Here is a 54,649-nt window from a genome sequence, read left to right on the forward strand (position 1 = left end):
GTGAAACTGTACCGAGTTTAATTTATTCATTGCAATTTAAATTTGAAGTGCGTGTACAATTACGGCTCTTGTCGGTTTTATGAAATTTATGCTAGCTTGAATGCGATGAAAATTTTAGACCATTCAAAAAGGACGAGAGGGGTGGAAGCCGTACAAAAGATAAAATGAGATTCAATGTTTGCTAATGACTTGACTTAAAATAGTTTTATGTTTTGAAATTTGATATATCCACAGAACTTTTGAAGATACTTATAATTTCACGAAAATGTTTGTGTCAGATAAGATTGGTAGCAAGCAAAAAAACTAAAATTTGCGCTTAGACAACATTCACTGCACTACATTTGTGAAATTTATGTTATGCAAGTTCATCGCAATGTCTACCTTATTTTATCATATAAATAGAACGAACTCGGAGTTTCAAATGTATAAAAACATCAAGCTGCCGTCTTGAGAGCTTCTGCACTCGTATTCCGTATCCGTTGAGCAGATGCAATAAAAATCTCGTTTTGCACTCATCCTACCTATTTTCACGAGTGTCCTTCAGCTAAAGGCAATTGGAAAAGTCCCGACGGCGGGTGGTGTTGGGTGGGGAAAATGCTACGCAAACATCAGGTCTCCCCTCCCACGAAGCGTGCATCGCATAAGGAAGGATGCTGTTCCTATCAATATTTGCATTTTGAAGAAAGAAAACGGAAGACACGAGATAGTTTTATTGTCAAGTGTGGTTTGAGAGGTACACTCTCCAGAGTGGAATCAAGTTATATTGGCATTTTATTGACTGCAGAATGGTTGATTTGATTTGATTGGGAAAGAGATGGACTATTATCTGAAGGCGAAGATCGAAAATACTTTACCTTAGCGGGGCTTCAGAAGCTCTCTAACGTCATGATTCGAATTCCCGGACGCTTCGAAACCCGGACACTTTATCTTGTTTTTTTAATTATTTGAATATAAGTTCACATTATGAATGTTAAAACTGTGTTATTAGATGGTATCTAACATCAACTTTCATTTAAAGTTTGTTTAAATGCTGTAGTTAATGCCAAAACAATAAAATAAAATTATAATTTTACAAAAATGCGAAACATTTCACTGAAATATTTCATAGGAGTCACCGGGAAGCACCGGGAAAAGGCAAAGCAGAAATGTATGGTTTTGTTTTCATTAAATTCTAGCAAACTAGTAAATAAAATATCGATTGTTTTGATGTTAACAGCTTATTTGAGACCTAAAGAGTGCCATTCACTAACATTTCAGTCCAAATTTGTGCGATTCATAAGCAAAATCGAGTGTCCGGAATTCGAAGCAAAATTGTCCGGATTTCGAATCAGCTTTTATGAGTGTCCGGGATTCGAACACAACAAGTCATTTTAATTTTCAAATTCTGATGAAAAATTGTTAGAAAAGACATATTTCGCATGCATTTTCTTAAACCCTTTAATGTTGATACTACAACCTGATGATATTGCTACATTACCAACTTATTCCATGATTTTTTGCCACACCCAAAATTCAGAGTCGAGATAATCGTTCTCTCAAAATTTATTGAGGGCTCAGTGCCAAAATCGATAGAATAATGGTACCAACTCACACCATCATAACAAATGAGTTCATTCGTTAGTTGAATCAATAAATCTCCAACAAGTGTCATACATCGACTTCTGACTTCTCCTTGGTCACCAAGCTGTGGTGGCCGAGGCAGCTAAGTCATTGGATTGGTTTGTCAAAGGTCTCTGGTTCGATTCCCGTTGTCGACACTCTCGGTTTTTTGTTTGACGGATGAACTTTTTTTGCAAATGAACCTCGAGAGAATAGTTCTATCGCCCATCTCGAGCTGTGTTCTCTGCGTCCGTGAATGGTACCACTATTCTCTCGACTCGAGACCATCATTCTCTCGGACTAGCGCTGCCAGTTTTGGGTGCAGCTATAACAGAAATGATATGCTACTAAGTGTCCGGATTTAGAATCATGACGTTAGCTGTGAAGAGAAAAAAAGCTGGAGACAGATCCAGATGGACACATGTTTGATAGAATGGAACAAATATCAAATGAGCCATAATAGCTGAACCATGCCAGATCGCAGTCCAAGCTACTCAGCTCGACAAAACGAGCTCACAAAAGTTGTCAAAATAATTGCATAACAGTCGATCAACGCGCGGTTGCCCGGAAGGATAATCTCCTTTTTCAATTACTATCATTTTCCTCATTTCTTGTCCTTCCAAGAAACCGCATGGATCTTTCCCCGGGATTGCTTTCCCACTTTCCGGTGTTGAGACAGACCGATTGGACAGTTTTATCCCGTTTGGAGAATTAGATTTAACAGACCCCGTCGTCCGGACCCGGATGATGGCCGTTTTCGAGCATCGGGAATTGTGATAAATTTCATGGTATCATTTCAACGTTCAAAGCAAACGAACGGGGTGTCAATTCATCATTTGGCAGGACGGCGATGATGATTTGCGAGGAGAAAGGAGAGTGTAATATGAAAAATTCATTTGTCCATAACGAGGTTTTCAGCGCCCGGGAAATGAACCAATCATCCCGCCGGGGTAATTGAGGTGGCAGAAATGGGAAATCTTATTGACACGCCAATTTGCTGGTGGATTTTGGTGAGATGTGTTTTCCTGGAAGTTTAATTTAGCAAAATTGTACTATTCTTCTGGTTGATTGTGAAATCGGATTTGAAACATTTTCAGGGTAAAATCCACTTCGAAGGCAATGCACGTAAAATACTTCCCTGAAGTGCTGCTCATTCTTGAAGTTACTTAAGCGGAACTTCCAACGGTTTCTTTCGGGAAGTATTCGATGGTAATTGCAACCTTGAAAATACTTAGACGAATTCTCTGATTGTACGTGATGAGCTGAGCTTCTTCTATCACATTTCCGTAGAACCGATAGTAGCAGAGAAATGAATGATACGCACGCTGGTTGTTCAGATCTTTCGGAAGTGTCTCTACGGTTTCCCGGAAGCAGTTCTCGGTACGATTTTTGTAGCAAGTGTCGGAGCTTTACGATATTCTGCGCATTATCATGTTGATATGGGTAATACGCATGAATTGCACTGATGATCCTATGATAAGTGTTCTATTTATAACGTAGAACTTCCATTGAGTATAAAAATGAGTGGATTTACAAATAACAAATAACAGTTTAGCTACATGCCCCATTAGTCACGGGTTGGCGTTTAAAACATCTCCTGTGTGTGATCTTTTTGAGCACGCATGAGTTAGTTGTGAATGGGATATTTTTCTCAAGTTCAGTTTAGAAAGGTGAAGCATTTGCCCTACAATTTAAGTTGGCAACCGAATGTGTTTTTGTTTCTTTCACGTACTAGTATAATTGAGTCTGTATTTCTGAGATCAACTTTTTTTTTGCTCGCTTCTTTAATACAATTCAGTGCCTGTAGTCATCACAAAACATTGCAAAAATAATATGAAAAGCCCTACCTTCTTTGCACCATGTTACAATCGCCCTGCTAACGAGCCCTAATGGTCCCAACCGAAATGTCGTTAGCAGAACGGTTTCTCCAAACCAAACTCGCCGGTCCCTTTTTGTGCCATCATCATATAACAACTCGCAAACTCTCACTCAATTAAATGCAATCATTTCACTTCGTTTGCACTGCTGCTGGTGAGGATGGGTTGGTCCAGATGGGTAGGAGCATAATTTCCCTTTTCGGTCAGCTCAGACTCAAGTGTCCTGTGTGCCCAGTAAAGGTCAACATATTTTACCACTGCAAATTTATTGCACAGGGGACAAATGGTGAAATTCATTGCAGTTGTCCGTGCTAGAATTTAAGCCTTGGATTGGGAAGTATTAACGTCACATCGGAGAGCTGGGAGTAAACTAACTTGATGTGAGGGGTTTAACTCCAAAACTAAAATTGCAGCGGCTAAGTTGAGGACATTTAAGTGGACACTTGCAAATAAATGCTCAAGCATCAATGATGCTTTGGGTGGGAATAAATGCGGGGGCTTGAAAACGAATATCGGTTTGTATAGAAGACTTTAAATTTATTTAAATTTGATTATACGAATAATTCGAAAAATTGGTTATGAATTTGTTATTGTTACGATTTTTTAAAGTCATCCCGGATTGTGTGGTTGAAGAAATAATTCTCAGAGAAAATTAAAAAATGCTACATAAAAATATGAAAACATCTGACACATTCCCAACGTTTATCAAAATTTGAAAACTATTGAATTGAAGACACCAGCAGTCGACTGCTCCAGTTAAACACGACCAAAGAAGGTCATTAAGAGTGGGAGGGAATGTGCAATAAACAAATACTACAAGCAACTAGCATATCCTTCACTTCAAAAAACAAGGACAAGTGGCACTTTGTGCAGCGCAAATACTGACTGCTCGTAGAGTATATGCTTAGTAGTAAACATGCTCCAAAGGACACCGGAAAACCGAGTAACACGTAAACACGTGTCCGTTAGCGTGGTTCACGTTTCTATGAAAAAGACAAAAGTTGTTATTTTGTCTTGCATCAACCGGAATTTCGTTCTTTTATGTCCCCAGAAGCACTCCTGAAAATTTGATCCCATTTGGTAAGGTCTAGGAGCTCCAGTTTTAATTTGAAATTTATATGGGATTTTGATTTATTTTCCATGGAAACTATCTTTTTTTACATTGTATTAGGATTTTTTTATAAATCGATGAAATGACTTGATTCTTATAGTAGGAGATAGGTTTTGAACTGGGGAACAACTTTGTAGAACATACCAACAAGCTAGGAAGTGACCCTTTAAAGATACAGATACTTTTAGATGGTGGCTTTTGAAGGGGCCAGCCACCATCTAAAAGTATCTGTATCTTTAAAGGGTCACTTCCTAGCTTGTTGGTATGTTCTACAAAGTTGTTCCCAGTTCAAAACCTATCTCCTACTATAAATCAAGTCATTTCATCGATTTATAAAAAAATCCTAATACAATGTAGATAGTTTCCCATGGAAAATAAATCAAAATCCCATATAAATTTCAAATTAACACTGGAGCTCCTAGACCTTAGCAAATGGGCTCAAATTTTCAGGAGTGCTTCTGGGGACATAAAAGAACGAAATTCCGGTTGATGCAAGACAAAATAACAACTTTTGTCTTTTTCATAGAAACGTGAACCACGCTAGTGTCCGTACTGTGCACGTATCCTTTCGGCTGGAGGCCGAGGCCAACCTCAAGTAGGGGGGAGATGATTAACATCGGTGTAAAAGTCTTGTTTTGAACTCATTCATGAATATCTTGATTTATTTTTCCTCTCAACGAGCGATGAACTAGGAAAAAGACCCCTAATTTAGAATTTGCCAATTTGGGTGGGTTTTCGCTATTGGCTTGATTCGGCACGGCGGAATAAAAACCGAAACAAAGCCAGCAAACGAACTGGAGAGGACAGCTGGGAGGGTGCATTAATGAGCCGTCTCGAAATGGCTTTTCATTGTTATGTCTTAATTATTGGCGCACCCCCTTGTTTTTCGAGTGCAGGCATCCCCTTCAGGGTGGTTGAGTTGAGATTAAGAGACATTGACATAGAATGAGAGGTGTGTACATTCAGGAAGGTACTTAAAATTGCAGTCAGGCTTTGACGATTACCACCAAGGGAAATAAATTGGGTGAATCCTGGCGGAAACTAAAGTGGCATTTCTGTGTGCGAAAAGAAAAAGGGACATAACTACATTGTCGGAGCATTAGTAGCATCATTATTCGCAACATTGAAAGTTATGAGGCGCGCGGTGCATAGTTAATGGCTGGTGGGTGAAAAGTTCATTGTATTTTATTTGGAAAACAGCTGCATTCTAATAATAAATTTTTCTTTTCTCATTATCTAGACTTATATCTATGCTCCTATGCATCAATATTTTTTTTAAATAATACTAAATTTAAAAATTATATAAATCAAAACCACATTTCTCCAGAACAATCCTGTGCATTTTGGTGTTTTTGCATTTTGCCTTCCTCACTGAGGTAAGGCTATAATCCTGCTCTAAAAATGAACTTTTTATTAAAAGCTCGAAGACCCACCTTCATATATACATATCGACTCAGAATCGAAAACTGAACAAATGTCTGTGTGTGTGTGTGTGTGTGTGTGTGTGTATGTGTGTGTGTGTATGTGTGTGTGTGTGTATGTATGTATGTGTTCAAAAATCTTGCCAAGTTTTCTCAGCACTGGCTGAACCGATTTTGATCGAACCAGTTGCATTCGAATTGGTTTAGGGTCCCATACATCGCTATTGAATTGTTTGAAGTTTCGATAAGTAGTTCAAAAGTTATGTATAAAAATGTGTTTTCAAATATATCCGGATCTCAATTATATGCAAGTAAACGATGTTCGGATCCATCATCCGACTCATCGTTGGTTAGGTAATCGAGAGACCTTTCCAACGAGTCCACAACATTGAAGATGTGGCAACCCTGTCTCGAGTTATGACCACTTGGGACCATCCATAAACCACGTGGACACTTTAGGGGGGGGGGGTGTATGGCGATTGTCCACGATCCATACAAAAAAGTTTTTTTTTGTATGGACAATTGTCCACGAGGAGGGGGGGGGGGTGAGATTTCCAAAAAAGTGTCCACGTGGTTTGTGGATGGTCCCCTTAAATGATATGTATGTACTTTTCTGAAGCCGGATCTCACTTAAATGCATGTAAACGATGTCCGGATCCATCATCCGACCCATCGTTGGTTAGGTAATCGACAGACCTTTCCAACGAGTCCACAACATTGAAGATCTGGCAACCCTGTCTCGAGTTATGACCACTTAAGTGATATTTATGTACTTTTTTGAAGCCAGATCTCACTTAAATGTATGTAAACGATGTCCGAAACCATCATCCGACCCATCGTTGGTTAGGTAATCAAGAGACCTTTCCAACGAGTCCACATAATTGAAGATCTGGCAACCCTGTCTCGAGTTATGACCACTTAAGTGATATTTATGTACTTTTTTGAAGCCGGATCTCACTTAAATGTATGTAAACGATGTTCAGATCCATCATCCGACCCATCGTTGGTTAGGTAATCAAGAGACCTTTTCAGCGAGTCCACAACATCGAAGATCTGGCAACCCTGTCTTGAGTTATGACCACTTAAGTGATATTTATGTACTTTTCTGAAGCCGGATCTCACTTAAATGCTTGTAAACGATGTCCGGATCCATCATCCAACCTATCGTTGATTAGGTAATCAATAGACCATTCCAACGAGTCCACAACATCGAAGATCTGGTAACCCTGTCTCGAGTTATGATCACTTAAGTGATATTTATGTACTTTTTTGACGCCGGATCTCACATAAATGTATGTAAACGATGTCCGGATCCATCATCCAACCTATCGTTGATTAGGTAATCAATAGACCTTTCCGACGAGTCCACAACATCGAAGATCTGGCAACCCTGTCTCGAGTTATGATCACTTAAGTGATATTTATGTACTTTTTTGAAGCCGGATCTCACTTAAATGCATGTAAACGATGTCCAGATCCATCATCAAACCCATCCTTGGTTGGGTAATCGAAAGACCTTTCCAACGAGTCCACATAATTGAAGATCTGGCAACCCTGTCTCGAGTTATGACCACTTAAGTGATATTTATGTACTTTTTTGAAGCCGGATCTCACTTAAATGTATGTAAACGATGTTCAGATCCATCATCCGACCCATCGTTGGTTAGGTAATCAAGAGACCTTTTCAGCGAGTCCACAACATCGAAGATCTGGCAACCCTGTCTTGAGTTATGACCACTTAAGTGATATTTATGTACTTTTCTGAAGCCGGATCTCACTTAAATGCTTGTAAACGATGTCCGGATCCATCATCCAACCTATCGTTGATTAGGTAATCAATAGACCATTCCAACGAGTCCACAACATCGAAGATCTGGTAACCCTGTCTCGAGTTATGACCACTTAAGTGATATTTATGTACTTTTTTGAAGCCGGATCTCACTTAAATGTATGCAAACGATGTCCGGAACCATCATCCGACCCATCGTTGGTTAAGTAATCAAGAGGCCTTTCCAACGAGTCCACATAATTGAAAATCTGGAATTTCTGCCTCGAGTTATGACAACTTAAGTTATATCTGTGTACTTATTTTTCTGGACCTAAAAAATAGCTGACCCACCACTCATATTACCCATTGTTGGTAAAAAGTGAGGAAGGCATCAACCACATAGGTGGATTAAGTTAGTTTTTAAATAAAATTTTGAATAACGATTTTCAAATGACGATACTTTGCATCTGCCTGTTCTAACCGAAACAATCAAAAAGCATGGCTAATAACTGTTGTTTTTTCAAGTTTTCAAATATTATGCCTGGCTTAATCGAAACGAATAAATAACATGGCTAAAAGCTAAAAACTGTTCCAATTTACCCATGCGTTTACATTCATCCCAGGAGATGGTACTTTGTTCATGACCAAACCATCTTGCCACATTATTCCTCAAAATCTATAGACTTCTTAAAATTTATGTTATGTGAAAAATGCCTTTTTTATGTACTTAGACCGTAGCAAATATCTATCAAGAATTATTTTCTCGGATAAGTTTTCAAAAGGACATAAGAGCCATTTCTAAAAAAGCCGTTTTCCATCTTTATTTGATCTTTTTGCGATGAAACAATTTCAAGTAGGCTTCGGATTGACAAGCTCGAAATTTATATCTTTATATTTAACATGAGAAAGGTCGACATGTCTTATGTATTATACATATTATTCAACATGCCGTAAGTTTTTCTCTGTAATTTAAGAGTGACATAAACTTTAAAAAATATTTACAACGGTCTTATTTAAACTTGAAAAGCTCAGCTTAACATCACAAAATCGAAAACAAAAGAGAATCTTGTTCTAATTTGTAGTCAAAACCTTCACAAAGAATTAGAACGAAACGTGTTTCCATTACAATATTGCCGTCTGTTGAAAGTTGCCATGCACCTCATTTTTCGATCATCGAACAGCACCCAAATTCTCAGCAAATCGGGAAATCATTCGTTTGTCGTAAATGCTTCAGTGATTTCGTGAAAAGAAAAAAAAAACAACGACTGCCGAATTTTCAACGCTGCCGTTTTTTTTTTTCATTTCCCAATGGCAAATTCCATTTCTTCCCACTCATTGGGTTCTGATTTCTTTCTCTCTAGTCATGGTTGTGTTTTTGAATCTCGAGCGATATTTCCGGGAACCTTGGTTCTGGTTCTGGTGACTGCCCTGCCACGGTGGAGCTGAACTGTGGCGCTAAACAAGCCACTTTTATCTTTTGGCTGTAAAAAGTATCGCGATTCTGGGTTGGAGAAGGTTCTGTACCACCCGGTAGGCAGCATGCCCAAAACGCCTGATAAAGCTAGGCAAACAGAGGCAAATGTTGAGTTTCCGGGACCATGTTTGAAGTGCATCATCGTAAAAGAATTGAACCAGCATCGCGATATGGCAATCAGAAGCTCCTTCCAATTGACTGCCAAATGGTATACTTTTGTGAACACTGGGGGAGGAGGGGGGTCACATCAAATACCTCCCGCCACCCCCCATAGAACTTTTTCAGGCATCAGGCAATACTCGGGGAAGGGAGAGCCTGGCTGATAATAGCGCGATTGTGTCAACAGTCAGCACTGAAATGGAAAATGCCTTTTGCTTCAAAGGGGCAGGACAAATCGGGCAGGGGTAAACCGGTTTTGGAGGGTGGAGGGTTGTAATCAAAAATCGTGGAAAAAGCAAAATTGGATGAGGAAGATTTACACAAGAGGGTGTTTAATTCGAGTTCCGCCGTAATATCCTCCCCAGGTCTGGCGAAGCAGATTATGATGACTCAATTTGTAGCGACCGGCGGAACTGGTGCAGCACCACGAGGAATCGCTTCGAAAAAGCAAAGAATGAAGAAGCGTTTTGTTTCATCAAGGATGCCGAAATTAGATTCACTGAATTTCATTATCCGGGACACTGGCTGACAGGCAACGGGCTATCATTTTCTGATATCTTCGAGAGTATGCCTTATCTATGGAAGTGGGGTGCAGTGGTGCGGAGCCACTGTCGTGGGTGAGGTTTCCTTTGGGGTGCCGGTAAGCCTGACGGCTTTCAACTGTGTTGTCCATAACGAGAGGTAATTCAAAGGGAGCTTTATCACGTGATGAGTCAACACTGCACTATTGAAGGTGTCATGTGGTCAAATACTTGATGAGTTTTTTCACTGAAATTAGTTTTAGATGCTCAGGTGTTGACAGTAAACAATTATTTGGGAGTACTTTATGTATTAGGGGGAACGATCTGTTTGATGATTACCTTTGATGACAAGAACAATTTATGACTTTCCTAGAGCAGATAGCATGAACAAGTCAGTTGATACATTATAATTTGGATCCGATTTAAATAAGCTTTTTGAAAAATCAGCTGAATAACGTCATAATCATTTATAACTTGTCAAACACGTTTTTTATTGCACGAAAACCACCGAATTAAATCGCTTTTCGCAATGTGAAAATAGAAAATGTTTGCGATAATTTTGTTTATTTTATCAAAAGTGTAATCAAGACATTTTTATTTATTTTAATGTTTGCAAGAATATTTCTAAACCATTTTTAAATCTTCTAATGAACTAGCTCCCATCGAATTACAGTTTAAGTATATAGTATTAAAGCAGAATTTAATTTAATAAACTCTAAGTTTTGCATTGTTGTTTGATTTTTGTCATGTTAAATCATTTTGAAGGTACAAAATATGATGAACTTGGGGATGAATACAAATAAAAATAAATTGTACCCTAATCTGTATGCCAATGACAAATTGATTTATATCAAAATAATACTTCAAAGACCTACGGAAATCTCTCTAATTCAGTCATTGACCAAACTTTTCCGCTGAGTGGCCTAGGCCAAAGTCACTACTTTTAACGATTTTTGCTTCTGTTGTAATTTTGATACTTACAGAACTAATAATTTTAATCTGGAATAATTTTACCACTCCCAAGGGGTGTCTCCAACGGTCGGGGAAAAGCACTGGAAAAGAAGTTTTTCCCGATACCAGCGCTGCACCAAAACTGTACTTCTTCACGATTTACGCTGGCAGCACCAGTTTGCTGATAAGGGTAAGTTAAATGTATAATTCGGGTTGGATTGGTTGTTGGAATTCAACCCCTGGCTGCAAACAGAGGGGTTTCTTTTTTTCTTGAGCCGGGGGGACTAGTAATGAGCTAATGAAATTTAATCATGCGCTTTTGGGAAGAAAAATATGACGGGGAGCTGAATGAATGCAGAGTTGAGGCATTTTAATGAATTCAGGGAAAATGCGTTGTTGGTTTTGGAGAACGTAGGTAGGGACGTTAAACTCAGTTTTTTTTATGATGAAATGAATATTAATAGCAATTAAGAGCTGGAAATGAAATACTAAAGTTAAGAGAATAAATATGAAACGAAAATCATAAGGTATTCTTCCGGAAAAATGACGACGAATCATTTTATAAAATGAAAAAAAGTCTAAAAAAGTATTTTATTCAAAATCTCAGTGAAATGTTCTGCATTCAAGATTCTAACAAAGGCGTGACCTTTTCAATTTTCGTTTACAAAACGACCCATCTTAATCATCATTTTGGAATAAATTGAGGTTGTTCAAAGCAACAAAGCTGTGAATGGTCAAGTAACCTTTTAGCATTATCCCTCCAGATTCAGATTAAGCTCTTTTTAAGCTGATTGGATCTTAATGGCCGTATCATCCTACTCAGCGCTTAGCAAATCCTACCGCCAACACGTTCTTGGTCATAAAGTTATGACGAATATAGAAGGCAGTTCGTTTGTTCTGCCAAAAAGTCAGACAATGTCTCCCATCCGGGCCCAGTTTCGTAGATTGGATGTTAATTGTTTACTTTTCTGAGTTGGTACGACGCTTTAATTCTTTTCCCGAGATGATTAGCGTGAGACTTGCCCGCCAAGTGTTTCCAAGGTCAATGTCAGCTCAATTGTGGTTCATCTTTTGCGTGTCGCCTTATTTGGAGTGATACTTGTTCAAAAAATGGCGTGCAATTTGGGAGTTTATCGCGTAAACTTGTTGTGCTGGGAAATGCATCACCACCCCTTGAGCCCCCTCCTCCAACACGGAACAATAGAATCGCTGAAAATGAGTAAATCACCTGAAGCTACCTGATTAATCACCTCGTGCCAACCGAGCAGCAAACGGAGAGACATGCTACTCACAGACAATCTGTGAATTAAGATCGTAGTCAGGTTGGAAAACTGCTCCGCGATACTACGGTCATGATTGCAAGTGGTTGGAGACAAAACACACAGTCCAGCTGTCGACAATCGGCCATAAATTTTTCACCGACCTACGGGGAAAACCTTTGCGCACCGACGCCGACACTTGGTGTTATGGTCATTTGACACAATCAGCATTTAGCCGAAAATGAGTTTAATACATAATATTTTTTTCAATTCATGTTTGATTGTATTTCAGTTGAAAGATCACTTTGACTTTTTCTTAAAAAAAAAAACAAATGGGACATCAGAGCACCACGACAACGCCAACGACTTGACCTTAGCAATGACTGGAGGTTGGCCACAGTAACAGACTGTCGTGAAGATCAAACGCTGATTTATGCGTCATCTTCATTGAAGATGGTTCAAGAAATTCACGCAACTTCCTTCCGCCACCGAAGGGAGGGTCATCGAGGTGACATCTGGGGACACTAAGGACAATCTTGGTTTGTCACGCGAAGATCATTCACTTTAGGAGGTGACATATTTATATATAATATTTCGAGTTCAAGAAAACCATGTACATAATTGTTCTGAGGAGGAGCAAATCATCAAAACTCGGTACTTACAAATAAAAGTTTGTGGCTTATCTACAGTTTTCTCTGAAAAGGTCCTATAAACATATGAAACACAATAGCTTATAGGACCTTTCCAAAAAAGACTCTAGATGTGTTTTATAAGCTGTGTCGAAAGTTTTTTAACAAATTAGAAAAAAAACTTGAAAAATGACTAATTTGTTACGACCTACATCAACAAATTATTTTGGAAAAAAATGTACGTGTCTTCTTTTTGATTTAAAAAAAATCTTGGTCAAAACCAACTCGTCCGTCAAACATATTTTTTTAAATGGTTTGAAAATGTGTACTGTACTTCGGTATGGTTATTGAGCCAAAAATACATTTTCGGAATTCAGATTGCCGAGTATGGCACCTAAATCTGTAAAAAAAAACTTCGTGAACTCATACCGGATGGCTAGCTTTTTTATGTAAATTCTGATTGAAAAAATAACTTGTTCACAAATTGATCACTCATTGCATCGAATGATTACTGAATCCGCCAAGCAGCAAAACAAAACTCACGACATCCCTTTAATTCCCCTCGGTTTATTTCGATCCCATCAGTAAACCTGACCGTGAAATTTCGCGATTAGCTCCGGAGACTTACGGCAAAGTCTCAGAGCGATGAACATGTCGCACGCTGACCGCTGACAACCACCTCTGCCACCGTCCCGGTCAGCAGCCAGCCAGACATGCGAATCAATTTAGCTAATTTCGATTGTTGAGCCCACGCCAGTCGCAGTTCGTCGCTTGACGCGGCAGGAGATCTTCTCTCGGTGTTCGTCGCTTCTCGTTGATGAGCAATCATGTGGGCGGTTTCGGGAGTTACGTTGCGGTTGTGTTTGGTGGCGTTGATCCTTGCGCGTGTTGATGCGGTGAATCCTTCGCCGAATTTGGACTTTACCGAAGCGGAAGATTTGAACGATGATAATGGTTTTGTGAGTGTGTACAAGAACTATCCCAAGATCCAGGTGACGGTCGATACTTCGAAGTTGAAGCGTGTCGCGCAGCCGGAAAGTGACGATAGCAGTTCGGGGAGTTCCGGAAGTTCGGGCTCGGAATCGGTCGAACGGCAAACTGTTGGAGTGCGCACCGACATCACGATCGAAATATCCGAGGAGTCCATCAATGAAACGAACACCGTTGATGGAAAAATAGATACCGGAAAAAAGGATGGACCATCTACTGGGGGAAGAAAGGATGGCAAGGGAGGTGTGGACGATGATAATGCCAGTGTGCCAGTGTTCAAAGGGATGGGAGGTATTCCGACTAAGGGAAAACCTACCAAGCCAATATCGCCAAATGATGTGAATGATAACAGACCGATTGTGACAGTAAGGCCACCTGTCGTCACATACGGACATAGAACGGATGACCGCAAGCCGCCAGGACCTCATGAAGGATGGAACCGATTTCAACCGGTAGGAGTGTGGACTACCGAGAGACCATACTTGCGGAGGATCGATTATGATTTTAGAGGTCAGTATTTCAGAGAGTATAATACTTCATTGCCGGATGCATTTGAAACAAACAATCTGAATGTTCAATTTTTGATCTGGGTCATCTAAAATCTTATGTGATCAAATCGAATAATTACTGATTAGTGAAATGAAATGAATTCTTGAACAAGTTGAAATCAGTATGATGGAATTGTACTTTTCTGTAATAATTTACATGCATAAACCGTTTCGGTAAACGATATATTTTAAAAAATATTGTTATGCTTAAATTACAACGAATTTAATTAAAATAATGCAAAGGCTAAAAAAACTACGTAACTCCAATTTTAAAGATGAAAATGTTGTTAAGTTTGTTAACACACTGTAAACTGGGGTGACTTTGATAAATTTGAGTTTTTTCCGCGAAATGAAGAGTACAAATTAAATGCGTACGGAATGGTATGGAATCATACTGACATTTTCAAATGATTTTGAAGGTTTAAGAAAATAGTTACTGAGAATTTAGATAATGTTGATCAATAGCATTATTTTTATATTCTCAAACTGTCAGGATTTCTCAAATGAACACGAAAGGAGAAGGTAAAATAAGTTCGTCAATAATAAGTAGTATGTGTTTTTGAAACATAATTTCAAAAAAATCTCAAAATTTATAGGCATTTTCAGTAGAACAAATATTATATAAAATGAGATTTTTTTCGATATGTGCATGAATTCAGTTCAGTCAAAATGCAATATAAGTCATTTATTTTATATATAAAACTAGTTTTAATAAATTTCAGGCGAAAGTCTGACTTTTTGAAATTTTACCAAAAATTTAATATATTTTGTTTAAAAGCTTATAAATTTAATATAAATATTTTTTTTATTAAAAACTATAATATCGTGCAATCTAAGTGATTTTACATTTGACATAAAATTAAAATTTAAGCACCTTAAAAAAAAAAAAAAAAAAAAAATCTCGTTTCAACAAGAAAACTATATTGATATCAATGAAATTGTTTTTTTTTTAAATACTATTGAAAAATATTGTTTTCAGAAATAGTATGTTTTAAAAATAATAATCTTGAGAATAACCTTGCCAGTAGATAAATATTCCAAAAAAACTGAAATCCTGTCATTGTCACCCCGGTTTATGGTACATGAAGTTTTAAAAATTAGGCCCTGGCCACATACAGTGTCTTTCGACTCTGACTAAAAAGAAAACGTTATTTTAATGCCATGGTTAAAAGATTTTAAAAATGTTTCGAAAACGCACAAGTTGCTTAGTACTTAAAATAAATATGAGTATACATTAAATTTACTGACGAAACAATTTTTTTTTTGAACCATTTATTATACTTTTAGGTGGTTCAAAACTTGATAATTATGATAAAAAAACGCATTTTTCCCGAATTTCTTAGGCCGATTTTAAAGGTAAGAATTTCATTGAATTTCAAAATGTTTTAAAATATTTTTTTCGGAATTGATAGTTCAAGTTCAGCAGCGGTTTAACAAATATGTTTTTGAAAAGCAGTAAAATAATATCTAGCACGAATATGCTTATGATTTTCAAAAATCAGCAAAGAGCAAATTTAAGAACACTTTCGCTTATTTTGCATTTTCTTTCATTATGGCGATCAATAAAATTAAACCAAACCGGATTCGAAATTAAAACTAAATGGCCACCATATTACCTCATCAAAATTAAATGATAGATAGTTGATTTAAAATTGTTACTTGGGTTACGCCGTGTTAGAATGGTCCTAAAAAATGCCGTTTTGTCGATTTTGCAAAAACCACATTTTTCAAAATTCGTAGCTGCACTACATTATAATCAATTTACGCTCTCCGAGTTGGATTGAATTAGTTGGATGAATTCAGAGTCTCAAACATATAAGCTAACATTTGAAAAGGTCTTATAAAACTTTTGACTGTCATTTCGATGGTTAGTTTTTTAAATAGTTAGGCATTTTTTTCCTCGCTTCTTACACCGCGAATTTTTGCCTTATAGTCTTACTGGACAAATTCCGAATTTTTGGGAAATTTCGTGTATGTGCCTCAAAGTTTATATTCCAGGGATTTGCTTTCTTTTCCTTGTGAGCCAACAAAGAGTGCCTTCAACATTTTTAAATCCAAATCTGAAATATGAAAAGCATAAGTGTATTTGTTTTCATTCCCAACAGGCAATCCCGTGTACGTTAAAACGTACGTACCGTACCACGCCACTCATCATCAGGACGCAAACGGAAGCTGGAAACCGTGCTACTGCAACGTTTACCAACCCTGGGATCGTGCTCCGTCCAACCCGGTGCTCCCGACTCCTCGACGAAAGGTCGACGACAAGGTGGACATACCCTACAAACAGCACCGAGATTAGGGGATAGTATTTTTTAGTGTTATATGTTAAGAAGGTTTTTTTTTATGTAAATAAGGAAAAAATATAAACTCAGTAAGAAATTAAAAGTCTATAGATACGTGTCCATCGCTGTAGTACAGCCTAGAACGACGCGACATCTTCCATACTGCGATCACTCATTTCTGAATAAACTCAGTTGATAACGATCGTGATACTACGACGTCTAAGCAGACGTGGATTCAAATGAGTTGGTCGCGGATTCTCAGTTACGCTAGAATTTCAGCCGGTTGACGTGCTCGACACATTAGTTCTGCTAAGAAAATGAGAATTTCAACGTTTTGGATTATACTGGTTGCATTTTTCTTTGGTGTTATGTCAGGTGAGTAGTTCGTGTATAAAACTGGAAAAGCAGCTTGGGATTGATAAATTTCACAGCACCACAGATCAATTTTGAAAATCATCACTCGAATATGGATCAAATGGAAGTAGAGGACCCAATGATGGTTTCGTGTGATCGCACACCCGAAGTAATGGTTTCCATGGAAGATGAGCCGACAAATAATCTACGTAAAGTATCAACAAATGAATAAAGTTAATTGCTTGAATTATATTTGTATTTCTTGTTCACCCGGATATCCCGAACAAATGAAAGTTATTATTAACACTAACTGCAACATTTGGTCTATCCTTAGGATCGACCAGGTCATCGGGTGACAGGAAACTGCTCCGAGCGTACTGAAACAATAAACAAATGCCTTTAGTACTAAACCCTTTCGGTAAATCACTCTCAACTTACGATTGCAAGATTTGGTGTCTCGTAGTCATCCATTTCGTCATTAGATGGGAAGACTAGCTTATCATTTCGTTCCGCAACAATCCACTCGCTCTGTTTTTCTGTTGTTGGGATCTCCGTCGTAGCAGAAGGCAGCGGTGGAATCCACAGTATATTGGATATCTTCTCGTTGACTCCATTTATAAACTCCCGTTTCGATTCGTACACCTTTTCACCAATTTCCTTCACTTTGCTACAACAAATTATTATTTTTAAATATGAAAGAACTAAAAAAAACTACTCACTTCAACAATAGTCCAGATCCAAGTCCATTCCCACTACCAAGTTTAAGATTAACGAATGGAGCTGAAATTAATGAAAAAAAAATTACTGGAACACTATCTATAGTATTTTCTACTCACAAGCATTCACGGAAACCATCAATATTATCACTCCAAAAACTGTAAATGACCTCATTTTGCACCACAGAAAATACAGAAAAGTAAACCCTGTTCAACTGCACAACGATCACCGAATGAGACTTGATAGTGACCTATATATATTTTATACGAGATTATTGTTCCGTCTGACAGCGGCTGCTGTTATCAACCAATGCATTGGCCATCAAATCGCGGTAGCAAAACAAAAACCAGAGTTAGACGATCGGAAGTTTTGCTCAATGCCAATCTTTTGGTAACGTTCTGATCGCGAGAACTTTCTGTTTGTAAGGGAGAGTGGATCAGATGGCTGCATATTTATTATTTTAGATTCATAAAAAAATGTAAATAAATGAATCGGGTAGTCTTAATAATCATGTCGAATGGTATGTCAGTCAATGTTTTTGAATAACCCAACCTGAATTGAACGTCGCCACATTTGTTCGACTTTTTTTTCTACTTTATGATCGATTGATACAATGCTTATAAACTACCAAGTATTACGTCAATCACTTTTTGTGTGTGGTCTTAGTTCTGATTGACGTTGCACCACGACTTTGCGATTTTAATCTTTTAAATGAACGTTTGTTTCTTTAACTGTTTTTAAAGATGTCTTTATAATTCAAACCAAAAAAGTAATTGAAAATATGAAGTACTTTTTTAAATTTATCATTAGTTTTCAATTTTTCCAATTTAATTTCTCATAATGTTCATTCTTGGACATTTAAAATCGAAGAATACGTTACTAAGAAACAAGCAATCCACACAAATAAGCAGAAAAAGATGCAAATGAAGATTTTTCAGATCGAGTTATCCAATAGTGTAAGGAAGCCCAACAGAATACACACATTTTTTATGTTTTGAATACAAATTAAGTAATGTTTGTGGGAAAGTCATTTCATCTATACCCGTTTTTTTAAACTTTCAACTTACGACCACTAACGAGAAACAAGGTGCAAGTTTTCACAGATTGCACTGAAGAATGTTTCTTTGTCGTTTCCTCTGTACGGTATTAGAAAAAAAACTAAAATGAGCGACCGACGTGATCAAACATTAAACATAACGTTCATTCATCCACTTCGCTTACAAAAAAAAGTGCGCAAGCACTGCAATTTGGTGTTATCTTCAAGTGCAACATGCGTCCAAAACGTTAGGTACACTGCAATTTTTAGATTATTTTCAAACAGTGCATTTCCTGGGGAACCTATTACAAATTTCTACTACTATATATTGTACATGAAGATTTCGGGTCAGTATCAGTCTGCATTGGTACTTGTCCTTCAACTCGACACCAAATCAACTCGTTTAACTGAAATGAAGTTATATTGTTCCACATTGGTGGTTGCACTAGTCCTGCCAGCACTAATCATGGCATCCCATTGGAAATCACCACACCTCAAGTCCTGGAAGGAGGCTCAGGACGAGTGTGCCGACTATCTGCGACTTACCGACGAAACCGTTGAGCGATACGAAAACCAAGGATATCCCGATGAACACAGTACCCACAAGCTGATCCACTGTATCCTGGTCACCGTGAACGCGTGGAACGAGGACTCTGGAGTCAAGGACTACGTCCTCAAGAACTTCTTCTATCCATCGCCTTCGGATACCTGTTACGTGAACCGAACCCACGAGTGCCTCTGCGAGACCGTATCGCCGCTGCCTCGTCACTCCCAGCTGAAACGTGCCCACAAATCATTCCTTTGCTACTATCGCAATTATGGAAACATTGTCAGCGAGCGTCAGTTTGTGCCGTACAGCGACGAAGAACGTGAGGAAAACTTTGAGCGGACCTACGCTATTGTCGACGTTCCTCGTTGCTCCCTTGAAGAAATCGCCAAGGGAAATGCCTTGGAAGTCAAAGAATTCCCGGAGATTGCTTTTACATACACCATCCGAACTGGATTTTACGAACCGAAAAATGGAGTCCATCGCGGTCGTTTGTTTACCAACTTTGGCATTCCGGAGATTCTGAGCGAGAAGACCAGCTGCTGCGAGGCCTCTGTCCGTCAACAGTACTGCGAAGAACCGGCCCGAGTCTTCCAGACGTTCAAGCAGTGCTATGCAAGCTTCCTGCCAACACTTGGAACTGCTCAAGAGGTTGCCAAGGAGTTGCTTGAAAAGCCTGTCCCACCACCACCGTGCAAGAGCTGTGGAGGACCAGCCCCGTGCAAATCGTGCCCTCATAGCATTCCACGAAACCATCCTCGACCTTGTTACAACGGACAGTGCAACTGATCTGAACTGAGCTGATTCGTCAAATTTTCCCAAGTTTTTATGAGCTAAATAATATGTAGCGTAAGACCATCAAAGCAATATAACCTTTCATGATGCAAACATCCCTTTTTTTTCCCCTTGTAGAGTATTTGTACAATTTTGAACATTAATACATACTTTTCATTGAAAACAGCTTTTTTTAACCCATTGGAAACAGTTTGAGTCGTGAATTATGTTTTCGAACCACCTCCTATTTTTTTCAAAATGTGTATGACACACTTGCCCAACCACACCCAATCTTTTTAAAAGACCTTGGCGAAAATTATCAAATAATACAAGATTTAATTTTGAACTAATCACAAGTCAATGTTAGGGAAAAACCGAAAAAAATACTGAAAAGTCAACTGAATTTATTGAAAATTGAACTGACATCATTCAATCCAGCGTCTTTTGGCGTTTAGGTAATTTTAGCGGGTATATCGTCATAGAATGAATAAACTTTAATGCTAGCAAAAACTCCTCAATGAGGAGTCCTCATACTCGAAATGTCAAAATTAATTAATTAATTAAAGGACTTTATTTTTATGTCAAATGTACCATTACTTAAGTTGCTGATATAGTTTTTAAGAAAAAAAAAAGTTTATATTTAGTTAACTAAGTTTTTAAGTTTTTAACAAAATACTTATAAATTTTAGGTAAAATTGTTAAAAAAGTCGGAATTTGGCCTGAAATTTATCTAAACTAGTTTTGTTTATAAAATTATCGATTTATATTGCATTTTATACTGAGTTCGAAGCACGAACCACAAGTTTTCATGAAATTTGTTCAACTGAAATTTTCTATAAATGTGGAGTTTTTGTAATTGTGTTTCAAAAACACATATTATTTATTATCTTCAATCTAATTTAAACTTCACCTAGTGGAAAATTGTCCAAAAAATCAGAAAATGCATTCCGTTTTCCGATTCAAAATCATGTTCATAAAGAAAATCATGACACTTTGTGAAGTTCAAAACAATGACTTTCATGAACATTTTCTTAACTGTAGTTAACTAACTTTTTAATCTTTTCAAAACATAATAAAAACTTCTTCTTGAGGTACTTTGAACACTTCTCTACCACGGTCAGTATGATTCTAATCCATTCCGTACGTGTTTTAATAATTATTGTACTCTTTATTTTGCGGAAAAATCGCAAACCTATCAAAGTTACCCCAGCTATCAAAGTCACCCCGTTTTACGGTACGAGGGATTGTTCCTCTTGTCCCGTATGGTTGTCTTGTCCTACCTTCTCCTTGAATCATTCAGAATTTATTTTCACATTCCAACCAAATCTGTGATTTCTCAGCTTGTTAATGTTTTTCAAATCAATGTTTGGTTTGCTAGATGATCAACTTCATTGATTTCTCAATATTGTAAAATAATTTTGCTGTTTCAGTAGGACTACATTTAATGAAAGCTCTTGTATGATTTATTTCAGTCAACATTTCTTATAAAATAGAGCAGTGTGCGTTCAACTAATCTAAATTACGGCGTATGCAAGCTGTAGGTGCTTACTTTGCCATCATCTTCTAACGTACTGGTGGCAGCCTTGTATCCGGTCTTCTTTCCATTAATATTATGCTGCTCACTTTCTGCCGTCGACAATGAGCTGTACGACTTGATCTTTCCATCGTCCCCATACTGTAATGGTACAACATTAATCTTGGTCAAAAATTTATAAAGCATTTTTTGAATTAGTTACCTTTTGTCCCGAAGCCCACTTTGAGCTGCTCGACCAAGACTTTGTACGCTGGAATCCGCTTCCTCCAGTACCCCCACTAACGGCATCGTCACTTCCACCTCCGAACCGATTTTCCGTGTCGATGGCCGCGCTACCGGATACCGCACCGTTGTGTGCATTTTGGGCCTGCACCTTCGCCAACCGTTCGGCTTCCGTCATCAGCTCGTTGAGATCGGTGTGTGTTCCAAGCTGGCCGATGCCGGCAGCTCCAAATTGTCGACCGAGGGCATCGTTCGTGATCGGATATGGACTGTATCCGCCAGCAACCTGGCTTTGTTGACGATTGTGAGCACTCTGTGCCTCGGAACTTGCGTAGCGTGAACCTAGGGTTGCGGAACCAGCAGGATAGTATTGACCACCAGCGGTTTGCTGTTGTCTTCTTTCTTCGGCTGAGTACTTCGACGATGAAGATGATGCAGCAGTACCAATCACAGGTTGTACAACTGCACTGTTGTAGGCTGTGCTGTGACGTTGGTCTTGAGCGGAATACCGGGAATCAGTCGTTACGGGAACAATAGGAACGTAAGTACCTGCTACATTGGCATGTTGCGCTTGGTCGTAAGTGGAATACTTGGAGACAGACCCAGAGCCGGCTGCATGTGGAACATACGTGCTTCCTCTACGGTTGTAATCCTCGTGACGTTCGTTGTGGGCGGATGTTCGTAGCAGCGTATTATCAACAGGATATCCCACTCTTTCAGATGAATGTCTGCGAGATTCCTCGGATCTTTCGGCAGTTGCTACTTGTCCGCCATAAACAGGCTGGTATACCGGTTGGTAAGACGAAGATGATCGGTAGTTGGATCCTTGCGATGCACGATCTGCTGAACTGCTATAGATAGGCTGGACAGCACTTGCAGAATACGTCTGTTGTTCGTCATTGGCTGAATATTGGGTTGAGCTACGAACCGGATACACAACCTTAACCGGTGCTTGCGTATAAACGTTACTATCGGCATTGGCGAATCGCGCAGCTGTTTCAAGATTTGATGTCACTGGAGTATAAACTTGCACTGGAACTGGTTTGCTATAAACTACGTACGTATTTGCTGGCCTGTAACCTTGATAGCTGTCTTGTCTTCCGGACGCAATATACCGAGAAGCCTGATCACCAGACGAATAAACAGGTACTGGTTGTACCACTGAGGATGCTTGTCTCTCAGATGATGCAGCATAGTTTGATCTCGATTTGTATGCGTTACTGGCATCCACAACCGGCACTGGGTAGGTATACAGTTCACGGTTTGCGCTGGATAGCGAACTATGCGACGATTCTTGCCCAATGGGATAAGCAGCAGCAATTACTGGTTGGACTAGAGTAGCTCCACTGGACGATCCATAACTTGATCCACTCGTGCTTCCAAAGCTGGATCTTGTCTTGACCCCATCCGTAGCAGCAATATAGTTAGGCACACCGGAAGCGACACTAGATGAACTCTGGCGGTGAGAGGAACTCACATAACTGGACTTGGAGCCACCTGCAACTGGGTAAATTGGAGCTACGCCTTCTAGAGCGCTTGCCTGATACTTGGAGCTACTAGCACTCGTAGATCCTGATGCTCCACTAGCGAACCCGACGATTCCCTGCCCGATTGTTTCTGCATCATTATTATCAGAAAATCTATACAAAAGCTTTACTCAGTGACATCTTTAAACTATAAGCTGAATCGTACCATACCCTGAACTACTATAGCAAATCGTAGTGCCACAAGGATTTCCTACACCTCCAGCGCTGATCCGTGCAAGTCGTTCGGCTGCTCCTCTACGAGCAGCATTTACCGTTGCCTCGTGTTGAGAGAAGTGACTAAAATAAAATAAGTGTTACAAACTATCCGGCATTTGAGACAGTATCAGTTCTAATCAGATAGGAACAATCAAAACTGTACTCACTGTCCCTTAACATTGTCTAAACTGAAGGAGCAGACCACCAAGCCATCGTAATAAAGCAAAGCAGTGCATTGGGTTGATGTATTTAACATTTACATGGACAAAATATGGCATATAAAAACACGTTAGTCGAAATTGTAGTTAAATTATGTAACAAACGATGAACAACTCACCTGTTTGCGTGAAATAGCGTGGCATCGTCGTTTCCCGATGTGATATCTGAAAGAACAAAAAGTTTTTAAAATAATTTGCGGCGACGTGAACAAACATTAAACATTGCGCCCATTCATCCACCTCGGCAACAAAGAATAGCACACATGCAATTGAAATCTAGAGTTTGGAACAATTTTAAGGTGGAGCACACGTCCAAAACGTCAGGTACTGTGGGCATTGCAGTTTATAGATTATATTAAAACAAAGCATTTCCTGGGGATCCTATTACGAGGGAATTCTACTATAAATTGGCCATGAGGATTTGGCATTGACATCAGTCTGCTTTGGCGCCTGTTCATCAACTCAACACCAAATCGACTCATTCTCACAAAAAATGAAGTTTTATTATTGCACCATGGTGGTAGCTTTGGTGCTGCCAGCATTAACCATGGCAGCCCATTGGAAATCACCATACCTCAAGTCCTGGAAGGAGGCCCAGGACGAGTGTGCTGACTATCTGCGACTCACCGACGAAACTGTCGAGCGATACGAGAAACATGGATACCCCGATGAGCACAGCACCCACAAGCTGATCCACTGTATCCTGGTCACCGTGAATGCGTGGAACGAGGACTCTGGAGTCAAGGACTACGTCCTCAAGAACTTCTTCTATCCATCGCCTTCGGATACCTGTTACGTAAACCGAACCCACGAGTGCCTCTGCGAGACCGTATCGCCGCTGCCTCGTCACTCCCAGCTGAAACGTGCCCACAAATCATTCCTGTGCTACTATCGCAACTATGGAAACATTGTCAGCGAGCGTCAGTTTGTGCCCTACAGCGACGAAGAACGCGAGGAGAACTTTGAGCGGACCTACGCTATTGTCAACGTTCCTCGCTGCTCCCTTGAAGAGATTGCCAAGGGGAATGCCTTGGAAGTCAAAGAATTCCCGGAGATTGCTTTCACGTACACCGTCCGAACTGGATTTTATGAACCGGAAAATGGAGTCCATCGCGATCGTGTGTTCACCAACTTTGGCATTCCGGAGATTCTGAGCGAGAAGACCAGCTGCTGCGAGGCCTCTGTCCGTCAGCAATACTGTGAAGAACCGGCCCGAGTCTTCCAGACGTTCAAGCAGTGCTATGCAAGCTTCCTGCCAACACTTGGAACTGCCCAGGAGGTTGCCAAGGAGCTGCTGGAGAAGCCTGTCCCACCACCACCGTGCAAGAGCTGTGGAGGACCAGCTCCGTGCAAATCGTGCCCGCACAGCATTCCAAGACACCACCCACGTCCTTGCTACAACGGACAATGCTACTGAACTGTATTGAACTAAACTGATTCGTCTTGACTGCCACAGTGTTATGAACTGAATAATTTACAGAATAAGAACATTACTGCAAATATGTACAATAAACATTTCTCATGAAGCAAACGTCAGTTATCTTTCACGTGTATTCGAAAATATCACATCTTAGCTCTAAAAAAAAATGAAATTAATATAGGCTTTGGATAGTGGAACCAGCCGCCGGCTGAAACACTCTATAATAAGGTTATTATGAGTATTTTACCTACAATAGTTTTAAACAAAATAATGAACAATTGAGAATAATTAGGTTAGTTTTAAATAGTAATGATCATTATTTTAGCCCAATTTTTCTGTTTTACATATTATTTTGCTTATTTCTTGTTCAGATGGTTATTTTGAGCAACTTTTTTCTACAAAACAATTACTTTTTTTTTCTTTTCAATTTTTGAACATTCCAACGCCCAAGGCTCCAAAAAAGTTGGAACGGTAACTTCAACTCGCTGGTTCTCGGGCATAACACACCCAATCAAGACGATTCTTTTTTTCAGTGATTTGTTAGGATGTCTAGATGATCCTTGAACTTTGCAAAACTCAATTTGATCAAGTCTGTAATTTTTGCGATCAAAAACATCGTTCAAACTTTTTTTTGCGTGTAAAAAAAAATCGCCAAAAATTCTGCAGATGCAGTTGTTTTAAAAAAGTTGGAACGATGTTTTCGGTCGCTGAAATTACAGTTCAAATCAAATTCTGCAAAATTTTAGGATCATCTAGACATTCTTACAAATCGCTGGAAACAAGAATCGTCCCGATTGATTGAGTTATGCCCGAGAACCAGCGAGTTGAAGTTACCGTTCCAACTTTTTTGGGAGGCTTGGGCGTCCGTGTAAGTTGGACATGCGTTGGGCGTTCCAGTGTTAATTTAAATTTTTCTTGTGAAGCTTGTTTCTGATAGTTTTGGGCATTGTCTTTAATTGGTCTTTGACATTCTTCGTATCATATTCATTGTCTTTTGTTTATTTGGTGTTTTTCATATTTTTCAAATCACTCTAATTTTTTGAGTGTTTTTCTTAACATTAAAAATGATTTTTTAGATCGAAGCTCGTCTTTAGGCAATAAATCTAACTGCGTTAGGATACCCTTTTTTTTTAGCCTTGATACCACTGCGACCAATTAGAGGAATATTGTGGTGTGACCCTTTTGTTATAGCAAATCCGGTTAACCCAACATCATGGAACGATGAGAGGCAGCTCCTGTTTACCTTACGTTGTATCATAACAATAGAGACATTTGAAACTTTTTTGTGGCGTCATGCAGCACACATTATGTAAATAGTAAATATTAAAGGTTGTTTTAAAACATTTTTACTCATTTGGACCACTATAAAAGCTTAATAATTATCAGAGTCCGTCAGTTCACTTCAAAGGTTAAGAGGATCACAATTGTTACAATGAAAGTGTTGTCCACTTCAATGGTAGTGGCTCTGGTGCTACCAGCGCTTACACTTGCTGTTCACTGGGAAGATCCCTTCATTAAGTCCTTCGCCGATGCGCAAAAAGAATGTGTCGGATATTTACGACTTACGGACGAGACTTTGGAACGCTACATCAAGAGTGGATATCCGGATGAGCACAGCACGCGCAAGCTAATCCACTGTATCCTGGTCAATCTGCACGCTTGGGACCAAGTAAACGGCATTACGGATTACGTTTTCAGCCAATTCTTTGATCCAGCGCCATCGGACTCCTGCAACAAAAATCGCACAGAGGAGTGTCTTTATGAGAACGTAGCTCGAATCCCGTTGCACGAACAACTGAAGCGAGCTCACAGATCATTCCTGTGCTACTACCGAAACTTTGGAAACATTAACGAAGGCAATCACTTCATTCCGTACAGTAATGCAACTCAAAAACAGCACTATAAGGAATCGTTTGAGATTCAGGACGTCACTCGTACTGTGCTGCAACAGTGGGCTGATGGAGATATCGTGGATACACCACAGTTTTCAGAAGTGTTCTTCACCTTCGTAACCCGTACTGGCTTCTACAATCCGGACTGGGGATTCGACCTAGATCGGGTGTACGTTCAAACTGGAAATTCGGCCATCATCACTGAGGAAACTCGTAGCTGTGAGGCATCAGTTCGCAAACAGTACTGCGAAGAGCCGAAACGCGTTGCTCAGACGTTCAAGCAATGCTTGAAAGACAACGTTCCATCCTTGCCTTTAATTCAGGAGGCCGCAAAAGAGATACTTGAATCCATTCCAGTTCCACCATGCCCTAGCTCTGCGCCATCGTCGCCACCATGCTACAGCTGTGGGGCACCTTCTCCATGCAAATCTTGCAACCAGCGATTCAACGCGGATCGTCCGTGCTATAACGGACAGTGCTTCTAGAGAGCAACAAGACTGATATGAATTAATTTGATATGTAATTGTTCAAATATCCTAACTTTGTTGAGAAGACTTCAAGTCCAATTCAAACACACACACACACACACACGAAAAATCGAGAACAAGTAGTAAGAAAAATGTTTGCAGGAATAAAAAACTTAAATAAAAATTATGAAGTATCATTTCAACAAAACTCATACGATTCCTCCTCTAAAAACCCACCAAACTGTAAACAAGACATCAGAATGTACTTGGGCAGAATTTCAACGTGATCATGCTATCTTGTCGTATCGTCAACTGGGGTGAACCGGGACTATAGGCTGAATAGGGACAGCAGCTTTTTAAGCATTTTAAAGCTTCGGATTAGGAAATCGATGCACTAATTTAGTTGAGTTCTAACCGAAATCAATCAAAAATATCAAATAATTGTGCAAGATCCTGTCTAAAACAGCTGTCTCAAGATTGACTGATGGTATTTTTACTGATGATTCGATAAAACACATCATTATCCTTATTTTTGCTTGACTGCTTCTTAATTTATGTTGATTTTCGCAATAAAACTCATAATTTTAAAAAACCTCGTTATTAGGCCCTTTTAGCTTTCCAACTGCTGTTCATAATGGGCCCTTTCTAAATGCAATTTCGAAGAGAACGAAAAGGGCACTAAAGCGCTGTCACCGGATTGTTGTTTTGAATGATGTTTATGGGCCCTTTTGTTTAGTTAGAAATAATGAGAAATTCAGTGGAAATTTTGATAATTGGTGATTGAATGGTGTAGATAAGGTATGTAAAACATAAAAATTCTTCAAAAGTGTACTGAACAGCAGCCACGGGTCCGTATTAAATAGTGTATTTCGATAAAGTTTTTTTTCTGCAGAAATGCTTGGCGAAAAGTAAACCAAACTTTGCTTTGAAGTGAATTAGTGTTAAGAATGTATGAAAAATTCACTTTATAACACAAAAAGTTCCACAACTACGAAAAACTAACGAAAAACAAAAGGGCACATTTGAACTTTTATTTTGGGTTTGGAGTGAAAATTGTTATGTGCCCTTTTGTGTTTTTGATTTTTTCAATGGTAAATTGTTTGCTATCAATCTGATTCTTGGAGGGCATGTAGGGAGTGTACTAATGAGTGGAATAGTGGAATAATCCCGAATGTTTACGTTTTGGTTTTGTGCCCTAATGAAATGTTTGGCTCGATTTGACCTTGAATAAACAAAAGCTAGACCAGGTAATGTCAATAAACAATAGAAAAATACATTTTGTTTGGTTGACCGTTTTGTGCATCGTCGCGAAATTCGGTAGCCGAAGACTCGTGTTGTAATTCAATAACTAATGTGAAGAATGTCAACACTGCACGAAATTTCTACAGATATCACAGGATTTAAATCGCATTTTGGGTATCTGTAAAATGATATCACCTTTTATTCGCGTTTTCAATCATACCAATGTAATAAATAAATTGTTTAAACAGAAGTTATCGAGCAACTTTATCTTGATGATTTTTTCAAAAGTGATTTTAAGAAGTAAATATTGCAAAAGTGATTAAAACATAAAATTTTTTGCTCAACTGTTAAAAAACTTCGATCAAAATTTTATACGTAACATATTCCAGTTAACTAAGAAATAAAGACTTGCTATTCTGCCCATCATTGAAAATACGGCTATTTTCCACTTTTGGCAAAATCGAGATTTTTGCTCTAGGTGGTAGAAACTTGAATTTCACTAAAATATTGTTTAGTTTTGGCTGCCGATACGAAAAACCAAACGGCAAATATCCCATTCTCCTTTGAAATTTCTTGTTGCAAAGATTTGGTTACGAACACAAAAAGGCGTTTTTCTCGGAATACTCGATTTCGCATAATAGCCGAATCTTCAATTATGGGCAGTATTCAAAATTTGATTTCAATGTTCAAATTTTAAATGCATTAGGTTCATCGCATCATGATCTTATATATACTTAAGGCTACCAACTGTACGGATTTTTTCCTTACCATACGGATTTTCAACCCTTATCGCGGATTTTTAACAGGCCGGAATTTTTGTAGGGAATTTTTCGCATACTACGGATTTGTACGGAATTTTAACAACTTTTTAAACATTGGATTGCTTTTTTTTATTTGGTCAAAACTTTTGTTAACTAGACATTTTTATTTTACTGTGAGTTTGATTTGAAAAGGGAGAGTTTTCCGGGTTTTCTCAATTTAAACTTGATTATTAATAAGTCTAGAGTTTTTTTAAAGGTCCTATAAACTATTGTCTTTCATATGTTGATAGGACCTTTTAAAAAAATCTCGAATTGTTCTTTTAGAAATTCCTTACTAAATATATTTATCCATTAAAAGATCCAAAGGCCATCTAAAACTTGTGAAAACCTTTGAACATTTGAATTACCAATTTTGAGTATTTTTAAAGGTCCTATAAGCTGTTGTGTTTCACTTGTTATAGGACCTTTTCAATATTTTTGGATATGTGTTCGTGAAAACACTTAGAACGATATTATTCGTTAAAGCAAACTTGACATTTCGTAAACTTTTAAACTTTTAACAAAAAAATAAGAACATAATGTGTTGATTCAAATCAGGTTTTATTGTATGAATACTTTTAAACGTGCAAGTCATAAGCACTCTGATAGCATTTTGTGAAATGTGTTAACTGTAAAAACGACACAGTTTAAAATTTTTAACTCTCAAATTTAATTTAATTTAATTTATATAAATAATTCCTTGACAGTTTTTGTTATACCATGCTGTCATATCGGCATAGTGTACGGATTTTTGCTCAGCAAGAGTTGGTAGCCTTATATATACTCAGTTAACGAGTTTTTTAGCTAAACGCACAAAAATCGAGAAAATAAAACATTTCGGTTTATTGCGTATTGTGTGTTGATTTTTTTATGTTTAACGATCAGGAACAATTCAAACACGTACAGGTCATCAAAATAAATTAAAGCAAACTTAAAAAATATTCAGCCAAAACTTAGTTAAAACAGAATTCCCAATTGATACTTAGTGCCCTGATTCGCGTAGTTGACGGTAGTTGATTTGAATATTAGAACAATATAAAGCACCAATTAATACCCAATCTACCCGCAGTATCCCCAAATTTCTCAGGTGCAGCACCTGAGGTGCCTAACGTCTTTAACAAATTTGACTCACTATAACCAACAGAGTACCATATGCGCTGAATGCGCTGAGCTGAACACTTTTGTTTTGAACCACTGAAAAGTTTGCGTTTGCAGACTAGTTTGTTACATGGTCACTTCACGCTTCTTCATGTTGCTTGGAACATCCACACGTTTCGCAATTGTTTTCCCACATACAAACAATGGCACGAAATCTTCTACATCAAACTTGCGTGATCCTGATATGGTTTCGTCGATGTTTGGTACAAACAAGCATTTCTTTAAAAATATGTTGTTTTCACCGACAGCACTATAAAAGCCTACACCTGGTTGGCTAATCATCAGTCAACGTTTGCTCTTGTTATCCCAAAGAACAGGTAGTTACTTCAGAATGAAAATCCAACACACTATCACTGCGGTAGCCCTGATGCTACCAACCCTGACGCTGGCAGCATTTTGGGAATCCCCGTTTTTGAAATCCCTTGATGAAGCACAACAGGAATGTGCTGAATATCAGGGAATTTCAAACGAAACGGTAGAGCATTACGCAAGGAACGGATATCCGGACAATAGCTGTGTTCGAGAGTTGGTGCACTGTATCGTGTTCACCGTCAACGCTTGGAACGAAGTATCCGGCATCCAGGACCACGTCATCAGCCAGTTCTTCAATCCGGCTCCTTCGGACAGTAGCTACCAGGATCGTACTAAGGATTGCCTTCGCGAGACTGTGGACTGTCTGCCCAAGCATGACCAGGAGGGACGAGCGTACAATTCGTTCCTCTGCTACTATCGCAACTACGGAAACGTTGTTCAGGAACGGAAATACGTGCCCTACTTTGACTTGATCCGTGAGCGGTACTTCAAGGATTCTTTCGTTGTCAAGAGTGTTCCTCGTAATGTGCTACGTCAATTCGCTGCTGGCGACATCCTGAACACCGAACAATTCGCTGGAGTTTTTTACACCTATGCACTTGGCGCTGGATTTTACGATCTCGTGGATGGACTCAACTTGGAACGTGTATATGTGCAGTTTGGAATTCCTGAAATCTTGAGCGAATCAACTCGCTGCTGTGTAACTTCCGTTCGGCGACAGTACCCTGAAGGACCAAAACGAGTCGAAGAAACGTTCAAGCAATGTCTGCAGCACCTCCTTCCCTCACTGCAGACGATCCAAAAATCTGCTCAAGAATATCTCGAAGAAACGCCAGAACACGTTCTTCCACTTCCTTCGCCGCCATCTTGCCACAAATGTGGATCACCAGCACCTTGTAAAACTTGCGGAATTACCGACATTCCTCATTTCAACGTCCACCGTCCCTGTTACAATGGGCAGTGCTACTAATGTAGCAAATTACGTGTAGTTAAACTTGTTCACTTTATTTATTGTTTTTTTTTTCACGCGAATTCTCAAATAAAACTTCAATCAAATCAATACACAATATTTTCCCATGGTTTTACCTGATAAACAACTTCCAAGAAGTAGCACCAAAAGAAGCTTCGGTTTGATCATTTTAAACTGTTTTTTTCCTCTGATCAACACTTTTAATATTTAATAGCCACTCTAACTTATTTTCTTCCAATCCTGGAGTCCTTCCAATTTTTAGACTTTCTCGACCGGCAATCGAACAAGAACTGATCGCTTTATAAGAACGTTCGAGCCGTCTATAAGCCTCGTGGCGGTGTAATCGGTTCTGTTTTCGCTAGAATTTGACCCCACTGCGATGACCTCAGGCAGGACTACGACGTTGTGGAGCTTTCAGAATTCGCAGACACGAGCCGGTCCGAGGGAGTGAAGGTTGCTCAAATTATGTATTTCACAAAAATTGTTCCAAATTAAATATCATAAGAGTATTTGTATTTGGTAATTTTTAAACTATTGCTAAAACACTTAACTGACAAATTTACCAGACTCGAAAATTCCAGAAAATTCCAAACCAATGAGTGAACGACCTCACCAAGTTCAAAATGCGTGTCAGTTGGTGAAACTCAAACTGACGCAATTTCTAAGAACATTCCCAACCTGATACGCGAGGAAACTCGGGCATATTCATTCATTTTTCGTAGAACAATGACGAATCTAATCGTAATACACGTATACTTAAGCCGGGTTTTTGTAAGTAAACACGGCGAAACAGATAACGCTCAAGGACGAGGTGGATTCTGAGCAGCCAGATGATTCGATCTGGAGCAACGCACGGAAGTAAGGATTTCATCCGGAGGTCGGGGTTGAACGAATGTTGATAGTACGGCGCTTGAAGTTCGAGTTCAGTGGATGCTTTACGAGCTGCACCGGAAAACAAGGTGACACATCTGGTTTGAATTGTAACACATATTCAAAGGATTATACTACCTTAGTATGGTTTTATTTTTGTAGAGATATCGAAACTTGGGAAGATTGGGGAAAGTGACTATTTGTACCACACAGAAAAAAAAGTTGAATTTAGGAATGTTGAAAACTTGGTAGGTTGAATATTACCGCTTTTTTAGTAATATTACATAAAAAATGTGTAAAAATGTGATCCTGAAGAATATTAATCGAAAACTGATGAAAATTCATCATTTTGTGGGGTAAAATTAATCATTTTTTTGGACAAAAAATCAGTCACAATTTCCAGATGAATATTACCATCATTTTTTTTTTGTGCGCACTATGTTCTTCTGGATCTACTCTAATGGAAACGAAGTTATAGTTTATGTTAATATGTTATTTTGGATCAAATTTTACATATAAATAATGTAAATCTCAAAGTGTTTAAATTGTCTCATTGAAGTATATATACAGCAATTCCATTTAAAAGAGCCTAAACCGAAAAAAAGTTCTCCGATCGGGCTCAAAATTTTTTTGGGGGTTCCTTGGCCAAAATAATTAGACCCGTATTTTTTTGTTTGGCCATTAGGGTGACCTACGCCGTGTTAGGGTGGTCTGTAAAATGGCAATTTTCATAATTTTTCGCAAAAACCACTTTTTTTAGCTGTCTTAGACGCAAAAGAAAGGTGATGAGTTTGGCTATTTGGGAAAAATAGTAAGAAGTTTCAAAAATCTAGCTTACCATTTGAAAAAGTCGCATGAAAACTTAAAATGGCGTTTTGACCATGTCTGGACCAAAGAGCCTATGTCTGAAAATATTTTTATCGGATTCCTCGAAAAATTTCACATAACATCTAAAAAATTGGCGATGTCGAACCGTATGTTTCGGAGATATGATATTTTGAAAACAAAAACTGAGTTTTTCGACGCGCCACGCGCAAAAACGGGAAAATGACGAAATCGCCAAAAAATCAACTTTTTTCACTAAAACTGCGATAACTTTAAAATTTCAGCGATGACCTTAGATGTTATGGTACCAAAAGTTGCGACTTTCATATACAAAAAAATTGATACTAAAACATCTATAGGTCATATGAATAACAAATACATAAAATTAGTACTGTTTTTTTATTTTTTTTACTGCGTATTCGATGCAAACGCCTTTATGTAGGCAATATTATTTAAAACACATGCTTTGAGCGAGCTGCTTTTTACAGAATAGTAACGATTTTCCTCACCTCCAAGTTGAACGCTCGATCAAATGTTATTTAATCGTAACTTTAGGTTAGAATTTGGTTTTGATAGCAAACGCAGAAAATTTTCTCAACAAACATAAATAAATAACATCGTTTTATTCACCACATTGTTTATTTCAGTTCCGAAGTATTGACAGACCAAGTCTTAAAGTACTCATGATTAAGCTCATTCTATTTTCTAAAATTGTAAGTACACTGGAAGGGTTTTGCATGTACGCGAAAAAAGATGATGTCTTTGCTGTTTCGTTCGCTGATCGTTGTCTAATGGTTTCAGATGGTCGTCTAGCGCTTCAAGGCTTAAGAGCGCACGTGGTAGGTGGTGACCTTGCCGTTGTCATTGACCGAGGTGGACGCTTCACGGTGCGATTGACCGTTGATGTTCGATGACGAAGAGAAGCTGGACACTCCAACGAATCCTATCAAGCATAAAAACATTGGTTATATGTAAATTACCTGTTACGTAATTAAAAGAACAATACTTTGTAGCCCAAAATGGTGTTGGTTTGGAATTTTAGAGTCAAAGGAAAAAATTGGACACCCGATTTGATGATTTTTCAGAATTCCAAAAAAAAGGAGAGAAATTTTTTGCTTCACGTCGTTCGTTCTAGAATGAAAACTTTTGTTCTAAAACGTAATGTGCTAAAATTTGTTACAGTTGAGAAACAAAAAATGACAAATGTTTGGAACAATTTTTTGGGTAATATTACTCAAAAAGAGATAATACTCAACCTACCAAATTTTCAACATTCCAAAATCCATTTTTTTTTTGCTTTGAAGGTATATTTTAAAATTCTACATTTGAAAATTTTTGTTTAAATCAGTTTATCAACCTTTGATATTTTTTTTTAATAAATTTTAAAGTTTATTAAATAACATTGGAGCTTCAAAATTCATCAGAATTTTTTCCTGAAAATATCCATTTTTGTTGCCACCAAAACCAGTTTTGTAAAATGTTTCAAAAAATTTCCATATTTACTTAGAAAATTGTTCTACCGCATAAATCTAAAAATCTGAAAATATTTTTGATTTCTGTTTCAACATCACTTTAAACTTTTAATTAAGCAACTAATTTTAGATGTTATTGATGTAAATTTGTCCAAAGAATTCGAAAATGCAGAACTCATTTTCAATGAGCAAAACGTGACACTTCGAGAATATTTTAATATTTTAATCAGTGTATTCATAATTAGTTAACAAAACTCAAAAATCAAATTATTCGCTCTACAGCATTGCTTGGCGTTTTGATTGCGAGATTCCTACTCGAAACTTGGTGTCCGAAGGTTTGATTGTTGAGGCAATTGCAAACCTATTTTTACACCTAAGCTTCCATCCACCCAGGGTTTCGAACTGGCGACCTCTGGGTTGTGAGTCCAATTGCCTACAAGCGACTCCACCGAGGCAAGACCCAGGGAGACAACTTCTACACCTGGACTGAGCTAACGACCTAACATCTAGGTTCGTCCTGGGCCAACATTTACTTCCCCATCCAACGGAAGGCGTGATCAGACAAATCTCGTCACAAAATTTGCCACCGGGACCTTCTGGTTCGAACCCAGGCCGACTGGGTGAGAGGCAACCACGCTTACCCATACACCATGGTTCTCGGCGAATTAGTTAACATACTTTTCAAAACATTTTGATAACTACTTCTTGAAGTCCTTTGAACAAGCTTTTTATAATTCAATAACATTCTACTTGTCAAAAAAATATATATATTTGATTTGTGGCAGTGCGTGGCCGAATGGTTACGCTGTCCGCTTTTTAAGCGGATGATTCTGGGTTCGATTCCCATCTGCTGCAACCTTCCATCGGATGAGGAAGTAAAATGTCGGTCCCGGCCTAGGTTGTTAGGCCGTTAAGTCATTCCAGGTGTAGGAGTTGTCTCTATGCCATAAGTACAAACAACACACAAACCAAGCCTACTCCGGTGGAATCGCTGGCGGTGGTTGGACTCGCAATCCAAAGGTCGTCAGTTCAAACACTGGAGTGGAAGGTTCCTTGGAGTATATAGAGGTTTGAGTGCTCTCCCCATTCAAGCTTTCGGACTCCTAGGTTCGAGTAGAAACTTGCAACAGAGACCACAAAAGACCCGGGGGTCGTTAATGTGGATGGTTTGATTTTGATTTTTGATTTGTATCAAATCTGTATTTTCTATTTTGCAACAAAATCCTCACTCTATCAATATCGCCCCAGTATACGGTACAAACTAAAGGAAATTCTCGTATGTTTGGCAGGTTATGCGCTCACTCCTAACTCCATCCAATTTGCTGGTTTTCACTATTTAAAAAACTAATATCTAAAGCTTTTGATAGCAACTTGCTTGCTCATTTCCTATTGAGCTGATTATCACTCGATTCCAGTTGAACACGCTTTCTATGAGCTTTATTAGATGCTGTTCCCCTATACGAATTTTAAACACTCAGTGCACGATTTTAAGATCAAAATTCTATTTTTATGGATTTACAAACTATTCAAATAATATGTTAATTATTTAAGTCTATGAGTGTACCTGGTCCTCCTTGCTGTGAGTCACCTCCAAAACGGGTATCAATGTTTGGCGATGCCTAAAAAGAAGAAACGTTCTTAAATGCAACTCCTGTTGAGTCATCTCACATCAAAAACAAACCGGATTCTGCGGGTAGATCTGCGCCGTCTGGTGGAATCCTCCCGGACCGTACGAAGCCGACGCACCGGCATAGCCAGGTCCTCCAAAGTTACCGCTTCCGGCGTAGTTTCCAGCTCCAGCGTAGTTTCCAGCCCCGGCATTGGGGACGTTCGCAGCGAAGGCGGCCTGCTGCTGGCGGAAGCTGTTGAACAGGGCGTTCTGATGCGCTAATTGCTGCTGATACAAGCTGCCGATTGTTCCCATCGTAAATCAACCGGTTTAGACGTCGATGTCGCCATCAGTTGAGGTTGACGGTTAGAGAATAGAATAAAATAAGAAACGATTCGATTCGTTAGTTTTTGATGAGCTGAACGGGGTGACGAATCGTTACGTTTTGCAGGATTTAATTGACTAGTTGTTAATCACATGGACGGGACGGGAGCGATTCTTGATGCTTAACGTGATGAACTCTGAGTTACGGATTTATCAATCTTGCCGGAAGTCATGAATTTCTAGCGATTCCAGGAAACAAAGCCGAAGTTGATGACATTGATTTACAGGTGAGAAGAGCGATAACAATCATGTCACGAGAGTAAGAACTTACATGAACATCAATGTGATTTGGGTGGTTTACGAATTCTGTCGAACGTCAGTTTCTTAGAAGATTTATCGATAACATTTGAGATCGATCTTACCAACATTGTATTCAATTTTATTTTTTCAATGTTACCGTCAACTGGGGCGAATCGAGACCAATGGGGTGAATTAGGACAACTGTCTTACCCAGTTTTAGGAGCACAATATTTTGATTTTTCTGGATGGTTTCGGTTAGAAAAGGCTAACAAAATGTGTACATCAATTTCCAAATTTAAAACCTGTAAATGCTCTAAACACTGTTGTCGCTATTCAGACTGTAGTCAAGGTTCGCCAAAGATGACGGTATTTATTGAATAACTATCAAATTTAATACGATTGTTGATTGTTAAGAGAGTTTCAAACAAGCTTTTGTACTCAAGAAAATTAAACTTTAAATAATCAAATAAATGTTAAAATCAAGATATCTAACCTTTTTTTCAAAGTTTCTTTCCAAAAAATATCAACTTTAATAAATTAACAAATAAGTAAATAATGGCTTTTAAAATCAACTTATTGAATTAGTTGAAACACTCACTAGCGCATTTATTGAGAAGTATCCATTTGCTTAATAATTAACTTGAACTTAAATTTTGCCTTTGTTTTTCAGTTGACGTATTTAAATGATATTATTATTATTATTATTTTTTTATGGAAACTTAATTTAAATCAAAAATCGTAACTTCATTTTCAATGAAGGTTGGAACATTCCAAAACTGAACTACCGTATGTAAAAAATAATGCTTAAAACATGATAACAATTATAAATCAATTTGAAAAAAATATTCTATGTCAAACTATAAAAAGAGAGTCATAAAGGGTCTTGATTTGGTAGCAGTTGACGCAACATTTTTTCCCATCCATTAGTTATGAATTTAAAGTGTTTTAAATGAAATAATTAAGTTTTAAGAAGATAGTTTTTAATTTCCGCAGCTCCATTATCTTTTAAATGAGCATGATCTTTTCGACTTACGTTTGTTTGTTTTAAAGATGAATCTGTAAAATGAGCATAAATTTCGTTGCAAAAATGGATGAAGCACAACATATTTCTACAAACCCTAATGGTTATGGAGAGAAACAAACACGACTTGCATGCAATAGATTACTTGTTAGAACCGTAGAGCCCACCATCATAGCCAGCTACGTAGCTAGGGTTGTAAACGTTAGAGTACGAGGTAGGGAGATTTCCTTGGTCAAGTTGCCACGATTGCTGCTGGGAATACTGTTGCTGAGGATCGTGCCGGTAGTGGCCCAGCTGGGACGCTGACGCCTCGGCCGTTGCTCCCGGGGTCGCGAAAGTCTGCGTAGCTGAACTGGGCATTACGCATTGGTTAGAATAATTGTATTTAAAAAAGCTGAGCATTTTGTGTGTTGAGAAGTAGCAGTGCATTCGCGGTGCAATATTTAAGAGGTTATCTTTGAAATGCGATAACCCATATATGTTTGGAAGACTTGGTCATCTCCGAAATGCACAACAAAACAGAATCGTGTTGCGCAATTTGGAGAGACCACTGACTGCAGCAGCTTGTCTGACATCATCATAAGCCGGATTTGACAAGTTGGTAACAAAACAGGTTTCGAACCTTAACCTTTTTTCATCCGCGGAGCAAAGAAGTGACATCAAGAATATATAAAAAGTATCAAGTAAAGCAGATATAGAACAAGAGTTAAAAAGAAGCAACCAAAACCGGACTCTCCAAAAAGCAAAAGCATTACTTGGCAAAGTTGGCCTGCAGGCCCTGGTAGAACCCGTTGAAGTTAAACGCAGGCGGGAAGGCCGGGGCCGACTGGAAGGTCGCGAATCCGGGCGTGAACGCACCGGAACCGGCCGCGACGCCGACTCCGTTCGGTCCGGCAAAGTTCGACGTGAAGCCCCCGTTGTAACCTGTATTGGTATAGGGGTACTTGTCAGCGTAAGCACTGCTGTCGAAGTTCGAGTTGACCTGGTTGTACAGACCAGAGGACGTACCGGCACCGGCGTACTGGCTGCTGGCGTAACCTGTTGAAGAACACAAAAGAGGGATCACTGTAGGTTTTTGATTGAGAACATTCGAAAAGGATTACTCACCAGCACTTGCTCCTGCCACGAGGGCACTTATTAGCACAAACTTTAACATGATTTTACCTGGAACATTAAATGAGAATTGATGAGCAACCCTAATTATTACATTAACCAATTAAAAGTTTGCTGAAGGTGTGTGGTGAAAATACTTGTGTCGATCATGGAAACAACAAAACCTTTGAAAATTACGCCGATCCATGTTTAAGAACTGCTGACAATGCTATGAGTCACTCGAAATCACCGATTGAGAACGCTTCCTTAAGCTGTTTTGAACGCGTCCGAGTTCGCGGCACAACTAAGGTGGGTTATGAGCTAGGCGTGTCTTTAAGCACGTATTCGGACTGAAAAAATTTAATTAATATTTTTCAAAAAAAATCACAATTTTAACCAGTTTTTTGTTTGCAAAAAAACTCTCTAAAAGAACTACAGAAAAAGTGACTTAAAACATAAACAATATTTACAATTCAGGTACTTTCCGTGGAGTCACCCCTCTTGGTGTTGATGATGGTGCTTCTTTTTGTTGGTGTCAAATGAGATGAGTAAACAAACACCAACCGCTTCGTGTCGGTAGGCTTTGACCAAATAGTCGCATCGTGACTCAAAAAAAAGAAACTGGAATAATAACCTCGAGCTTTGCTAAACTGAAATCTGGTTATCATAAATCACTGAAGCGATGTGGATACTCTAGGTTCATTACTTTACTTGGTAAATTAGCGTTCAAAATTAGACTTTTTGATGAAAAAATAAATTTACATTACACAAGAGCACTTGAAAAATAAAAATAAAAAAAAATTTCGAAATAAAAATTGTTTTCATTGTGCCCGTCTCTGAAAATATTTTTTTTCAGAGAGCTAAGAAAATTTTCTATGAGTCCGTATAAGAAGCATTGAAGATCAGTAATTTTATCTTTAAGTTACAGCACCTCAAATAAAAATTCACACTTAATTTTGCTGAAATGCTGATATCCATTTATGAAAATTTCTAAAGGGTAACAATTGCAATGTTACGACGTTAAAGATCATAATTGGAAATGGATGTACACATTTTGTTGGCCTGAGTCTGTTCTAACCGAAACCAACCAGAAAAATCAAAATATTGTGCTCTAACATGGTTAAAACCGCTGTCCTAATTCGCCCCATGTGTCCCGATTGACCCCAGTTTACGGCATTATCAAAATTCTATACAATAATATTATTTTTCAAGCTTCTCACTTAATATTCATTTTTTTTTAGTGTGTATGATTCGTTTCGATTACAGAAATATTTATAAGCTCAATTTGTGAAAAAGGGAGGGCCTCGTGGCACGGTGGTTAGCGGGGCGTGGGTTCGATTCCCGCCTTATCCTCCTGGCCTTATATCGGATGGGGAAGTAAAACGTCGGTCCATTTGCGTAAAAGAGGTTTCAAGCCTTCGGACACCAAGTTTCGAGTAGGAATCTCGCAATCGAGAACACCACAGCGATGCTGTAGAGCGAATAATTTGATTTTTGAGGTTCAAGATACAGATTTTCGAATATTCACATGCTCGTTTTGTGTGACCAGCTCGCAAAAAAGGTTTAGAGCTTTGTATAGAAAAATGGCTTCTTTGCCGTAGGAAATTAAAGGACGGCTTTCCTTAACAATCAAATAGGATACGGATAACAAAGTAAATCAAATAAACAGATGTTAAAGTAAAATGCTTCATAATTATCAAATTAATCAAAAATCATAGCAAATAAATCTTTATTTTATTGTAACCATTTCATTGTTCAAGGTACTCATAATTGAACCGGCAGAATAACAACACCAAAACAAAAAAACAACCCTACAACCTTCTCAACCTACTGCGCACCCATAGAGTCAATGCTCTGTATTCTAATGGCATTCGTAAATCTAGTCATGTTACTTCATCGTCTCACTCAACTACCGCGAATCCACCAGTTGGTCACTATCAAAGGCTTATTAGAGGAGCGAGAACATCCCGAGAAACCAGTTTTTCATCGTTTCAAATCTTCTTCGTTGTCTTTGTGCTACCAGATTCAAGTCATTCCCGGTAAGAAGAAACCATTCAAAATACAAAAGTCAGCCGGTATCTGCGTCTCTGCGGCTCTTCCAGTTGAACCCTGCCAAGATGTGCTAATTGGCGCATCTTCACATGACGACATGAGACCCTCGGATATTTAATGCTCCCCGACCAACGAATCAAGAAAAGAAACGAGTTGGGAATTTCCACCGGATCATCAAGAAATAAAACCACCAACACCACACACCTCCAAGAAACTTGTTTCACAGGTAACGTTTTGAATTTTGATCATTCGTGGACAAACACGTCAGCTTTCCTGCTGGGTCGTGGTCCAATTTCACTTCTGCAAACTGCAGCGATTATCAGCGAAAACCAGAACCGAAAAATGTATGCCAAAAAACTCCGCTGCGATTTTTTGTTCCTTCGTCTTTAATCCAAATTTAATTACCACCAACACCTATCACACTATCAACCACTCAAATTCAAACACTGAGTTCTTCTGAGCTTTTCTTTTTCAAGATCACGAACTTGACCGACGATAACCAACGAGAGAGAGAGAGAGATGAATCTCTTGTAGAAGACGATCAGAACGTGAGCGCGAAACTTTGCGGGATGATCGCCGGATCGTGAGCTGATGACGAATGAACCGGGTGGACGCCGCGAGAGTCAGTTTTATAGGCCTGGAAAGGTGAAGAATTCCATGCCAAAATGATGCGGTTAATTTGTTTCTGTGATATTTCCTTAAAATATGTTTGATAAGGTATTTTAATATAATATCTAAAAAAAGAAAAAATGTACGAAAATATATTTAGTTTTTTATGTGGTTTTTCTATGGTTTTTTTTACTGAAAACTCTGTTAATAAACGGTTGTGTTTTATAGATTTCATTAGGATTTTGGTTATGTTTATGGTAAATAAATTTGGTTTAATTTTTAATTTGAATAAAAAAAAACAGACAGTCTTACAAAATCCAGGAGCCGAAAAAAATACGAACAGCAGACAAAATAAATCTAATCCCAAGTAGCACTCATAACTTGTCGACTGTTGAATAATAGTTAGACAATTTTTTTTGATAAACATACGAGAAAAAATCTGAACATAACTTAAATAACAGTTTGTTTCACTGCTTGTATAACTGACTTGTGTAACTATCGTGTTTTGTGCCACAAAAGTGTTTAAACACAGTCAACTTCACTCTTTTCCAACAAAACACAACATAGGAAAAATTCTCACCTATTTGGAGGGTTCCATCCAATTTGCTGATTTACACTGTTTAAACAACTTATTTTGGAACACCTTCGATAGAAACATGCTTGCTCACTTCCGTTTGAGGTATTTATCACTTGATTTCAGTCGAAAACGCTTTTTATGAGTTGTAATTAAACGTCAAAATCCTGATATGCCATGATGCTGTTCCCTCATCTGCATTGTTTTCCTCGAAAACAGTTTGTTGAATAAGAATAATATTGCACTGTTTGTTTCACTGCTTATCTAACATAGTCATGTGACGGCATCTTCTGAAAAATGGGCGTGGCCAACCATTCTATAAATAACCTTAGGTTTTCTCGCTTTGTTACACAAATGTTATCGGAGAACAGGTTATAGAACTGATATTCAACAAACATATTCAACTTGACATTGCGTGTTGTTAGGTGGTGTAAATTTGTACGTGAGGTATTTAGAGTTTCAATAATGTTTATTTATCGAAGATTGCAATAATTTTGATTGTTGACCGATTATTTATAAAAATATCGCCGGTAAAAGCTACAAAAAATTTCAGCTTACGGAATTCATGATAGAGAAAACAACAAATTAAAATCACACCAATTTTCAATGTTACTCCGTGGTACGGTAATCGAAATGACAGTTGAAACGGTTTGTTATAACAAAGTTACATAATGGAGTTATAAAAACTGACTTGAAACAAACTTATATAACTTTATTTCCAATGACAGCCTTTTCTGGAGTTAAGTTGTATAGCTCACTGCAGTATAAGAAAGCTGACAGCAGCCTTCTTATTGACGTTTAGGCCAGCTTGTTTACTATGAAGCCTCGTGGAGAGATGTGGAAGCGCGCCTGGACCTGCCTGGAGATAACAACAAGTCGTCGAAGTCATCGGATCGAATCTTGGGAAAGGCGAAGTTCATCAAAAAAATGAAAATCTAAAAGTTCGCCATGAAGAGGGTTTAACATGAATCACAGTTAGAGAGCGCGAAAATATTTTTTTTTTCATGCAATTTCAATTTTTTTTTCTAAATAAATCGGCTAGAAACAAGCGTACCAAAATAGTCAGAGATACTACAGTAGTTGTTCGGTAACTGGGCTGAGAACGTAGCCCAGTCACCGAATGTTGCTCGTTAACTGGGCTGAACGGAAAATAACGAGGGGACCACCGATGCATAATATTTCCCAGATGAAATATAAAAATAAAAGTTACTCTAATTTATTTACAATGCTTACTTTTAATATTTCTTTAATTGTAACTTGAAATTGAACAAAAGTTTGAAAAAAGTTTTTTTATTTATTGAGTATGATTTTTGCATCCATTAACCCCTCGGTTATTTTGGTTTGTTTTGGTTTTTTGACGTTTGTCTGCTTTTTAGCTGGGGTACGGCCCAGTTATCGAGCGCCCAGTTAAAAAGCAGCCCAGTTAAACAACGCCCAGTTACCGAACAACTAATGTATTCATATTGGCTTCGTCGTTGATTGAAATTCTAATAAGAACTGTTTGTTTACATGTAAGTTGGGTAACGGTTAGACAACTGTTTTCAATCTATATTTCCTTTTCAGTGTGCGCTTTGATTTGACAGCACAGCCGTTAACCACGCCCCCTTTTTTTCGTTGAATCTCTTGTTAGCTAGCACAGTGTTGTCAGAGACATTTGTACAACTTACTCTGATAACTTGCATCTTATTCTGGCAAGTTATACAACAGAAAAAAGTGCGCTTTTTCCAATGCACAGGAGTTGTCGAACAAGTTGTGGTAACGAGGCCGTTCGGTTATACAACCAGTTAGGAAATACGTTTATCTGACAAAGTGTGTTGCTTGGGATATTACATAATTTTTACAATTTCGCCACAAAGTAGATCTTTGAAATCGTTATTCACAAAGCAAATCATTGAAAAATAAAATCAGAAATTTTTATGAAACTTTTTTCCTTAAAAATCAAAAATTGATTATTTTTACTTTTGCTGACTTTATGTCGTTTTTTAAACCAATGCCCTCTACGAATATTTCAAGTCAAAATAAGTGCACTTTTTGTATGCTCTAGAGCCCTGGACTATGATTGAACACAAGCAGTTGCTATTCGATGCAATTCTAAAGGGAGCAATTATCTAACAAAACCGGAAATGGATTTTATTTGTATTTTTTTATTTGGCTCAAACTTTGTGGGGGCCTCCCCTATGACCAAAGAAACTATTTTGTGTCATTGGTTCACCCATACAAGTCTCCATACAATTTTGGCTGCTGTCCATACAAAAATGATACGTAAATATTCAAACAGCTGTAACTTTTGAGTAAATTTTCTGATCAATTTGGTGTCTTGGGCAAAGTTGTTAGTATTCTTGAGGACTATTGAGAAAAAAATAGGTACAAGGAAAAAAATGCAAATTTTTTAATCAACTTTTTTTACAAAAATTCAATTTCCCAAAATACGTATTTTTTGATTATCGAGATTTTTTTATATGTTTTAGGGGACAAAAATTCGCAACTTTTGAGCTATAGAAAAACATGGTCGAAAAATTTGCCGCCGAGTTATGAAATTTAAAAAAAAAATAATGATTTTTGAAAAAAACCAAAATATCACGCAAAAAAAAGTTTTCAAGATATAGCCACCGAAAGTTTGATTTTAGCGAAATATTTGCAGTTTTTTGATTTTTGAAAATATTGACCATGAGTGACCACTTCTAAAAAAAAATTAGGGTTCAGAAATTTTTTAAATCAAGACTAACATTTTCAAAGGGCCAAACAGAATATGACGCCCATTTAAAATGCTAGTCTTGATTCAAAAAATTTCTAATTATTTTTTTTCGAAAAAATCGGAAAATTTCATGAAATGTTTCATGTTTTAACATTGAAAATAGGACCATTAGTTGCTGAGATATCGACATTAGAAAATGGTGGGCTGTTTGGGTGAGAGTTCAAAAATTTCAATTTTCCTGTTTCTATTTCTTTAAACCGCTGTAACTCAGCAACTAGATGTCCAATCTGCAATGTCTCTTAGACAATTTTATAAAAAAAATTCTGAACTTTCCAAAAATATATTTTTAGAAATGGTCACTCATGGTAACTATTTTTAAAAACTAAAAAACTGCAAACTTTCGGTGGCTATATCTTGAAAACCGAGCCCTTTATCAAAAAATCTGTAAAGTACTTTTCGATTCCAAATTCAATTTCACATAAAATATTGAGGTAAATTTTTTTGAAATTTCATTTTTTTTAACTTGGCAGCAGATTTTTTGACCATGTTTCTCTATAGCTCAAAAGTAGCGGTTTTTTGTCCCCTAAAACATATCAAAAAAATCTCAAAATAAAAAAAAAATACGTATTTTGGGAAATTGAGTTTTTGTGAAAAAAAAGTTGATTAAAAAATCTGCAATTTTTTTCCGTGTACCTATTTTTCTCAATAGTCCTCAACAATACCTACAACTTTGCCGAAGACACTAAATTGATCAGAAAATTTACTCAAAAGTTACAGCTGTTTGAATATTTACGTATCATTTTTGTATGGACAGCAGCCAAAATTGTATGGAGACTTGTATGGGTGAACCAATGACACAAAATAGCTTCTTTGGTCATAGGGAAGGCTCCCACAAAGTTTGAGCCAAATAAAAAAAAAGGGTCGAAATCGGCCGATTTCGTAGAGAGTTGCTCAAGGGTAACAATTTCAATGTTATGGCGTTTAAGATCAATCATAGTTTCATATCAATTTTCAATAGAAAATTAAAAAAAAATACCTTTAAATGTAATATTTTAACAAAATTGTACGTTTTTGATTAACAGAATGGATTTTTTTAGTTTGTAACAATTTTTCTTCAAAATTCCTATCTAGGTAGGTAGGTTAACTGCTTTTCCGAAAACACCAAATCGATCGGAAAGTTTTTTTTTCAAGATATGGATTCCGGATAGTTTCAGCACATTTTTATGCTCTAAATTTGTATGGAGAAACAAATGATAAAAAATGATTTTTTTTAAGCATGGTAAAAGTTTCGTTAACGTTGAAATTAATCACCATAATTTTGGTTTTGATAAATGTTTTGAATGAAATAAGCATTAACTTTTTAAAATAAATTATGAACCAAGATAGCATTGTCAAAATTATAAACAATAATATTATTTTTCAAACTTCTCACTTTTAGTTTGTATGACTCGTTACGATTATAGAAATATTTATAAGCGTAATTTATGATAAAATATTACGATTTTCTTTTATTAAATTATCTTCAAACATTAGGGCTGATGCAAATATTTTTTAAAGTTTTTGTCACCCCCTTCCCTTTTTAAAGTCGGCCCGAACAATCTGAGGGCAAAAAAACAAAATTTCTATGAAAATTTAAGTCAAATCAGCCATAATCACTATATAATGCATTCCCCTGCGTAAAAAATCATTTTTTATTAATACAGTTTTTTTGAATAGTAGGGGCGGTGGGGGCAGAATGGACCATGGGGACAGAATGGGCTACCTTTGGATTTGGGCTTTAGAGTGGATTTAGACCAACCGTAAGGCTAAGGTCTTATGAAGGACGTCAAAAAACATCACCATACCGAAAACCACGAATTCATTGTATTTTTCGAATTATGAGCAAAAATTTAAATTTATTGACAAAACCACGCAAATGTTGTTAATTTCGAGGTTTTTAAATAAGCTTTCTGAAAAAAAAAGTTTGTTCATAGTTTAGAAGGTTACCAGGAGCTATTACGAAGGTAATCAAACAACAACGGAACCTTCAAATCATTTAGAGGCTTGGTGGTGGAAGTGTTAAATTAAAATCCACTTGGGGGCAGAATGGACCACCCTTTTCCTGCCTTATAAAAACAATCAAAAGTTTCGAAATTTTAGCTAAATGGATTAATTCACTCCCGGTAGCTTCAAAAATTACGTTTAATGCAACATTAGTTGATTTTTTTGTTGTTTTGAAAATTAATTATGTGTAAAAATAGTGTCTCATTTCAACATATTAACACTTACTTTAAAAATGATTGTTTTGGTAAGTAATCTAATCTATCTAATCTAATCTAACCCTATCGCAGCCAGTCTTTCGAGGGCATCCTGGAAAATGCCTTAGGTTGATTAACGCCTAGCACTCTTCTTGTCATTATTAACATTTGCAGTGCCCCAATGCAATAAATTGCTTTGAAACATCACAAACGTTAAAGCGGCCAGGCCAACTGCGTAAAGTTAACCGCAAAGATGATTCGTTGAATTGGATTGAGTTTGAACACGAATGTTCAAACAGCAATACAGTTCTGAATCTACAGGGGAGGAAGAAACGTGGGGATCCCCCGCTCACGTTCCTGTTTGTTTAGGCAATTAATCGTTGGGAGCACCATGCTAAGAAGTTTTGGTGCTCCGGGACCCTCAGGGATGGGACATTGTATTTCCACAAATGCCCAGGACATTATATTCCGTGGTTATAGCGCCACAACTCGCTTCCTGTGAAAAGAAAACATATGATAATTTAAATCAAATAATGACATAGAACTGATAATCCCACTACCCCAAATTCTAAATTTCGTTTTCCCAGTGTAATTTATAATAAAAACTTAATTATCAGCTCACCTTTTGATGCACACTCACACCTCCACTAGCAGGGAACGGACTTACCTGAAACTGCAAATGTTGCTTCATCAACACCAACTCACCAAAGTCGGTTGACACGAGGATATCGTTGAGAGAGCAGCACACACTAAGTTGTCATTTTCGTCGATGAAGAAACGATCATCTCGAAGGAGGCTGCCTCACTTCATGTGGACAAAACTCCACACAAACCCATCACTCCAAATTCAGCCGCACAGTTCGACCTGATCATCCCAACCCCCTAACACACACACAAACGATTCCATCAAGATGCACGCGCCGGACGAGTCCCCGGCAGCAACAATTGCAGTCCAGCAAAACTCGAGCAGCAACACACCAACACACGTGAATGTTTGTTTCGTCGATTCTCCGTTTCCTCTCGTTCTCATTCACCTCTAGTGGAGCGGTGTCATCTTCACACCAAAGAAAACACTTCTCTCCCACTCTCTCTTTTAATTCACTTTTGAATGGAACTGTCAATCTTCACACAAAACGGCGACGCAGAAATACTCCAAAATCCTTCGAAAAACTAAATATTCCTTGGAACTTCACTAACTTCAATTAGCTTGGCTATTAAACTATAAGAAGAACAACTTTTCGATCCGCAGCACGCCAAAAAAACACCGAAAATCTTCGAATTTCTAGCAGCGAAAAATCTTAAAAATGATTGTTTTGGTAAGTGACTATTTTTATAAAAGTGGTCTAACTTTATGGAAACTATGTTAGAAAGGTCCCTTAAGTCATTTCTTATCACCCATCAACATTGTATAGACGAAATGGTTTGTTTTCTAAGGTGGCCCATTCTGCCCCGCACCCTAGAAAAGTAGTCGAAAAAACACACTGACTCCATCTGATTAGCTGATTTTTACTATTTGAAAAAAAAAATATTTTGATAGAAACTTGCTTCCTCACTTCCTGTTGAGTTATTTATCACTCGATTTCAGATGAAAACTTAAAATAAAACGGCAAAATTTGTAATCGTCTAGACATCAATAGAAAAATCACAAGAAAAGACTTGAAATGGTGTTAAAAGCGAATTATTATGCTCAACTATCAATTTTCTATGTTGTTTTAACATTGGCTGATCTCTAGTGTTCCGAATATGAGAGATGACTATTTTCAGCCCCGAAATCTCGTGCTGTTGATAGTTTGAAAGAAAACACTTCGCCATTGTTGATTGTCATGGAACGGTCTATCATACTCTTAGCAGCAGCAACACAGCTGCGTTGTCCTGGTCAACTGGTTACAAAGAATAAGTTATATTTATTCAAAGGGCACGGCAATCTGTTTGAATTGAAAAAATAAAAATGACTTGAATTACTTTCTGCATACGATGTATTTTACCTGAAAAGAAGCATGAAATTTTAATTTGAAACATATTATTGATCAAGCAGTTATCTATGAATAACAACTAACTCAAAAGATAAACATATATTTTAATCAAATTTGTGGCATCTGGTATAACATTGCATTGCAAGTTTGATCCTCATGTAATATGCTAACGTCAGTCTATCTCTGCCAATGAACTTTTGCATTATTTCGCAAACAGTGAGATTCTTGATCAGTTAGCAATATTTATAATATGCACTAATATTCAAGGTTAGTGATAAGCAATCGAGGAAGAAGAACTTTGTTTGTATTAATTTCTCTTCTTAACCTCTAACACGCACTCATTAGTAGGTTTTTCTAATAAAACGCAGTCAGATCTTTTAAAAACGACCATTATTAAACGTTCAATTTTTAGTTCATGTGTCAAACAATACAAATTTATTAAATCATTCTTATTTCACAACAGAATTAGTTTCTTTTCCGAAGAATATTTCTCGAAGAAAAAAAAACGTATCAAATTTATTTTCGTCACAATTTTCACTTGGATACAGCGGGGTCTCAGCCAATGCTTTTGATGAACTTTTGCCACCGCTTGGAAAGCCCGAAGATGGCCGGCTTCGAACCGGCTTGGCTGGATGCGCTCACCAACGAAGAGCTGCTGACCGATCCGTGGGAGCCCGCACTGGTGGAGGGGCCGGAGGCGCTCGTCGAGATCGTCCCGCTGTGGCTGTGGAAACTTGGGAACGTGAGGATTATTTAAATTTGACTTTTTTTGGAGGATGCATTTTGTGTGGTTCACAGAAAAAAAAGTTGAATTTTGGAATGTTGAAAATTTGGTATGTTGAACATTACCTCTTTTTTTGAGTAATATTACATAAAAATTGTGTAAAAATGTGAACCTGATGAATTTTCATCAAAATCTGATGAAAATTCATGATTTTTTGCGGTAAAATTTATCATTTTTTTAGACACAAAATCTGTCACCATTTCCTGATGAATATAATATTACCATCATTTTTTTCTGTGTTGTTCAAATCAATGCTTCAATCCTGGAATCAACTAGAAATCCCCTTTTGTCAAATAAAAACTTCATTTTGGTTTAGGTAAATGGTCTAATTTTCAGAATAAAAACTATTTTTAACATTTATTTATAACTTAAAACCTCGCATTAAGAAATGCATCATTACGATCTGTGGCAGATCGAGACACATTGGGCGAATTTATACAGCCGTTTAAACCATGTTTTGTACGTAGAGAACATATTTGGACTATATTCTGTATATCTAGACTTTTTTTATCAGGTTCTAAATAAATGTAAACAATGAGGAGTGTACTCTCTCTCAATTTTCATGAATCTATTTAGCTCATCCAAAGATAACAAAATGTCACAATGGTTTCTACAGATATCATTTTTTTTTAAAATTAGATTTATTTTTGGTAGCTCGACTCAGATGGTCTCTGTTTAAAAGGAATTTATTTAATGTTATTTCGTATGTTAAGAATATCTGTTTATATTCTATTTAATTGAAAAAAAAAAATTATAGAAAAACTTTTTTAAAGGACAACTATTTCTTTACTAGTTCAGAAAATCCCGTGTTAAGAAACAGGGTTTTAACATTTACAATTAATAGCTTCCAAAATTGTAATTTTGACTTTAAACATGATTAATTTTCATTTTTTTTTCATTTTGTTTAGACTTACCTCACGGCCACCGGCTTATCGGCAACCGATGTAACCAGCACGGTCGAATGTGACGTCGATATCGGCGGAATCTGTGGAATAGCCGGTGCAATGCCTCCTGCTATTCCACCCACAATCCCGCTGATGAGTCCCGGCAGAACTTGTCCTATGACGGCGGGGATGATTATCTCCGCGCTAGTTATGGAAGTAATATTTTAAATTTATTTCAAAAATCACAACAAGCCGAATGGAAATACCCAGGAAACGTTTTCGCTTCTTCTCCGCTGCTTTGACCGCACAAAACCGCCCCAAAAACGGTAATAAACGTAAGGATTTGCATTTTGCTGCTCAATTAATTTATTCCACCACGAATTTTTAAACAGAAGAAACTCAACCGAGCGTTGAACAGGGTGAAAAAACACAAGTCTCACGTTGAAGTCTCCCGAGCAAATGATCCAACGTTTTTTTAGCAGGTGGCCACCTATTGTATTGTTGGTCGGTCAGCCAATAATAATTTTGATCCGGGGAAATTCAAATGCACTGGCATTATTGTTTGTATGTCTTAATTGCTGGCAGGTCCATTTAGGAGCGAGTTTGTCAATGGAATATCGTTTCAAGGTTAATGATCAGTACGTTTGCAATGCAATCTATGTTCGATGATGGACTGCACTCTTTCACATCAGCAAACGATTGTCACGAGGTGGTAATATGTTGATACTAAATTGAACGAGTTTGAATTGACTCGAAAAACGTTGTCAACATGATCTGATAAGCTGTCAGACGTCCAAAGATAAAATAGGCTATTCAAGTTTTTAGTTCAAGATATAAATTTACAAACAACTAGTGTGTACATTGGCTAAATTTCTAGATACCGTAAACTGGGATGACTTTGATAGCCCGGGGTGACATTGATAGAAATTTGATTTGGCCACTAATTTTGATACATCCAATGTAACAGTCACATTTTTGCATATATGTTCGGTAATAAGCTATCCCTTAATGCTTACATACCCATAATTCTCAAAAATGTTTAGATATTAATTTGACGGGCATTTAAAAAACCTATCAAAGTCACCCCAGTTTACGGTATCCATGTTTAGAAGTGAGATTTGTAAAACATCAGTACAGGTTATTATTTTCTTTATCAATCTGTGAATCGAAGTTAGAACGTTCAAAAATGTGAGCAATTCTCTACCAATACCGGAAATGGATTTAATTTGTATTTTTTGGTTTGGCTTGAACTTTTTGAGGGCCTTCCCTATGACCAAAGAAGTTATTTTGTGTCATTGGTTCACCCATACAAGTCTCCATACAATTTGGCAGGTGGCCATACAAAAATGGTAAGTAAATATTCAAACAGCTGTAATTTTTTTGTGAATTTTCTGAATAATTTGGTGTCTTCGGCAATGTTGTAGGTATTGTTGAGGACTTTTGAGAAAAAAATAGGTGCACGGAAAAAAATGCCGATTTTTTAATTAACATTTTATTCACAAAAACTCAATTTCCCGAAATACGTATATTTTGATTTTCGAGATTTTTTGATATGTTTTAGAGGACAAAAACCCGCTACTTTTAAGCTATAGAGAAATATGGTAAACAAATCTGCCGCCGAGTTATAAATTTCTGAAAAATATGATATTTGGAAAAAATCTAAATTTCATACCAAAAAAAATTACCTCATTTTTTTATGTAAAGAAAAAGAAACATGAAAATTGAACTTTTCTTAGTCTCACTCAAACAACCCATCATTTTCTAATGTCGATATCTCAGCAACTAATGGTCCGATTTTCAATGTTAAAACATGAAACATTCGTGAAATTCTCCGATCTTTTCGAAAACAATATTTTTTAATCAAGACTAACATTTTAAAAGGGCCAAACATTAAAAATTACGCCCTTTTGAAATGTAAGTCTTGGTTCAAAAACTATGGGCACCCCTGTAAAACATTTTTCATAACTATAAATTCGAATATCAAAGCTGAGCAATTCTCTGAGATTTCGGTCATTCGATTTTTTTTGTATTTTTTAATCCGGCTGAAACTTTTTTGGTGCCTTCGGTATGCCCAAAGAAGCCATTTTACATCATCAGTTTGTCCATATAATTTTCCATACAAATTTGGCAGCTGTCCATACAAAAATGATATGTGAAAATTCAAAAATCTGTATCCTTTGAAGGAATTTTTTGATCGATTTGGTGTCTTCGGCAAAGTTGTAGGTATGGATATGGACTACACTGAAAAAAAATGATACACGGTAAAAAAAAATGGTGATTTTTAATTTAACTTTTTGTCACTAAAACTTGATTTGCAAAAAAACACTATTTTTAATTTTTTTTTTATTTTTTGAAATGTTTTAGAGGACATAAAATGCCAACTTTTCAGAAATTTCCAGAATGGGCAAAAAATCTTTGACTTTTTTAAGTCTCACCAAAACAACCCACCATTTTCTAATGTCGATATCTCAGCAACTATAGGTCCGATTTACAATGTTAAAATATGAAACATTCGTAAAATTTTCCGATCTTTTCGAAAAAAATATTTTCAAAAATTTAAAATCAAGACTAACATTTTAAAAGGGCGTAATATTGAATGTTTGGCCCGTTTGAAATGTTAGTCTTGATTTTAAATTTTTGAAAATATTTTTTTCGAAAAGATCGGAAAATTTCACGAATGTTTCATGTTTTAACATTGTAAATCGGACCTATACTGCCCATGTTCGCATAAATGTCCCATATGCAAAAACAGCAAACTGAGAAAATCGCATTTGAAGTTTGTCCCACACATAAGGCTACGTGTTACATTTTCGCGAAAAAACTGGATTTCCTCCTGATTTCTAGAACAAAGTGCTGGATGCTATAGGCTCTTTTGAAAGAGCACACGATTTTGAACAAAACTGCATCAATAACTCAAAAACGATAAAAATGCATATGGGACATTTATGCGATCAGGGGCAGTATAGTTGCTGAGATATCGACATTAGAAAATGGTGGGTTGTTTGGGTGAGACTTAAAAAACATCAATTTTCCTGTTTTTTAACCTTTGCATGGCATTATCTCAGCAACTAAGGGTCGTATCAACAAAGTCCGAAAAAGCAAAATATAGAGAATTTTCTCAGCTTTTTAAAAATATTTTTTGCAAAGGTGGGCAAACATGGGCACTATTTAAAAAAAATGAAAAACTGTGACTATTTTCAAAAAAGTTACCTAAAAATGGTTATAACTTGAAAACGGTGCACTTTATCAAAAATTCACTAAAGTACTTTTTGATTGCAAATTCGATTTTACATCGAAAAATGAAGTTGAAAAATTTTTGCGACCAATATTTCAAT

General features: G+C 37.5%; 6 protein-coding genes and 1 long non-coding RNA gene across 16 annotated transcripts; 3 read left to right on the top strand and 4 right to left on the bottom strand.

Annotated features, from left to right (window-relative positions):
• The first annotated feature begins 13,505 nt into the window (after positions 1 to 13,505).
• On the top strand, positions 13,506 to 17,193 carry LOC6035278. Its single transcript, XM_001845447.2, has 3 exons — positions 13,506 to 14,269; positions 16,413 to 16,964; positions 17,021 to 17,193. The coding sequence occupies exons 1-2, from the start codon at positions 13,597 to 13,599 to the stop codon at positions 16,604 to 16,606; spliced, it is 867 nt and encodes a 288-aa protein (XP_001845499.2). The 5' UTR covers positions 13,506 to 13,596; the 3' UTR covers positions 16,607 to 16,964; positions 17,021 to 17,193.
• Positions 17,173 to 17,994, bottom strand: LOC119767939. The gene is made up of 4 exons (XM_038257990.1): positions 17,780 to 17,994; positions 17,663 to 17,723; positions 17,382 to 17,610; positions 17,173 to 17,320 (listed from the first exon to the last, which is right to left on the bottom strand). Exons 1-4 carry the CDS (start codon positions 17,832 to 17,834, stop codon positions 17,210 to 17,212), a joined length of 456 nt encoding a protein of 151 aa, XP_038113918.1. The 5' UTR covers positions 17,835 to 17,994; the 3' UTR covers positions 17,173 to 17,209.
• A 1,168-nt stretch (positions 17,995 to 19,162) lies between these two features.
• On the top strand, positions 19,163 to 20,032 carry LOC6035279 (general odorant-binding protein 45). The gene has a single exon (XM_001845448.2). The coding sequence runs from the start codon at positions 19,163 to 19,165 to the stop codon at positions 20,030 to 20,032; it is 870 nt and encodes a 289-aa protein (XP_001845500.2).
• Positions 20,033 to 21,450: 1,418 nt separating this feature from the next.
• Positions 21,451 to 32,279, bottom strand: LOC6035280. 2 transcript variants are annotated; one of them, XM_038255765.1, is made up of 6 exons: positions 32,111 to 32,279; positions 23,853 to 23,898; positions 23,683 to 23,703; positions 23,471 to 23,596; positions 21,754 to 23,413; positions 21,451 to 21,692 (listed from the first exon to the last, which is right to left on the bottom strand). In XM_038255765.1, exons 1-6 carry the CDS (start codon positions 32,160 to 32,162, stop codon positions 21,537 to 21,539), a joined length of 2,061 nt encoding a protein of 686 aa, XP_038111693.1. In that variant the 5' UTR covers positions 32,163 to 32,279; the 3' UTR covers positions 21,451 to 21,536. The 2 variants fall into 2 exon arrangements, with proteins under 2 accessions (XP_038111693.1, XP_038111694.1); XM_038255766.1 differs by lacking the exon at positions 23,683 to 23,703.
• Positions 32,280 to 34,309: 2,030 nt separating this feature from the next.
• On the bottom strand, positions 34,310 to 42,172 carry LOC6035284 (keratin, type II cytoskeletal 3). 8 transcript variants are annotated; one of them, XM_038254780.1, is made up of 8 exons: positions 41,965 to 42,172; positions 39,523 to 39,579; positions 39,424 to 39,453; positions 39,171 to 39,339; positions 38,561 to 38,767; positions 36,843 to 37,068; positions 36,726 to 36,780; positions 34,310 to 34,632 (listed from the first exon to the last, which is right to left on the bottom strand). In XM_038254780.1, exons 2-8 carry the CDS (start codon positions 39,569 to 39,571, stop codon positions 34,514 to 34,516), a joined length of 855 nt encoding a protein of 284 aa, XP_038110708.1. In that variant the 5' UTR covers positions 39,572 to 39,579; positions 41,965 to 42,172; the 3' UTR covers positions 34,310 to 34,513. The 8 variants fall into 8 exon arrangements, with proteins under 8 accessions (XP_038110708.1, XP_038110706.1, XP_038110707.1 ...); XM_038254778.1 differs by having other exon boundaries at positions 39,412 to 39,453; XM_038254779.1 differs by lacking the exon at positions 41,965 to 42,172 and adding an exon at positions 39,693 to 39,894 and having other exon boundaries at positions 39,412 to 39,453.
• Positions 42,173 to 48,294: 6,122 nt separating this feature from the next.
• LOC119767174 lies at positions 48,295 to 51,662 on the top strand. Its single transcript, XR_005277369.1, has 2 exons — positions 48,295 to 48,989; positions 51,339 to 51,662. It is a non-coding gene; the product is annotated as an uncharacterized LOC119767174 (long non-coding RNA).
• LOC119767173 lies at positions 50,072 to 51,678 on the bottom strand. Of its 2 annotated transcripts, none has more exons than XM_038255086.1 (3): positions 51,581 to 51,678; positions 51,345 to 51,518; positions 50,072 to 50,370 (listed from the first exon to the last, which is right to left on the bottom strand). In XM_038255086.1, exons 1-3 carry the CDS (start codon positions 51,661 to 51,663, stop codon positions 50,202 to 50,204), a joined length of 426 nt encoding a protein of 141 aa, XP_038111014.1. In that variant the 5' UTR covers positions 51,664 to 51,678; the 3' UTR covers positions 50,072 to 50,201. The 2 variants fall into 2 exon arrangements, with proteins under 2 accessions (XP_038111014.1, XP_038111013.1); XM_038255085.1 differs by having other exon boundaries at positions 50,072 to 50,379.
• Positions 51,679 to 54,649: the final 2,971 nt, after the last annotated feature.

This window comes from Culex quinquefasciatus, chromosome 2, assembly GCF_015732765.1.
Source record: "Culex quinquefasciatus strain JHB chromosome 2, VPISU_Cqui_1.0_pri_paternal, whole genome shotgun sequence".
Classification (NCBI taxonomy): domain Eukaryota; kingdom Metazoa; phylum Arthropoda; class Insecta; order Diptera; family Culicidae; genus Culex; species Culex quinquefasciatus.

Excerpts from the sequence above, each read along its gene's own strand:
- LOC6035278 (XM_001845447.2), top strand. The coding sequence starts at position 13,597 with ATGTGGGCGGTTTCGGGAGTTACGTTGCGGTTGTGTTTGGTGGCGTTG. Across the intron at positions 14,270-16,412 it reads GATCGATTATGATTTTAGAG|GCAATCCCGTGTACGTTAAA; the intron begins GTCAGTATTTCA and ends CATTCCCAACAG.
- LOC119767939 (XM_038257990.1), bottom strand. The coding sequence starts at position 17,834 with ATGAGGTCATTTACAGTTTTTGGAGTGATAATATTGATGGTTTCCGTG. Across the intron at positions 17,611-17,662 it reads GGATCTGGACTATTGTTGAA|CAAAGTGAAGGAAATTGGTG; the intron begins GTGAGTAGTTTT and ends AATTTGTTGTAG. Across the intron at positions 17,321-17,381 it reads AGACACCAAATCTTGCAATC|TACGCTCGGAGCAGTTTCCT; the intron begins GTAAGTTGAGAG and ends TTATTGTTTCAG.
- LOC6035279 (XM_001845448.2), top strand. The coding sequence starts at position 19,163 with ATGGCATCCCATTGGAAATCACCACACCTCAAGTCCTGGAAGGAGGCT.
- LOC6035280 (XM_038255765.1), bottom strand. The coding sequence starts at position 32,162 with ATGATCAAACCGAAGCTTCTTTTGGTGCTACTTCTTGGAAGTTGTTTA. Across the intron at positions 23,899-32,110 it reads TCTTGGAAGTTGTTTATCAG|ATATCACATCGGGAAACGAC; the intron begins GTAAAACCATGG and ends TTGTTCTTTCAG. Across the intron at positions 23,597-23,682 it reads TTAGACAATGTTAAGGGACA|TCACTTCTCTCAACACGAGG; the intron begins GTGAGTACAGTT and ends ATTTTATTTTAG.
- LOC6035284 (XM_038254775.1), bottom strand. The coding sequence starts at position 39,571 with ATGTTAAAGTTTGTGCTAATAAGTGCCCTCGTGGCAGGAGCAAGTGCT. Across the intron at positions 39,454-39,522 it reads CGTGGCAGGAGCAAGTGCTG|GTTACGCCAGCAGCCAGTAC; the intron begins GTGAGTAATCCT and ends GTTCTTCAACAG. Across the intron at positions 34,633-36,725 it reads CTCACAGCAAGGAGGACCAG|GATTCGTTGGAGTGTCCAGC; the intron begins GTACACTCATAG and ends TATGCTTGATAG.
- LOC119767173 (XM_038255085.1), bottom strand. The coding sequence starts at position 51,663 with ATGCAAATCCTTACGTTTATTACCGTTTTTGGGGCGGTTTTGTGCGGT. Across the intron at positions 51,519-51,580 it reads GAAGCGAAAACGTTTCCTGG|CGCGGAGATAATCATCCCCG; the intron begins GTATTTCCATTC and ends TTCCATAACTAG. Across the intron at positions 50,380-51,344 it reads GATAAGCCGGTGGCCGTGAG|TTTCCACAGCCACAGCGGGA; the intron begins GTAAGTCTAAAC and ends CACGTTCCCAAG.